The sequence below is a fragment of the Prunus avium genome, chromosome 8 (assembly GCF_965620075.1).
Source record: "Prunus avium chromosome 8, drPruAviu1.hap1.1, whole genome shotgun sequence".
In the NCBI taxonomy this organism is placed as follows: Eukaryota; Viridiplantae; Streptophyta; class Magnoliopsida; order Rosales; family Rosaceae; genus Prunus; species Prunus avium.
The window spans coordinates 7,590,901-7,658,595 of NC_142291.1; the positions used below are offsets into that span (position 1 = coordinate 7,590,901).

Here is a 67,695-nt window from a genome sequence, read left to right on the forward strand (position 1 = left end):
TTACCTAAAACTGATCAAATGACAGCCAAGAAGATAAGTTTTGAAAAAAAATTAAGCCCATCCCTACAACTTAAAAGAACCAAACTTTCTAAATTCCGAGGGTGGAATGGATCATGCAGATATATTCATTGCAAATACTAGAGCACAGTTATTGCAAAATGATTTACATCTACAAAAAAGAAACATGCATCCCACATTAACAATCACATCAAAACCAATACCTGATCATTAAATCCAACAAACAATCCCAGAAATTACTCAATACCCATTAACAAAAATCCTATATCAAATCCCAACCACAAACCAAAATAATTTTTAAACACCAACATACCAGTGAGCACAAACACATGGTCTCTTCCACCTGATCTTTTCCAAGCCTCGGTGTTCTTCACAAAGTCCACTACTTGCCTCTGCCTCTCATAGTCCTCATTCCCAGCCTTCTTCCTGAACGCTCCTTTAGCCTTAGCCAGCTGCAATTCGGCGCTCAAAGTCGCGAAAAAAGGCACGAAAACGACGTCGGCTTCGGCAGCACTGAAAACCCTCTGGGCAAACGACCCAGTTCTCTGCGCCTGAGGGGTCATCAGATCCCCCAAAATCCAGTACTCGGCACTGTACTGTTTGATCAATGGATTCTCAGGATATGGCGGAAATTCAAGGCTTTTGGGCAGCTGGGTCTTCGGGATTTCGCGGTCCGCATCGCTACCGAGCCGGGAATCGGGCCCAGAAGCCCAGTACTTGTCTAGGAGGCCATAGTTGAGAGATCTGGGGAGGTCTACGACGAAGACTTGGATGGAATTTTGGGGAGAGTGAAGGGCGTTTTGGTAAATCGAGGATGAGAAAGGAGAAGAAAGAGGATTGAAGAGGAAGAAGAGAGAAAGAGAGAGAGTGCAGAGGAGAGTGAAGGCGAAGAAGAGAGTAGGAACAGAGCACAGTGAAGAGGACGAAGATGAAGCTGTGGCTGTAGCGGTGCTCTTCAGTGCCATGCCTTTGTTTCCTCTGCTGCGAAAATGGCCGACTGGTTTGGTTACTTTTGCAGTTGGGAACTAACTGTACATGGAACAAAGGGTAGTTTGGTAAAACCGATTTTATTTTGTTCATTGTATTAGTTTTAATTTTTTATGTACGCATCCTCCACCGAAGCACAGCTTCATAACCACTAATTACATGATTGTAGGGACCGACGAATATTTTATTCTTATTATCACGCTGTTTCGAAGCTTCCTCTCTGTCTGAAGCTACCAAGTCGGTGGTCACGAACGAAACCTGTGTATTTATTTATTGATATTATAATTATATATTTTTAGAGTATCGTGGGAGAAATTTGTAGTTCAAGTTATGAGGAACAATTATTGTTTCGAATGCATACTTAAGAGTCCCCAATACTAGTAGGTCTTATATTAGTGGCGCGGCCATGTAGGGATTATAGGGGTTGCAGCGGTCCTAGGCCTCTACTCAACTCACTCTCTCTTATTTCAGGGACATCTTTGTAGGGCCCCACTCATCATTGTATTCCACTAATTCAAACAATCTGTTTTTTAGATAATCATTCAAAGATCATCTATACAAAAAATCACTTGAATCCGATATCATTTGACCACTCAATTGAGTTCTTGAAATTTTAGTACTTTCTTGAAGCATCGTATTCATTGATTTTGTAGGACACAATTGGATGTCGAAAATGATATATAAATATAGACTTAAAAAATTAATGGTTTGGACCGTTGAAAAAAATTCGTAGGGTACTCTAAAGGGTGTCCCTTAAATATTTTATTTGAGGCATTCCTCAATAGAAGGGGACTGTATATATATAGTTTTGCTCACATCAGGATGACTGGATTTTAATTAAAATGTGGACACTAAAGGTGAAACGTCAAATCAATCCAATGGTATTGTAGCTTTGATATGTATTAATTGACAAAACTTAAAACCATGCGCATTAGTTCTTTGGTGTCTTTTTTTCACGTGCAAGTGGCAACCTCAACTTTAATGATTATTGAACTAATTTAACATTATATTCTCCTTATCATACCTTTCTCTCTTATTTAAGGAATGCTATTCATAATTGCTCTAAAGCGATTCGCACAATACTTGCTAGACACGTGTACACACGTTCCCAACATATGCTCCTTTTTATTTTTTTTATTCTTCTCTCCTTTCTCTTGATTACCTCGCACTCTCTCTTCTCTCTTCTTCTTCTCTCTGTATCTCTCCCTCTCTTTCTTTCTTCTTCTACTTCTCTCTCTATCTCTCTCTCTCTCTCTCTCTTCTCTGCTTCTTCTCCTTCTTAACAAAGGGGGCTTAAGCCCGGAGAACAACTAAACACAAATCTTCCTCTTTATTTCCTAATCTCTTATCTCTCTGTTTTTTTTTTCTTCCGAGTTTCCCCCTTCTTTCTTCTCTTTATATTTTTTTCCGTCTTCTACCCCTGGCTTGGTGCGATTTCTCTATCCATTTTTGGCTATATTCGCACTACCAACAAAGAATTTGGGGGTTGTGAACCTTTCTGGTGTAATACCTCGAAAAAAAATTAAAGGTGGACTTTCATATTGCAGTGAAAAATGATTATGGGTATTTTATCAAGTGTTTTTGGATTGAGACTATTGGATTAAGTGTGTAATTTCAAGTTGGATAAAAATGCCCTTATGTAACATTTTGTGAATTTTTCAAAGGGCATCTAAGAAATTGAGGTGAGACTATTACGATTCTTAGGTAGTACAATAGTAGTCGACTCAACGAACACGTAGGAAATCATTTCTTAATTTTGGGTCAAAATGACCAAGATACCCTTATATGTGAAAATTACCAATATACCCTTGTAAGAAAAAAAGAAGAAAAAAAGAAGAAAAAGAAAAAAGAATAAGAGGAATTTGCAAAGTGTAGACAAACCCATCCTTTCCCTTCATTCTTCCCCATTTCCCCTATATTTTTCTCTACCAAAATTGGATTGTGATCTTCAATTAGAGGTGAGTTGTTCACCTATTAAAGATGAATCACCTAGTCTAGGCTAAGTGTAATGATTGTTTAAACTCAGATAATATTGTGGGTAGAAGGAGATGGAAGTACGGTGAGGAGGAGAAGGAAGAATAGGGGGAAGAAATGAGAAATCTCCAAGGGTGAGTCAAATTTCAGATTTCTGGTTTTTAACTTTGTGTTTGTGTGATTCTAGTCTCTTGAAGAGTATTTTGAGTCACTTGAGTGATAGGGAAATTGAATTGGAAGAGTTTGAATTTTCAATTTCGAGTTGGGTGGATAGAGTAATTTTTCAAGTGTTGGTGTTTATGATTTTGGTTCCATTTTGAGTTTTTGATGAGTTCCAATGATAGTATGAACTTCGGAAGAGTTTAAGAAGCTTTAGGAACAATATGGGAGTGATAGAATGGTTGAAAACGACTTAAAACCAAATCTGGAAAAGTTCATTTTCTGAAATTTTGCAGTCCATGAGTCTCACTTTGGCTATTTTTTTTTTTATCCCAATCCTTTGAGTATCTGAGGACTCCATTTGTTGAGTTTTAAACTAGACTTGGCAAGAAACAAAAACAAATTAATTTCGTTGAATTTGGTTGAGTTTTGATATGTCAAACACACGTGCAGGGTTTGGAAAAAATCTGTTTTCTGCAGAAAACCAGCCATGAGTCCAACTTTGGAGCTAGTTTTCTCCTTCGTTTTAGGTCCGTTTTGAGTGTGGTTTGTTGGGTTAGAAACTAGAGGGAATAAGCTTTAAAACAATTACAAGTTTGCCCAATTTTGTTAACTTTTGGTTGGTCAAAATGTCTCACAAAATCTGGGTTTTAGTATGGAAAAACAGGGGAAGTTTGCAATTTTTTTATAGAAAGATGATGAACAGTAACCGGAAAACAAGCCCACTCGTTGCTCCGGCTAGTGGCGGCTGTTCCTGAAGCCTTCGATGCCATATTTTTAGTATATTCGACTAAATTTTTCGATCCGAGTCCGATGGTATAGGTTTCGAGTCGTTTTGAGGGTTGTAGCTTAGAGAGGGTACCACACTCTTTATGTTAAGAGAAAAAGTGTTTTTTTAATAAAAAAATTAGAATTTCTAACCTCATTTATGTTATATTTTTCAAATATAGGAACTGGAGTGAACCCGGCAACCTTCGAAGGGTAATTTCGTTATTTTAGCTTTTTGGGACACGAGGTAGGGTTTCTTGATTCCCCAATGATTAGACTATATCACTTTTAATCTTAGTGTTTATATATAATATTATAAATATGAATAGTATTGTTGTTTTGCTTGATGAATATTATTTAATGTTAGGTGAATACGATTGTTATTGTTTAATGAATATTATATGATGTTGGGTGAATAGTATTATTGGTATTGCTCCGTGGATATTATTTGACGTTGGATGAATATTATTATTCATGGGATTAAACTTGAAATATTTTTGTTAATTATCTGTATTACTATTTAGCATAGATTAATAATGTTTGAGTTGCATTACATATGCATCATAATTATGGTCGTGTGTTGGGTCGGTGTGTGTGTGTCGTTTGAAGTATATCTAAGGGGTGGGAGAAGGCCTTAGATATATCTGAGTAAAAAAAATATGGAATGTATTGAGGTGACGGGCTTGAATATATTGAGGTGATGGAGCAGGGCCTCTAATGAAAAGTGAAAGTTGAGAAATTCGTAAACAAAAGAAAAATGGGTTAAGGGACGGATAGACGCTAGTTCATTTTTTGGGTATTCGGAGCCGCAGTGGTAAAACGCATGGTATGGGACAAGCAAGCTTGTTGCCTTAAGGTATGAATTAGTGGGATTAGAATGGAGTGAGTTCATGGCATCACGGCATATGCAAATTTATTTATTTGGTCTGATTGCATAATTTATATAATTCTTGTGTTGTTTGATGCATGACATTTTGATTAATTGTGATAGCTGACCTTGAGGGATTTGACAGTACTCTACTGGGCATTAGAATTCTCATACCCTAAGAGATTGTACAGGATTCAAGACGAAATTTGAGGAAGCAGGTTTCAATTAAGTTGCCAGGCTTTTGTTGTTGATTTGTGTAATTAATGTTTGTAAGTAGTCAACCGTTTGATAAAGATCTTAGTGTGTATTTAACTATAAGCTACTACGACTCTGTTTTCTGTGTTGTTAAGTAAATTTGTATTATTTGTGGCTCTATTTCTCATCATATCATGGTTGTAGGATTTTATTCTTATGACTATGGTATGAATCACACCATGATTCGGGAATATTAATTGGGTCGTGACATCTGGGTTGTGAAATTTTGGGGGTTTCTATAATCCATCCCTCCCAAATCTCTTCCTCCATCTGGCATTTAACCAAATTTACAGAGAGAGAGATATGGAGACTGAGAAAAAGAAGAAGAAGAAGAAAAGAGAAAGAAGTAGAAGAAGAAAGAGAAAGAAAAAAAAAAAAAAGAGACGGAGAGAGACGAAGAGAAGAAGAAGAGAGAGCGTGAGGCAACCAAGAGAACAAAAGAGAGAAGAATAAAAAAATAAAAGGGTGGGATTGGGAATGCATGTACACGTGTCTAGCAAGTATCGTGAGAATCACTTTAGAGTGATTGTGAATAGCATTCCTCCTCTCCTTTGTGCCTTTCCATTCGTTCTTTTTGTTTTTTTGTCCGTTCTTTCTCACTTTTTTTGATGAATATGGACACAATTGTTTCATTCTTTCTCTCTTCTGTTTCATTTTTTCTCTCTTCTGTTTCATTTTTTCATTCTCACTCTCATACTTTTCTCTCACAATTGTTTCATCCTCTTTTCTTTTTTTCTTTTTTCCTTCTCTCGCTTTTTCTCAATTTTTCGTTTTGTTTTTTTTCTTTCCCATCATTTTTCTCTCTTTGAAACCAATTGTCACTGTTTGTTTGATACCTATGTTTTCTTTATAATTGAATTGCTCCAGTAAGAAAAAATACTTTAAGCAAATAATACCTTATTATTAAGAAAAAGCTAAAAGAACTCATGAAATATAAAAGTTCTATAAATTACTTGTCCTTTCAGCATCTCTTTGGTTCAAATTCATCTTTGTAAGAAAAATTATATATAAAAAAAAACCTAAAAGATTCACATGTCCTCATGTTTATTCGCATAGTCTAGACTCAAGTGCAAGATGTCCCATATTCATGATTGTAGTATGCATCCCATATTTGTACTTCCAAGTAATTTTTAGCCTGCTAGAGGAAAAATAAATATCAGAATGTGTTACTTTAATTTTCCTGTCAATAAATTAACACACATATATACATCAATATTACCTATGGAGAAAGAACTCTCATCCGTATAAGATAAATTTGAATTTGCATCATCGCATCAACATATCTCTTGAAGAATGCATGGCAACTTTCTACTCGTTGGCTACTTGTCATTCTGGCTGAAAAAACATGATTCACATATGCAGTAACCCAACTTGAACGAATTTCATACAATGACAGTAACTAGTCATTATCTTGTGACTCACTTTTTTCCACAATCTTCATTCACTTTGAGTCAAACTCTTCAGTGCTTTCTGATTCCGATATGCATTTTCTAAATTCTTCAAAATAATCTCTATATTTGACCCCACCTAACCTTTCTGAGAATTTATCTAATATGTGCCAACTGCAATACCTGTGAGTTATATTTGGAAAGGCTTGTACAATGGCTTTTGTCATTGTTGCATCTTGATCAATAATAATCATTTTAGGGGAACCTCCAGTCATGGGTTTCTGAAATTGCTCAAATAGCCAAAGAAAAGAATTAGTTGTCTCATCACTTAGGAATGAACAAGCAAACACTGTTGTTTGACCATGATTATTGACCCCTACAAATGGTGCAAATATCATACCATACCGATTAGTGTTATAAGTACTATCAAACAAAAACACATCGCCAAAAACGTGTATGCCTTCCTAGATTTTGTGTCATCTCAAAAATAATGAGTAATTATATCTTCTTCATCAGCCTCAATCTTAAAAGTGAAGGACAAATTCTTTTCGTGCTCTAGCTGGAAATGCTCATACAACATATCTGCATCATGTCCCTTCAACCGATTACACAAATTCCTTTCATTATTGTAAATATCCTTCTCTAGGCATTCAATATTTTCTATCCCCCCAACTTGCATTTAAAGAAGGCTAAATTGTTGATGTGTAGGTATATTTGTTGCTGAAAATAGTTGGGGTTATACACTTATGAGAATTTGAAACTGTACAATGAGACCTTAATAAGTGTACTCTTTAAGGACTTGTTAATGGGTAGTTGTGATCCTCCACAAATAGGCTGACTACATAGGTTCCCAATTTTGACTTTACCACAGCAAGCTTTGCCTTACAACCCTCTCGAGTAATACCTCTACGCCTTTTTTTCTCACCAATTCCTTTAGCGGGCACTCCTTCTTTAGAACACACATACTCCTTTCGTAGGATTTCATTAGTTTCTTTATTCTTCCTACTAGAATTGATTTTGACACTGAAACCAGCTTCCTTGGCATAATTATTGTACAACTCATAAGCATCATCTAATGACTCAATTCCTTGGCCTGATTTTGGCTTGTGGTCATCTCTTAGTTGCGGTTTGTAGATTTTGTCACATGAATCTGAATATGAATTTAATCTATATTGCCCAGCCCCTTCAGAATGACCATCTAATTCTATGGCCATGTAATCCATCTTCATGAAACGATTACAATGAAAACAATAAAATAAATTTAAAAAATCATAAAAATCAGAGAATAATATTTCTAAAAGAAGAAGCAAAGAAAAAAAAACTCCTAGAAAAAAAAACTAAGAAAATAAATGAACAATTGCCTGTCTGTGTAATGAAAAACTTTGGTCAAGAAATCATGATAGGCAAATTGGAATAGCAAGCACAATTAAGATATTTTTTTGGTCTGAAACGAAAATAAGATATTAAATATTATAATATGAGTAAAAAAAAATAACTAAAACAAATTAAAATAGTATTTACTTGAACTTGGAAGGAAGTTGAGTTGTACGGTTATGGTCTGATGTGATGGGGATGTCAATGTCAGAAAGATGTAGAGAAGATGGAGGCGTTGAACAATTAATTAAAGTAAACCTCTTGGGCTGCCCTAAGCTGCCCGCCTTTTTAGTTTAATAAAATATTAAATTAATTCAATAATCAATAAAGTTGAGGCTGCCAACTTGCGCGTGAAAAAAAAACACCAAAGAGTTGCTGCGTGTGGCTTTAAGTTTTATCAATTAATACATATCAAAGCTGCAATACCATTGGATTGATATGACGTTTCACCTTTAGTGTTCATATTTTAAAATCAAGTCATCCTGATGTGAGCAAAATTGTATATATATAGTTATTCTCTTATCCGGATGTCTGCACGTTATTATCGTGTGGATGCTATTGTAAATAGGCATGAAAGCAGGAAGAGGTAGTATAAAATACATGGCGTCCGCAAGATAATAACATCCAGATGTCCGCATAGGAGAATTTCTATATATATATATGAAAGCTGTAATTTAAAGTTTATTTCTTTATTTTTACTTTAGGCTATCATCATGCAAAAATTTAAGAAAATAGTTTTTCTTTCCTATTTCCAAATTAGACTTAATTTGACTCAACTCACTCTATATATTGGGTTAGTTGATTAGTTCAAAGGTAAAATCAGAAGACACAAAATGAAAGAGTTTGATTTACAGTATCTACAATAGAAAAATATTATCGCACACATTAAGGTAGAGTTAATTTTAGTTTTGATTTTTAAGAATTATTGAAAGATAAGTAAATAAAAATAGAATCAACATGACAATATTCATTTTGTGTTTAAAAATTTTATATTTGAACAAAAACTACGGTCTAGTTCGATTTTTACACACACAAAAATAGTGTAATATTTCGATTTGAAATGAACCAAAATGCAATTAGTTGGTTTATAACATTTCACTTATATGTTTCATCTCATACTGTCGAATTGGAGACTGTGTTGAGAAGAGTATTTCTCTATGTATTGAAAAGGCCAGAAGGCTAAGTATTTATAGAAAGATTTACAAACCCTACAAATCCTAGGTTTATTTGGAGACTACTCCTAAATCAATTACAATCAATTACAGAAAAGGAAATAAAGAAACTTCCTAATTTCCAACACTCCCCCTCAAGTTGGAGCATGGATATCAAGCCCAACTTGCGTACAAGATTGTGAAAAGCATTACTTCCAAGGGCTTTTGTGAACAAATCTGCTAACTGTGACGTGGATGGAACAAAGGAGGCAGCAATCTGTCCAGTTTGTATCTTCTCTCGAACCACGTGACAATCAATCTCAATGTGTTTCGTGCATTCATGGTAAACGTGATTGGCAGCAATATGAAGGGCTGCTTGGTTGTCACATAACAACTTTGCAGGACCTAAATTGGTAACTTGTAGATCTTTCAAAAGATATTGCAACCAAGTCAGCTCACAACTAGCAGTTGCCATGGAACGATATTTTGCTTCAGCAGATGAACGAGATACTGTTTTTTGTTTCTTTGTCTTCCAGGATATGAATGAATTCCTAAGAAAAACAGAGTAGCCTGAAGTGGATCTTCTTGTCATGGGGCAGTTTGCCCAATTCGAATCACAATAACCTATATCAAATGCAACTTGTTGTTTGAAAAGAAAAGTAATCCTTGACATGGACTACCTTTCAAATAGCGAAGAATACGTAAAGCGACATCTAAATGTGGTTTCCTCGGTTGATGCATAAATTGGCTGAGAATGTTGACTGCATTAGTAATCTCTGGTCGAGTGATTGTAAGGTAGATTAATCTTCCCACCAATCGCCTAAACCGCAAAGGATCGTTGAGCACTTCACCATCACTGTTTGTGAGCTTCAAGTTTTGCTCCATAGGAAAGTCTACTGGTTGAGCACCTAGAGGACCTGCATCATTGAGTAAATCAAATGTGTACTTTCGTTGGGAGATCCCAATTCTTGCCTTTAATCTTGCAATCTCTAGCCCAAGAAAATACTTCAAATGTCCCAAATCTTTAATGTGAAACTGATTATGAAGAAAAGACGTCAAGTTATGTATAGCATTCTCGTCATTGCCTATGATCACCATGTCATCAACAGAGATTAAAACAACAGTAAATGATGTACCACAAGTACGAGTGAAGAGAGAATAATCTGAGAGAGATTGTGTAAATCCTGCTTTCTGAATGGCAACAGAAAACTTGTGAAACTAATTGCAAGGAGCATGTTTAAGACCATAAAGGGACTTGTGTAGTCGACAAACCAAAGTACTCTCCCCTTGTTGACAAAGCCCGGAGGAGGGGTCATGTAAACTTCTTCATGGAGATCACCATGGAGAAAGGCATTGTTAACATCCATTTGATAAAGAGGCCACTAATGAACAGAAGCAATGGCTAGTACACAATGAACAATGACCAATTTCACAACATGAGCAAAGGTTTCCGTAAAATCAAGGCCTTCTCGTTGAGCAAAGCCTTGGGCAATAAGATGAGCTTTGTAACACTCAATAGAACCGTCAGAATTGTACTTGATCTGATACACCCACCAACTGCCAATTGCACGCTTTCCAGATGAGAGCGGAACCAACGACCAAGTGTTTGGTTGGACAAGCTCCTGTAGTTCGGCATCCATAGCGATACGCTAGTGAGGGTTGAGTGAAGCATGAGCATAAGAAGTGGGCTCAACAACACTTGAAATTTGGTTAGCAAAAGCTTTGTGTGAAGGAGATAAAGAGGTGTAAGAAATGTAATTGGACAAAGGAAACTGTGTACCTGACGTCTTGGAAGATGATGGCCCATTTGTAGCTTGATTACAGTAAAAATCACGTAAGATAATGGATGGTCGAGAGACACGTTGGCTACGATGAAGTGGTGGAGAGGTTGGGACGTTTTCTGGGGAAGGAGAGTCAGGAACATTGTCGATGTCACGGGGCGATCGATTGTTTCGTCAATTGGAGAGTTCGAATGCTCTCTGTCAAAAAGCGATCGATCACCAAAGGATGGGCGATCGATCGTTTCTGGACAGTTTGTGGTTTTGGGCGTTGTTTGAGGGTGGGATTATGTTTTAGAGGGAAAAATATCTAGAAACGGGTTAGGAAAAGGTGCAGAAGCAATGGGATGTGTGCTTGATAATGAGGTGTGGTAAGGAAAGACATGTTCATGAAACACGACGTCACAGGTAGAGAAAAACTTGTGTGTGGAAAGGTCATAAACTCTATAAGCCTTTTGACCCAATGGATATCCCACAAAGACATTATGACTAGCCCTAGGTGAAAATTTGGAAGGTGAGTTGGTGTTGGTAGCATAACAAAGGCACCCAAAGACATGAAGATGAGTATATGTGGGAGGTGTTTGGTGAAGCATTTCATATGGTGATTTTTTGTTCAGGGTAGGTGTGGGAAGGCGATTGATGAGGTAGGCAGCGGTGAGAACACTTTCTCCCTAAAAAGGAAGAGGAAGATGAGCTTGAAATTGAAGAGCTCGACCAACATTAAATAAGTGCCTATGTTTGCATTCAACCACTCCATTTTGTTGTGGAGTGGAAGGGCATGAGCATTGAAAAGTGATGCCATGTTCACCAAAGAAAGAGATCATAGACACAAATTTAGTCCCATTATCGAAACGAACACTTTTGACAGAATAATAAAAGTGATTGGGGACATAAGCAAAGAAATTCTTGAGAATTTGTTGTGTTTTAGATTTGTGATGCATGAGGTGAAACTAAATGTAGCATGTGTAATCATAAACAATAGTGAGAAAGTATTGTGCACCTGAATGAGATGCAACGCAGTGAGGATCCCAGATATCATAATGAATTAAATCAAAAGGACGAGCAGTTTTGATTGAAATAGAAGAAAAAAGCAAACGAGTTTGCTTAGCTAAAAGGCATACATCACAATGATGGTGCAAATCAAATAAAATTCCAGAAATTTTAAGACAAAAATTTGGATGGTTCTTTGGAGGGATGACCTAAGCATTGATGCTAGAGAGCAGAGGATTTGTGATTGAGGTGGCATGTGGTGGTGTTGGATGTGGATGGTGGAGTGGTGACGTTCTCTTTCGTGAGCAAGTAGTATAAGCCATTAACTTGTTTCCCCAGGCCAATTATCCTCTTCGAAGTCAGGTCCTATAAGACACAAAAGGTAGGGCAGAAGTGAATAGAACAGTTGAGATGAGATGTAAGTTTGCTAACAAAAAGTAAATGAACACAAAAGGAAGGCACACAAAGAACTCCATCAACAGATAAATTTGGACCCAGAGATGAGGAGCCAAGGCCACTGATTTTTGCATGAGACCCATCAGGAAGATCAACAGTGGAGTTGATTGGGGGTAGTAACAGATAGCTCGGAAGGAGGCGAAATGTGATCAATGGCTCTACTGTCAAGTATCCAAGGATTTGTGGATGATGAGCCCATGAGGGCACAAAACGAAGGTATTTTACCTGTGAAATTTGCACGAGGTTTACCATCACGAAGCAAGGACTTGAGTTGAGCATACTCCTCAGCGGAGAATTTGAAACCTTCTATGGCGGGTGGTGGAGTAGATTGTGTCTGATTTGCTATGGAAGGTTTCTTGGAGCAATTGGGTGGCTTGACATCTTTGCCATGAACCTTGTGCCAAGTAGGAAAACCGTGCAAATAATAACATCTATTGACTAGATGAGTTGTATCCTCACAATAGGTACAAAAGAGAGGTTTGCGTGAATTGCTTCTTTGAGAGGTATGTTTGGAAGAGTTGGTCTCTTGTGCTTTGGAGTTGCTGGTAGAGGAGGAGCTAGGGGCTTGAATGACTTGTTGCTCACGTTCATGGCATGTGCAACTTCAGACAGAGTGTGTTCTCCCACTTCACGTTGTTGTTCTTCCTGCATAATCATGGAATAGGCCTTCTTAACAGAAGGAACAGTCTTCTTAAATAAAATTTGGCCTCGAATGGCTGTGTATGAGTCATTGAGACCCATCAAAAATTGTATGACTTGCTCTTCATCCTGGCGTGCTCGCAACACCTTCAAGGCTCCACAGGTGCAGTACAGTACGGATTGATAAGAGCCCAATTCATCACAAAGGGATTTCAATTTTGTGTAGTATTGACAGATAGTTTGCTGACCTTGTTTGTGTTCGGCGATGGTCCTCCGAATTTGAAAAACACGAGTAAGATTGCCAAGAGAGAATCGATCCTGCAAATCACTCCAAATTTCAGCAGGGGTGTCGGCATAGATGACACTATTGGCAAGGGCTGATGTGAGAGCATTCAACAATCAAGCCATCACCATATCGTTGCAGCGACGCCATAAAGGGTATTTGGAATCTTTCTCAGAAAGAGATTTGATGGTGCCATCAACAAACCCTAATTTGTTTTTGGCACTGAGACTAATGGTGATAGTGCGGCGCCACATGCTGTAGTTATCTCCATCAAGAGGTTGGGAGACAATAACAAGCCATGGATGATCCGAGGATTGCAAGAAGTAAGGATGAATATGATCCATGGTTTCTGTTGGAGGAATTTTGGCTTCTGTTTGGGAGGTGTTGCTAGTGTCACCCATGAAGAGTTAGACGGCTAGGGTTTGTAAACAAAGAGACACCTAGAATTGGTGCTCTGATACAATGTCAAATTGGAGACTATGTTGAGAAGAATATTTCTCTATGTATTGATAAAGCCAAAAGGCTAAGTATTTATAGAAAGATTTACAAACCCTACAAGGAATCCTAGGTTTACTTGGAGACTACTCCTAAATCAATTACAATCCATTACAGAAAAGAAAATAAAGAAACTTCCTAATTTCCAACACATACATTGATGTCAACCATTTAGTAGCAAAAATTAAAATCTCCATCTCATTCAAATTTGTTGTCATATCTCTCAAAATTTCACAATTTTCAAAAGGAAAATATTTTCTCAACTATAACCAGAAAATAACTGAACCAGACCAGTCACTAAATGGATTGGGTTTATTCAACGATATAATTAGGTTAACATCTAGAGCGAATTAAATTGAATCACGTCCACTCTAGTATAAAATTGTGATATAGTTTTTCAATAACATGATACCTTTTTTTTTAATAATGAGGAGACATTCGAACCTGAAACCTCATCTAACATTGGAATACTATTAATAATTAACTTATGCTTGTTAATTGTTAAGAACTAAAGTATATGTCAAACCTAAACATATATCCAATATTTGAATTAAAAAAACATATATGAAATATTTACTATTTTCTGCACATTTCTAAGGATGGTAAATTAACTTCTCAAAATAAATATAAAACTAAGGAATCTTAGTGATGTAAGTATGTTTTTATCTCTCGAATTTGCTGTGGTTCATAACATCCCCTGGGTTTTAACAGCAAGAACAAAAGATTATCAATAAAATTTAAAATGATCATATAACAGGAAAACCTAAAACTACAAAACCTAGGAGCTCTCTTGTCACACCCCAAAATTAGGACACGTGACAGTTGCACGTACCTTGAGGATCTTGAAAATATAACATCCATATCCCTGGAGTTATACTCCAAGATTTCAAAAATACGTTAAGCCCTTTATTTAATTACAATGGATTGGATTAGAGTCTTTTAATAGCATCTGTAAATGAAAATATTTTAAAAACTTTATTAAAGAGAAACCAACCCAGAGGTTGTGAACAGTGCCAGAAACCTCAAAAGTTATTTTACAAACTAGAAATTAAATGCACGCTAACTGATCAGTTCATAATTGTATATCATTTTCTACCCTTTTAGCTTATGATTTGGTTATGTTATTGAGTTAAACATGTGCTTTTAATCACTTTTCTGTTTATCATTCAGTTCATTGGGCCTTAGGTAGCAATGGTGGCTTTGGATAGGAAAACATGCAAAATGGTGCAAAAACGAGCAGACTGAGTTAGCAATTTGTTTCGGCCTTAACTTCTTCCTCCCAACTTGTATTGGCCCAAATAATATGTGGTTGGAAAGAGGAGATTCTGAACTGCTAAAACGTATCAATTGATGAAGCCAAGCCCAATCCGTGGGCCCATCAAAATGCACACCATGCTCAGGATTGCAGCTGCCAGCTGTTGAGCCTTGTCACTTCCTTTAAGCCATGTGCCTCACCCCAACTGTAATTGACTTTGGACCCAACAAATTGAGTAAAGTAGGGAGACATTCCAGCTATGAAAGTCTAAAGGAGCAAAAACAAGGCATTGTGGGAAACTGTTCGGTTCATTTTTACACATGATTTTTCATGTTATTCACCCACTATTTTGAGTTAGTTCTTGACATTTTATAGCTTTTTACTTCCTTTTTGTGTTTTCTTATATTTTACCTTGGTTGGGATGAAAATGAGCTAAAAGTGCATTATTAGTTATAAATTCTGTTTTTGTTCATTTTCGTAGGTCAACTTCTTGGCCTGGGATCAACATGATCTGGTGCTCGGATGAGGTCATGATCTTCATGAGACTTGTTCCAATGGATGTTAACTACAACATATCCAAATTTGAGCTCCATTGGACAAGTATTGCCTATCCATCCAATCCAACATGTTACCACAGCTCTGGAAATCCGGAATTGTCCAACTTTTACCTCCATTGTGTCACTTGATTCTTCTTGTTACCATAACACTTGGTAACAAGAATTCACCTTAGTAAAAGAGATATTTTCTGAGGGATAGAGCATATTTTCTAGGACAAAGCTTCATAATGGCAAGGGGACAATGGGCAAAAGCTTTAGAGAAAGAATAAGTTTTATATTAAAAGTGAGCTGGAAAGAAGGGGCAGAAGTCAAAAGGGATTGCAATCAGATTTGGGGGTATCATTCAGTTTTGGAAGAAAGAGAGAGGGGCTGGTACGTGGAGTCTTTGAGCAGATTTTGGGGAGAGCTTGAAGGAAGGAGAATGAGGTGCAGCCAAGGAAGAAAGGAGAAGACTTCCACCATTGAAGACTTCAAGCTTTCATCATTTCCAAATCTGTAAACTCTTTCTAGTTATATTTCGAATTTGTGTTTGAAATGATTATGAGGAACTAAACTCCATAGCTAGGGCTTAGGTTGAAGCCCTAAACATGATTACCTTATTGTTTTGATGCTTGAGTGTATGAATTTCTAGATATTGTTGATGAATTCCAATTCACCAAATTAATCTATCCTTGATGTATGTTCTTCTTTGATTGATCACCTTTGAAAGCATGCTTCTTGAGATTGTTGGGATTATGTGTATCTTCATGTTATCCTAAGCAATAAATGGATGAAGTAAGAATCATCCATGTGAATTGGTTTCTTGAATACCTAATGTAAACACCATGCTATTAGGATTCTTGTGATGTTCATATTCTCTTTGAACTTAATGGGTTCTCCTTGTAATTGAATCGAAGTACGAACCATACCTAGGTTCGGTTATGGGGAGGGCACAAGTATTGTAGCACGAACCATGCACTTTACGTATATTAGAGAGAATCAATGCGTCTTGAGCCACGACCCATGGTCTTGATTGCGAACATCTTCATCAACACGTTTAGAGTTCATCACTTGAGTATCCATGAACATTGGTAGAATTGTTTAGGGTGGATTCCGAAACCCTAGTGTTTGTTACATTTTAATTCCACTCTTTGATACTTCATCCCTGCTATTCTCATTTAAATTCAAAGTTCATTTACTTTCATGCAATAGAAATAGGTCACTTGAACCAAATCAAACCCCCCCCCCCCCCCCCCCAATGTGTGTGTGAGTTGTGTGTTCGACACGTGGTGTGTCTTTGTTACTGAATTTTATTTGTTTCTGTAATTGTTTTGGACTTTTGGTCCGCGTTGTGTTCTTGCATTTTCTGTGCTGAATCCAACCGTATAAAGAACGTGAATTTTGGACAAACGGTTGGAAAGTTATAGGCAAAACACTGGACAGAGGTCGAAACTGGAAAAACAGAGAAACGAATCTGTCCAAAAACGACCGGTCGTCCCTGTTCACGACCGGTCGCACTGTTCATTTTTCACTGTTCACGGCACTGTTTATAGGTGATAAATAGGTGATAAAAGGGTGATAGAAAGTGCTGTTTCTGTTTTTCCTTGGTTTCTTGTGTTGTTTTATTTCTTTTACACTTCTTTACTTATTTTTAGTTTCCATTTTGCATTTGTGCATTTGTGGTGTGTTAAATAAGTGTTCTTTACATACTCAAATTAGAACTTATAGGAAGCCGACAAGTTCTTCGTGGGATCGACCCCGTACTTACATAATCTATACTTCGATAGATTCGTGCACTTGCGGGTATTTTTAATTGGTTGTTTGCACATTAATTTGTGTCCTTTTAGGAATGCAACAGAAACATGTTTGGATAAATCAAGAAGCACTTTCCAGGCTGCTGGTGGGATTAGTTGGTACATGTTGGAGCTATTAAAGAGAAAGAATGTGCATGCATATGAAGCAAAAAGAAAGGAAAGAAAAGAAATGAAGTTAATTCCAGTCTATTTTCGGCAGTCAACTTGCAAGGCCCAAAACGTACACTTGTACTACTTAGATGGGAATACATTCTTGATAAAGGTTGTTCCAATGGGTGTTTATTATGACATATACAAATTTGAGCCCCATTGGATACATATTGAAACCTCAGGCCTTCCTACACCAAGCCTGGTTCAGAAGAATCATTTTTTTTTCAACAACCAAAAGAAAACCACATGGGTTGGCAGCAAAAGGCACCCACAATTGAACATCTTTGAAAACCCATATGAAGAAAGCTTGAGGTGCAGTAGCAAAAGAAGTATGGGATGGAATTGATTCCAACCACACTAACATAGACAAGTTGAAGTGAGAGTTATGGATTGTATTAAAAGAGGAATGATGGTGTTGGAATTCATCATGATGTTCCTCCCTCTTAGCCCTATAAATAGAGAAGTCTTCAAGCTTCAAAACAACCCCATCAACCCCATACACTCTAGGTACACAGCCTGGGATTCACAACCCCCACACAATTCACCCCAACCATCCTCCACACTTCCATCATTCCATCAACACATCTAGAAATCATCCTCAAACATTCCCACAACCCCAAACACTCCAGCAATCAACCCAATACTCTAAACTGCCCCAAATCACCAAAACAGCTCCAGAAAGCCTCCATTCCATTTCCCTACGAATTTCCTCTTTCTCAGCCATCCAAATCACCTACTAGCTGTTTTGAAAATGCATACATAGATTTCTGAATCACATGTTTCGTTTCGCATTCTGAGCCACCTGATGCATCTACTAATTGCCTCTATTTGCTCTTGCTTGTAGAACCTGCAATAGCTCTACATGGTCTTCATTTCTCTTTTGTAGCATTTCTACATGCTGGTTGGCACAGTAGAGCCGCTTCTGCAAGTCTGCCACCTGAGCTTTCAAGGCAGCCACCTCCTCACTTAGAGCTGCACACTCCCGCGTTCTCGCTAGTAATCGCATGCCCAAATTTGTAGCCCAGACCGCATGGAGCATAGTTCAAATGTGGGACTCCTCTACTGCAACTTTGTCAACCTTTGTGCCACGTGCAAATGATTTGCCGGTGTGAGTTTACTGGCAGTCATGCCTCCCAGCAGTACTGCTCTATTCGGCATTGCCTCAACAAAGTTCGGTATTGCCTCAGCAAAGTTTGAGGCCAAGCCATGATGATAAGACGAGTTTGGGAAGACAGGGTTTGGAGAAGCCCTTATCTGGGCATTCAGTGGCACGAGGGATAACTCAAGATTGAGATCATCGATTTGAATGGATGAGGTTGCCATTGCTTTTATTGATTATCTAATGATCTTATCTGAGATTTCAGGAAGAAATGCAGGGTACTCCTCAATTCAACCATGAAGTGGTTTAAATTGACATCTGCTGATGAGGGATTTGCGGTCCAGCCGTTTGCCCTTTTCGCTCGATCCCTTCGCTTCTCGAGCAATTTGCTGTTCGCGTCCATTTAAAGGGGAGCATTTCTACTTTCACTTTACTTTCTTTTCCTCCCTATTTTCTGGTGCATTGTGTTTTGCATGTCCCTTTCGGTTGTCATCTTTGTTTTATTTAAGTTTGGGAAGTGTGTTTTCTTTTTCTTTTTCTTTTTTTTCTTTTGCAACTTTATTCTTTTATTTTAGAAACAAAATAACAAAAAAATAAATAATAATAATAATAATAACACACCAATAATGCAGTAGAATTCACTTTTCCTCGGTGCTCAGTGCCTCGACCATAGGAGCCTTTAGTTTGGCCCTCTAGATGTCCTCTCTAGGGTCTTCACGCACAACCTCTTGGGGCTCATCACTTGAGCTCCCAAAGATCGCAATCTTCACTTCAGCACAACTTCTCTCGCGATCTAGTTGCTTGCGTTTCCCCGGTCGATCTAGGGCCTCCAGCTGTTTTCGCATGTCTCGAGAGTACACCTCTACCATCTTTGATAGGTTTTTATTCTCATCCCGCAATACTTCCAACTGATGTCGATTCACCTCCACTATCCTTGCCCTCTCCCTTTTCAAGCTTTTTATAACACTCTGACACTCTTCAACCATACTTCGCTCCGCCGCCAACTGACCTTTCAGCACCTCTACCTCATGGGACTTCGCAAGTAGGCGAAGACCCAAACTTGCGACACATGTTGTACTCTGCACGCTTAGTGCCAGGGCATAACTTGTGACCCGCTTGTCATCCCTTGTCCCCAGCAAACGTATATCTTTGGGAGTCACTAAATTTCTGCCAACTCCAATGGCAACATCGTTGTCCAGGAGTATTGAGTTATTTACTGTCACGGGCTCCCGTGGGGAGGCAAAGTAGGGCACCCATACTGGTGCCACTGCTTGGCCCCGTGTCTGAGTCGGTGGAGCTAGGTTGATATCCAACGAAAATGGGTAGGAAGAGGACATTTGATTTCTCACTTTCTTTTCTTCTTTCTTTTCTCTTTTGTGTGTTTTTGAGTTTGTGTTTTTCACTCTTTCTCTTTGCCTTTTATAGACTTAGTTTCTGCTAAACCCTAGCCGCTGCGCTTCAGAGTTTCGCGCGCCCCCTACGACTTATCTCCATCTGTCGCCGCACCCGTTCCCTAACTCCTATAATTGAAATCCCACCTTTCAACGCAGTCACAAAAGTCTTCACGCCTTTCCCTGGCTTGGGGGATGTGACAGCGGCCTCTGCGCGCCCACACATCCCTCACCTCTTTTGCCAGTGACTTCCCAGGAACTGAGGCATCAGGGACCACGCTCTCCCTTTCAGAATTCCCACTCTCTGCGCTTTTGATCACGCTTCATTGAATTAAAATAATAATAATAATAATAATAACAAACGTTTGGGCTTTCAATTGGTTTGGGCGTTCCAATGGGCTGAACTTCCTCGAAGTTTGGGTTTCAGTTGCGTAGGACTGTTTGTTAGGGTTTACTGTTTTGTTTTTGATTTTGCAACTGTGTTGTAGTTTTAATTCTTGTTTGTTCTTTTATTTAATTGCTTTAATCCCTTTCATTTCTTGTTTTAACATTGCTGATGCCTAAATTTTCAACATTGAGGACAATGTTTATTTCTAAGTTTGGGAAGGGGTAGCAAGTCATTTTCATTTCACTTAATTTCTTGCTTTCTTTTATCTTGTTTTCTTTTCAGTTTTGAGTCATTTTGTTTTCAAGTCACTTTCCGAACACATATGATGAGATTGTGATGAATGTTTACATGACTTGATTGAAAATGTTTATAAATTTAAAAAAAAAAAAATTATTTTGTTCACTAAATGGCATCGTTGTAGCATGATATGTTTGAAACCCTCTATGCACTTGCCATTTGTTTCATAATTCTCCAGTTGAGGGACTTGCATGATCCAAAGATTGTATTAAGCATGAATTAGACTTGTATAACCATATAATGTGAGCTTTGAGCCTTGTGCTTCAATTCATGAGTGTTATACACATATTCTTATTTTCTTGTCATCCGAGTTGTTGTTTGATCTCATTATTCATTGACTTAGTTGAGCACTTAAAAGACATTCATTCTTGTGCAATTTGATTACATGACATTTGAGAAATGATATTAAGGCCCCCTTTGAGCCGTTTGCGCCTTTCAAGCTAACCGTATGCATGCTTAAGCATGATTTTCCATTGTAACCACTTTGAGCCTACATGTAAGCCTTTCCTTTCACTTAACCAATTACAATTCCTAGCTTTAGCCCGAAAAACAAGAATTTAGCTTTCTAAGGAACTCATGAGCTCTAAATTGGATGTGTTTTTCATGCTAAGTTTGGGAAGGGATATTACATATCGGAAAAAAAAAAAGAAAAAAAAAAGAGACTTCACTCAAAAAGGGTGAAAGAAAAGAGAAAAGTTGTGGTTAAGTAACATTGGATTCAAATTTCAACTCCAAGTTTCTTTATTGGCCTCAAAAATAAATTGATGATTGTTCAAATGGAAGAAAGGAGTGTGAATCAAAATAAGTGGAGGTATAAGGCTTTGTGGTCTATTTGATCACATTTAAAAAAAAAAGAAAATAAGCTTAAGCGTGATGTTTCAAAGCCTTGTAATCAACTGTTATATGCTCTTACATTGTGAGTTCCTTGGACTTTGTTGTATCCATATCCTTCATTTCTTACTCACCTTACACCCTTAGCCCCATTACAACCTATAGTAAAGACCTAAATTGATCCTAAATGTCATGTGGTTGAATTGCACACATCTTTCAACTTTTAAGTGTTTGGCACCCTTCTTGAGATCATAGTCATGCATGTTTTTCATCCTTCTATTGTGAGTTAAGTCCCTTATGGTTTAACTCTATTCTCATATTTATTATTGAGTGATGCATTGTAAACCTGTTCCGAGTGATTCATTTGTGAGAAGACAACTTTGGTGAGATTTGAAGTTACATTTGTGCTTGGTATGATTTTCAAAGTTGTGTGAAAATTGAAATTGGAGAATGAGTTGAACTTGGCCATCACACTACTACACTTTGAGCATGTTGTGTTTTGAACTTTGCCACCTTGTGAATGATGTCTAAACATAGCTTTTCTTGTGAAAACTTTTGAGTCGTTTGTATGAGTCGCTCTCTCTTTGGAAAGTGTTCGGAAAGATTCGTTTTGAGTCTTGTTTTAGTTTCTGTTTTGCTCGAGGACTAGCAAAAGATAAGTTTGGGAAGTTTGTTCGGTTCATTTTTACACATAATTTATCATGTTATTCACCTAATATTTTGAGTTAGTTCTTGACATTTTATAGCTTTTTACTTCCTTTTTGTGTTTTCATAGGTTTTACCTTTGTTAGAATGGAAATGAGCTAAAAATGCATTATTGGTTATAAATTATGTTTTTGTTCATTGTCGTACATCAACTTCTTAGCCTTCGATCAACATGCTCCGGTGCTCGGATGAGGTGAAGATCTTCATGAAACTTGTTCCAATGGATGTTGACTACAACATATCCGAATTGGAGCTTCATTGAGCAAGTATTGCCCAGCCAGCCTATCTATATGATCCAGCATGTTACCACAGCTTTGGAAATATGTTTTGGACCAGTTTTACCTTCACTTGGTGTCATCTTACTTCTACTTGTTACCATGTCATTTGGTAACAATAAATTACTTTACTTAAGTGGAATTTTCTAAGTCAAAGGCAGCCTTGGAATATATTAAAAACAAAACAAAACTTCATCATGAGGAGGAGACAAGGAGACAAAGGCTTTAGCCATTAGTTGGAAAGAAGGAGAGAGAAAGAGCAAAAGGGCAAGGCATCAGCCAAGCACATGGCATTCGACATTGGACAGAGCTATTGAGCAGGTTTGGGAGCTGGAGATCAATATTATTCATTCCATTTTTGCAGAGAGCTAGAGAGAGCTAGAAGGAGGAGAGCAAGGAGCAACCAAGAAGGGGGGAGAATGGCATAACAATTGGAGAGAACCTTAGGGAGCCTTGAGGCAAGGATCCAAGGGGTTGAAGATGCAATTCTCTTTCCCCTCTTTGTTCTTAGTTTCTTTCATTTTATTTGTTTATTGTAATTTCTTAGTTTCAATGTAACTTCTTATTTTTCTAGGGCTTTAGTTGAAGCCCTAAACATGATTACACTTTTGTTTTGATGCTTTGAGTTTATGAATTTTTAGATGTTGTTGATGGATCCCATTCACTAATTGAATCTTATGATATGTGTTTGCTTCCTTTGATTGATCACCTTAGGTTGTATGTATGTAGCTAAAGTTGAGAAGTTGTGTAAGATACCCAAGAACATAATTTCTAATTAGCAACAAATGATTGAACTTGTTTAAGTGAGCATCATGTGAATTGGTTTCTTGACAACAATTGATGAATTCCTCTTCACTAAAATAATCTATCCTTGATGTATGTTTTTCTTTGATTGATCACCTTTGAAAGCATGCTTCTTGAGGTTGTTGGGATTATGTGTATCCTCATGTTTTCCTAAGCAACAAATGGATGAAGTAAGAATCATCCATGTGAATTGGTTTCTTAAATGCCTAATGTAAACATCATACTATTAGGGTTCTTGTGATGTTCATATTTTCTTTGAACTTAATGGGTTTTTCTTGTAATTGAATCGAAGTACTAAGCACACCTAAATTTGGTTATAGGGAAGGCACAAGTATTGTATCACTAACCCTGCACTTTACGTATATTAGAGAGAATCAATGCGTCTTGAGCCACTAATCCCGGTCTTGATTGCGAACATCTTCATCAATATGTTTAGAGTTCATTACTTGAGTATCCATGAACATTGGTAGAATTGTTTAGGGTGGATTCCGAAACCCTAGTGTTTGTTACATTTTACTTTCACTTTTGATTTTCATTCTTGTCATTCTTGTTAAACTTAGAGTTCATTTACATTCAAGCATTAGAAATAGGTCACTCAAAAGAACTCCAAAACCCCACCAATGTGTGTGTGTTTGTGTTGTTGGAAACGTTGTGTGTTTTCTTCATTGAATTCTGTTTATTTTCGTAACTTTTTTTGACTTTTGGTCCGCAATGTGTTATTCCATTTTCTGTGCTGAATTCAACCGTATAAAGAACGTGAAATTTGGACAAATGGTTGGAAAGTTATAGGTCAAAAACTGGACAAAGGTCGAAGCTGAAAAACAGATAAACGAATCTGTCCAAATGGTGATAAAAGGGTGATAGAAAGTGCTGTTTGTGTTTTTCTTTGGTTTCTTGTTTTGTTTCTTTTCTTTTACCTTTCTTTACTCATTCTTAGCTTCCAATTTGTATTGTGCATTTGTGTTGTGTTAAATAAGTTTTCTTTACGTACTCAAATTAGAACTTGTAGGAAGCAGACAGTTCTTCGTGGGATCGACCCCGTACTTACATAATCTATACTTCAATAGATTCGTGCACTTCCGGGTATTTTTAATTGGTTGTTTGCACATTAATTTGTGTCAATTGTTAATACAACAATTTTTTACGCCGTTGCCGGATACAAGAGGTAAACGTATTGTCAGTGGTTCTAATGATGCTTCTAGTGTGCAGATTTCAAAATTAGAACAAAAGCTAGATGCTCTTCTTGCATTGAACTCAAGAAACCCTCCGAAGGAAGTGTGTAGCATCTGTGAAACTCAGGACCATGCTACCATAGCTTGTCCACTTGGGGCTACATATCCAGAATTTGTGCAAGAGCAAGCTAGGGTGGTAAATTCCTGCAACCAAGGACCAAGAAATGGTCCATACTCTCAAAGTTATAATTCAGGTTGGAGGAATCATCCAAACTTTTCATGGAGGAATACTCATAATCAAGCCAATCCCCCTTCATTCCAAAGACCACAATCATCATCATCATCATTGGAGGATATAGTAAAGCAAATAGCAATCAATCAATCCAATTTTCAGCAAACTACACAAGCTGCCATCTCCAAATTGGAAGTCCAATTAGGCCAAATAGCTGCTGAAATAACTCAAAGAGAGCCTGGGAAATGGCCAAGCCAAACTGTGATCAATCCAAAGAACCACGAAGCCAAGGCCATTCATGTGCTCAGATCAGGGGGTTGTTGCTCTTCTGTAGTTGTGATCTCCTCCTCTTCATCTTCATTTTCTACAACCACGACATCATTTGAAAGATTGGAATCAACTTTGTTATCAACAATCTTACCTGATCTGAGCACATGAATGGCCTTGGCTTCGTGGTTCTTTGGATTGATCACAGTTTGGCTTGGCCATTTCCCAGGCTCTCTTTGAGTTATTTCAGTAGCTATTTGGCCTAATTGGACTTCCAATTTGGAGATGGCAGCTTGTGTAGTTTGCTGAAAATTGGATTGATTGATTGCCATTTGCTTTACTATATCCTCCAATGATGATGATGATTGGGGTCTTTAGAATGAAGGGGGATTGGCTTGATTCTGAGTATTCCTCCATGAAAAGTTTGGATGATTCCTCCAACCTGGATTATAACTTTGAGAGTATGGATCATTTCTTGGTCCTTGGTTGTAGGAATTTACCACCTTAGCTTGCTCTTGCACAAATTCTGGATATGTAGCCCCAAGTGGACAAGCTATGGTAGCATGGTCCTGAGTTTCACAGATGCTACACACTTCCTTTGGAGGGTTTCTTGAGTTCAATGCAAGAAGAGTCCAAAAGTCAAAAACAGTTACGAAAATAAACAGAATTCAATGAAGAAAACACACAACGTTTCCAACAACACAAACACACACACATTGGTGGGGTTTTGGAGTTGATTTGAGTGACCTATTTCTAATGCTTGAATGTAAATGAACTCTAAGTTTAACAAGAATGACAAGAATGAAAATCAAAAGTGAAAGAAAAATGTAACAAACACTAGAGTTTCGGAATCCACCCTAAACAATTCTACCAATGTTCATGGATACTCAAGTAATGAACTCTAAACATATTGATGAAGATGTTCGCAATCAAGACCGGGATTAGTGGCTCAAGACGCATTGATTCTCTCTAATATACGTAAAGTGCAGGGTTAGTGCTACAATACTTGTGCCTTCCCTATAACCAAATCTAGGTGTGCTTAGTACTTCGATTCAATTACAAGAAAAACTCATTAAGTTCAAAGAGAATATGAACATCACAAGAACCCTAATAGTATGATGTTTACATTAGGCATTCAAGAAACCAATTCACATGGATGATTCTTACTTCATCCATTTGTTGCTTAGGAAAACATGAGGATACACATAATCCCAACAACCTCAAGAAGCATGCTTTCAAAGGTGATCAATCAAAGAAAAACATACATCAAGGATAGATTATTTTAGTGAAGAGGAATTCATCAATTGTTGTCAAGAAACCAATTCACATGATGCTCACTTAAACAAGTTCAATCATTTGTTGCTAATTAGAAATTATGTTCTTGGGTATCTTACACAACTTCTCAACTTTAGCTACATGCATACAACCTAAGGTGATCAATCAAAGGAAGCAAACACATATCATAAGATTCAATTAGTGAATGGGATCCATCAACAACATCTAAAAATTCATAAACTCAAAGCATCAAAACAAAAGTGTAATCATGTTTAGGGCTTAAGCCAAAGCCCTAGAAAAATAAGAAGTTACATTGAAACTAAGAAATTACAATAAACAAATAAAATGAAAGAAACTAAGAACAAAGAGGGGAAAGAGAATTGCATCTTCAACCCCTTGGATCCTTGCCTCAAGGCTCCCCAAGGTTCTCTCCAATTGTTATGTCATTCTCCCCCTTCCTTGGTTGCTCCTTGCTCTCCTCCTTCTAGCTCTCTCTAGCTCTCTGCAAAAATGGAATGAATAATACTGATCTCCAGCTCCCAAACTTTCTCAATAGCTCTGTCCAATGTCGAATGCCATGTGCTTGGCTGATGCCTTACCCTTTTGCTCTTTCTCTCTCCTCCTTTCCAACTAATGGCTAAAGCCTTTGTCTCCTCGTCTCCTCCTCATGATGATGTTTTGTTTTGTTTTTAATATATTCCAAGGCTGCCTTTGACTCAGAAAATTCCACTTAAGTAAAGTAATTTATTGTTACCAAATGGCATGGTAACAAGTAGAAGTAAGATGACACCAAGTGAAGGTAAAACTGGTCCAAAACAGATTTCCAAAGTTGTGGTAACATGCTGGATCAGCTGGATAGGCTGGCTAGGCAATACTTGCTCAATGAAGCTCAAAGTCGGATATGTTGTAGTTAACATCCATTGGAACAAGTTTCATGAAGATCTTCACCTCATCCGAGCACCGGAGCTTGTTGATCCAAGGCCAAGAAGTTGACCTACGCAAATGAACAAAAACAGAATTTATAACCAATAATGCGTTTTTAGCTCATTTTCATTCTAACCGAGGTAAAACCTATGAAAACAAAAAGAGGAAGTAAAAAGCTATAAAATGTCAAGAACTAACTCAAAATATTAGGTGAATAACATGATAAATCATGTGTAAAAATGAACCGAACACCAACCCATCCTTTATTTATAGACAGAGGAGGGACATGAACCACAAACACAGTCTGCTCCAAGGAGAGGAAATCACGACTTGTCGAATATGGACAAGGAACATGAACAAACTATTGACAGGTTTGGAAACAGCAACAAGGCGACGCTCAAGGATTTTGATCTACAAGGACAAGTAGGAGAGAGCATCATATACGTTCATCAGCCCATATGGGGCTCCGACCATGTTTGAAAATAGATAGTGAAAATAATATAATACTGTTTAAGAAAAACAATTAAAAGAATATGCACAACACAAACCATTTCCATATAAATATAGGATCCAAAAACAGTTGGCATGCTCACACAACTTTCGCAAACGTTTATCGGGTACCCATAATCTACTTGTCTGACGACCGATTCCTGTAGGCCAACTACCCCTACCAGAAATAAAAATATAACCAACTTACCTCGTATGGTAGCGAGAGTGTCCTTCAAGTTCCATCCTTGGTCCAAAAACAGCCAGTTCACGATACGGTAAGGTTAAAGTCCAAATAATCTAATATTGTTCATACATCTGGACTAGAGGAAATAGGTATAATTGGTTCTGGTAATAATAGTCGAAAGAAAATGTGAAATATAGGCCCATCAGAATATTTTGATGAGAATTCAAAAAGGCAGAGTAACAGTATAAGGGTTCAATTTTAGGAATAACTTGGAAAATTACCCAATTTTAAAAAATAGAATTAATTGAATTTACCAATTTTAAATTGGGCAGAGTAACACTTTAGAAAAAGGAATATGGAATTAAAAAGAATGAAATACGAGATAAGGAATAGGAATTACCTTGGTAAAACAGTGAGATGAATAGTAAGTTGAGTGAATAGTATCCCAGATGAAGATGACACGAAACGATGAATAGTAGACACGATGAGCGGTTTCGAGTATAAATAGTGGTCTTGGATGAATAGTAACTGGGATAAATAGTGACTTTAATGGTGGAGGAGGAGAGGAAGAGAGGGAGGAATGTTTTGGAGAGTTTGGGTGTGAGGAGAAATGGAGGGGATGAATTGTATTTATAGAAAGTCATTTATGGTATAATCATTATTTAGGGTTGAGTTTGGCCGGAGTTGGATTTCAATGCCTTGGCCTAAGCCCGCCCATGGACATCAGGCTTTCATGGGCTTGACCTGGCTAGGCTAGGCTTACCCATTGAAATTGTATTTTTTTAAAATTAATATTAAACTATGTATTGCATATTATAGACTAAATATATTGTAACTTAGATTAAGTACGTTAGTTCTAGATTATAATCGTACACTAGAGGATAGTAGAACTTGTATTTCATTAGTACCTTCATCTTTCAATCTCCTAACATACCTCTAAACATTGCATCTAGATGAATGTCATTGGTCATTAAAGAACATCTCTGCACTCAGAGAATTAACGAAACTTGAGATTCTTAGCATGAAAAATCTTCTTTTGAGGAATTACCAAAAGCAATAGGAAACTTGGCCAATCTGAGATTGTTGGATTTGACTTCGAATACCAGTGTTAAGATAATTCCATCCAAAGTAATGTCTAGGTGGTCTAGGTTAGATGAACTACGCATGGAAAGTAGTTGTAGAGACTAGGGGAGTAAAGTTGAAAGATCATGAGAAAGAATTAATGTTGGTGTTGATGAGTTAACTTACTAGTCGTACTTAAACGTTTTGATAGTTCAAATTTTTTATGCACAATGCATTCCTAAATATGTTTGATTCCATCCGAATTGGGAAAAATTCTGCATATTTATCAAGGGTAAACCAAGACCCTTATACTCAATGGAGGAGGCTAAAAAAACCAACCGAACCATTTAGGATTGGTTCCCGTCCTAATTCTTGCCTTGGAAAAATCGATTCAAATTGAATTAGACCAGTTTTGTTAAGCGTACATATTCATTAATATCCAAGTTTATTAGTAAGCCAAATTAATATTCAAATCACATTGGTAACCCAAAGTAATATGTCGATACTTTAGCCCAATTAATACTCAACTAAATAACAACTCTAGGTTTTCTTTCAGTGAATCTTACTCATTTATTGTTGTGTCTCTTTTTCACTTCTTCGTTTTCCTCTCTCTTGCCCATTATCTCTTCACCTCTTTCCCTATTGTATATTTTCTCTTTTCCTATTTCACTCTTCTTTCTATTTAACTATTCTTCTCATTTCTCTCTTCACATCATCCTCTTTTTCTCTTCTTCCAAACCACAAACGTTTTATTAAAACTGAACCAAACTAGATCTTGTGTAAGTTTGGGTTTTGGTTCCAATTCGAGGGATAAACCGGAACTTGACCACCTCGAGTCAAAACAAAACAACTTAAAAAACAATTACACACAATTAAAATATTGAAAAACTCCCTACAGTTATAGAAGTGCCATTAATCATGTCGTATTTTGTAGGCTGGGATGAGGGCTTATAAGAACCCTAACTCTCTGTTTTGATGAAGTAATTGAAAATTGCAAAGAATTTTTAAATTACAGAATTTAGATCTCCATTGTTTAGATTTCTTGCAATTAATAATTTCAATATTTGGATTTATGCATGTTAAATTTTGTAAATGACAAAAATCACAATGAGAAAGAATTCATGCTCAAAAGAAATTGTGAAATGACGATTCTTTTGGTGAAAATTAAACTTGGGAACCCCGATTCCCAATTTCCATGGCTACTTAATTTCAGCAGTAATTTAGGGAAAGTTGTTCCCTAGTCTTTGGGCTACTTGGCTTGCTGTCACAATGCAATTGAGAGTGGTTATATTACCAGAATTCGAAGGCACATGGATAGACTATCTATCTCTAAAATAATATCAACTTCTCAACTTGCTTTCATTTCGGGGTTTCCAATTGACAACTCATGTTGAAACTCTTTATTTTGCAATGCTTTCTTCCTCAGATGGTATGATTTCCAATTGATATCTAAATCATGTGATGATTTAAATACTAGTGCATTCCTGATTAAGTTTGTCCAAATTGGAGATATTTTAAAAAAAAAAATCAATCACAACAAGTTCTCTACTTAGAGCGCAATGGCTTGAAAATGAGTTAAGATTTCATAATGCGCAAGACTAGTATTCCAGTTTTATCTGAATTACCTCTTTCGATTGGGCTTAACAATACTAATAGTAGCACACTTGTGCAAACACATCATGCAAAACATACACCAGCCCACTAAAGGGCTTTGAATATTTAAGTTCATATAGTTTAGATTAGATTAAAGTAGAATATCGTTTGTATCAAAAACAATAAATAAATACAAAGCCACCCTTTTTGGGGTGAACAAATACAATACTAAATCAACTCTAACCAGAGCTGCTGCCTGTTGGGCATTCTAATCCTATATATAATGCTCACACTACCTCAAGATCTCATAAGATGCAGATAGCATACTTCAAAAATTAAAACCTGTCTTCTTCATTAACCCAAGTTCTCAGTGAAAATCATACTAGTATACAATTTGGATAAGACTCTACAAGGCACAAAGTCTGTATTAACAAACACAAATTTTATTTACCACAGATTTCCTAAACAAGGCTCAAACACCTGACAAGATGAAACCATCGAACACAAATTGGTAGCATAGATTTCATAAAACAGTTAACCACTCCGTAAATTGTTGCATGAAATGTCATTCATCTTTAAAAGAGGGGAGGGGGGAGAGAGAAATCTAAGGCACAGAAGACAACAAAGAACACAGAGAATCAAATGACAGTGACGATGGGGGCACACAGTCCATAGTTTTCATCATATTATGAGAAATACTTCAATTTCCCTGAAGAGCCGTCAGAAAACAGAAACATATCAAGATTATAGCACCAACTAATAACATATATAGTGAACTTTTTTCAAAAGAAAATGACATCTATCAATTTTCAAAACATGTGAAACAATACAATACTTAATAAAATTGAATCTTATATTCCCCAGACTATTGAAGAGAACTGACAATTTATGATCCACTACTAATGTAACAATTAGCTAGTAGAGAACTAAATGCAACAACTCAATTACTAATCTGTTTCTATTTGGATTGTATATACGTACTCACACAATTACCTCAAGATCTCATATAGTCACATAATCCTATGAAAATTATATTAGTATGGGGTAAGGTAAGTGCAGAAAACAGATAACAGAACATTCTCCAATTCACACTGTCTGATTTGGACTTACAAGGTTTGACATTGGCCAACCGTATGCAACAAGATTTTGACCTAAACCAAAAAGAAAAACAAGATTAAATTGAATGTCCATTATGGGACACTTGATTCTCAATTAGACAATGGAATAGGTAAATCTATTATCTTTGTTTCTTTCCTTATGAGGTCCATTTATCCCCATATTTTCAGCCAATATGTCAATTCTTTTATTTTAATACGAACAATATTGATATTGAAATCATGCAAAAACAAAAAATTTAAAAAGAAAACCTTGGAGCTCAAACATCTTTGCACCTGAAAATAAGGTTCACCATCATACAAGATAAAACAAGCAATGAAGAATTGGGACCAAAGATTTCTTCAAGAGTATATTTCAGGAAAACGCAAACATTTGGATGGTAACCTTAATGTATTGTTATCTTAAAATATATATTGTTCAAACATATCAGTACCCGAAAATCTCCAACATCTCAATACGCGAAAATAAAGCTCAAACATCAAACAAGATAAACAAGCAATGAAGAATTGGAACCAAAGATATGTTTAAACAAATTTTTAAATGATCTTATACATAATACTAGTGAAAACAAACCTAGGTCGCAAACTAACCCAACAACAAGGAAAGAGAGCAAGATATGTTTAGGCACAAAAGATATAGTAAAAACAAAAGTAAACACGATACCCATCAGAAAATCATAACACAAAGACAATATCATGCTCAATCAGAAGACTTACAATGACAATCAGAAAATCAGAACCCAAAGAGTTGACAGCAGTAGTTAAGAAAAGAAAATCCTATTAAAAGTTAAAGAAAAAGAAGCTCTTAAAATGCCTGACTTGCTTCTATCACCTGAAAAAGGGCCCGGGACATATACTGACCATAATTGAATCAAAATCAATTAACACAATGCTAAAATCAGAACAATCTACACACAACCCAAAAGTCCATACATTTTAAAAAATAAGCTTAATGTACAAGTTTTTAAACTGTAGAAGGGTAAACCAAGTCAAATTTATGGTGTGCCCAGCCAACCTTACTAGTTATTCTACTCTGATACACATAACAGTTAGAAACTATAGAGCAGGGATGGTATAATTTGAGATCAAACAGTAACAGAAACTGCGTCTGCTCCCCATTAGAAACTCTGCCCCACTGCAGGCTTAGAGCACTTCCAGCAGTTTGCCCTTTGCCATGGCTAGGGGCGGGGCTAGGGCAGCTACTATTCACATGAATAGTGGCTGCCATTGCAAAAAGCAATATGTGTTTCCACCCATTGCCATGGCAAAGGGCAAATACTATTCATTTTTTTGTTTTTTTCACAAATTTTTTTACCTAAACAATTAATTTGGATAATATTTTCGGATAAGATTTTTGGGTAGAAAGTGAAAAAAAAAACTTGGAAGTGAAAAAAATATTGAGTAGAAAGTGAATAATAGTTGGAGTAGAAAATGTATGAGTATTTGGTGTTAAAAGTGAAGAGTATTGGTTGGTATTTATAGGAAAAAATTTATTAATTTATTGGTATTTAAAAAAAAAAATTCATTATTTTATTGCCAAAAAAAAAAATCAAATTCAAGGGCTGACGTCATCCCAAAACTCAGGCTGGACCTCAGGCTCGCCTTGCCCTCAGGCCAGCCTAGGCTCATGGACCCCACCTCCTGCCCGGGCCAGCCTTGGGGGCTGGAAACCCTTTTTTTGCCCAAATCCCACCCCCTCCCCCCCAAGCCCGAGCCCAGCCTCCACGGCTGGAAATGCTCTTAGGCACATCAGAAAGTACATGGTTTTTGGTAAATGATGAGAACCAAGGATCCTGTTTAACATGTCCAAATAAAAATGGTTTCCTATTTTTATTGTTTGGAGTGCCCTCATCAGCTCTGGCAATTGTTTAAAACGTGGAACTTCTAAGGTTTCTGTTTATTTGATTTTCAGTCATTGATGATAATAAAAGAAAGATTGAGTGGACTTAAATTTGTGCTCATGTACATTGACAGAAAACGTTTGAAAAGGTGAAATATTACAATACCAAATGAACTCTAACCAGAGCTGTATACAATTTTATTTACCAGATACGGCAACTTATATAAAAAATTCACTGCTGCTTGCTGGGCATTCTAATCTATATATAATGCTCATACTACCTCAAGATATCATAAGATGCAGATAGTATACTTTAAAACTCACTTACAACCTTTCTTCTTCGTCAACCCGAGTTCTCAGTGAAAATCATACTAGTATGAGACAAACCTAAATTTTATTTACCACTGATTTCCTAAACAAGCTCAAAACATCTGATAAGACGAAACCAAAGAACACAAATAGGTAGCATAGATTTCCTAAACAGTAGCAGCTCTGTAAATTGTTGCATTAAATGTCATTAATCTTTAAAACATAACCATAGTGACAGCAACATAAATGAGACCCCAAAAAAAGAAACAAAAAAGGAGGGAGAAATCTAAGCCACAAAAGAAAAAAACAAAGAAAACACTGATTGGGTTATTTCATAAATATAAAGGAGAAATGAAGATGGTGTACCTGATTATCAGTCACTGAAGCAAATGCCACTGCAGGGTTTAAAAGAAGGGGGCACACTCCATAGTTTTCCTTCATATTATGGCATTATTGACGCGAAGAGACAGTACAAGAGGGAAAAAAATATTGGGGGGACCTGACCAGCCAACAACCTTTGCAACTGAACATCTTTGACAAGAAATCCTTATTAAATCAAAACCAACATAAAGATGCAGAAACACTCTTTTACAAGGAATAATTTGTTGCTCAAGATGCTAAATATTCTGGCTTGCATCATTATCATTCTTTATTAAACCAAAAAGAAGAAAGAAAAACTAGCACAATGATAAACTCAGAAAGCAATGTACTCAGAACAAAAAAAAATAAACTTAATGACCAAGCACAATGCTAATGTTTCCAAGATATCTGGATGTCTAGGATTGCATCAGGCAGAGACAACTATATCCACATTGGAAATCTCATCTATAACACATTAGAAAGTAAAACTTAAAAGAGATTCCCTAATAATAGCAAGATTCTAAATTATCTATAACAAAATAGAAAATCCTGTTGAGGTGGCTCTCAAAGAAAGCATCAATTTGTGGGATGTGAATTCCTCAAACACTTTGAGATGTCTCAATTAAAAGAATGCAACTGAGTCCCTTGCACACCAACCTTCTCAACCGTTCCTATTGATCGTAAAATGTGAATCTAAGCCAATAGCTCCTTTATATCTCCACATGATGATCTTCACCGCCTTATAAAAGTACTAACTTATCAACCCATGGTCTATAGCCAAGAAATTTAACTTATTGTCACCTCCCATGTACATGCTCAAAGATCTCATCGTCTTTGAGTGGCATATATAGATCCTTCTAAGCCAAGTAGGAACTATTTGAAACCAAAAAAAAAAAAAGGATTATAGCTTCCAAGACATCACTATAGAAGCTATTACAAAAAGATCACTGCACAGACCTTTTTATAGCACTTTTAGAAATGATTGTGATACATTATATTAATGAAAGTAGCAGTTTCTTAAGAACAATGTTAGCTAAGCATAAAGCAAAGATAACGAATCATTTACTGTATGGAAGGTCACAAGAAAACCTATTAGAACAATCAATAATGGAATTTTCACTCCATTTTCCTTTTCAAGTTAACAAAAACAAATATTATCTATAATATAAAATCTTTAGCAATTTTACCTGAAATAGCCATGATATAACCCTTATTGAAGAGATGATGAAGGCCACACAACTCCAATAGCAATGCAAACTGTACCAGCCACCAAGCCAAAAGAAATTGAAAGAAAAAACTATTATAAAGAGCAATCCCAAGCTTCTATACTAGCTCAAACGAAATTTGGATAAGTGCAGGGAATAGCAAACTGAAAACTCTACAGGGCACAAAGTGTGTATTAACAAACCCAATTTTTATTTACCTAGCTTTCCTAAACAAGGCATAAACACCAGACAAGATGAAACCAACAAACACAAATTGGTAGCATAGATTTCCTAAACAGTAGCAGCTCTGTAAATTGTTGCATGAAATGTCATTCATCTTTAAAGCATAAATTTTGAGGTGAAACGGAGATGGGGTACCTGATTATCAGGGTTACTGAAGCAAATGCCAATGCTGGGATTAGACGTGTGGGGCACACACTCCATAGCAACAACCCTTGCAACTGAACAGCTTATACAAGAAATCATTTTATTTGTACAGTTGCAAAACACTTATTCATCATTTCATTCCTTTAATAAATCAAAACAGACTTAAAGATGCAGAAACCTGATTAGCTGGAGTTTGGAATTTCTCTATGGTTTGCGTTCATAGGGAAAGAAAAGCTGCTGCTGATGCACCTGCGAAGATGGGGAATTGTCTCCAAGTTCTTGATAAGCTTCCGTGTGATTTGATTTCAGTTTTATTGCCAACTTACATCCTTTTGTCCCTCATGCCCAAACCATTCGCTCTCAGTTGCATTAGCCATCAAATAGCAATCACACAAAAACTGGCATAAAAAAAAAAAAACAAAATAAACAATACAAAGAGTAGAGAGAGAGCAAAATGGTCCACTTCATCTGACACGTACAATGTATGATATGATATGTATAATGTATATGGCCAATGAACATGGGTAGTATACACAAACACACACAACAGAACATACACACTTTGTCTTCAGTTGTATCCTGGAAAAAGTTCCAAGAAGTAAAACATTTTAGAAACGATATCCACATTGGAAACCTCATCTATAACAAATTATATCCTGGAACATACAAACATGTTATCTTATATGCATCATAACAGTGCATACTTTGCTAATGTTTCCAAGATATCTAGATGTGTAGGATTGCATCGGGCAGATACAACTATATCCACATTGGAAACCTCATCTATAACAAATTAGAAAGTAAAACTTAAAGAGATTCCCTAATAGCAAGATTCTAAGTCATCTATCTTGTCGAGCAGTGGGTTATATTCCAAATCTGGCATCTCAACAATAAAAAATCAGAATTACTATAGTATATAATCAACTACGATATACAACAAATAACAGGGGCAAGGTGGCTTGTAACCTGTACTTCATGAGCGGATCTCACCTTCCTCCCAATCGCCTTCCTGCCAGCAGATCTCGCCTTCCTCCCAATCTCCATTCAGAAAAGCCTCCTCGTCCTGACCCTGCAACTCGTCATCTTCCTTGAGGTACAAACCCAAATGCTTAAGGGGCAATCCAAGGTAGACCTTTTCACTGCCACAGCCACACAGAATCTCAAGTTCTTTGAGATCCTTTAAAGGGTCCTCAAATTGGACTGACTTCTCCATGTTCATAATGGCACGGCGAGCCGATTCTCTTTGCTCCGTCCGATGCATCAATTTTCTCCTTGGTGGAGAATCAGGTAGACCTTTAAGTATCTTGTTTGCTTTCCGTATTGTACCCGAAAATCGCATCTTGAGCGACTGAATTCGCCTAGCCTTACATGGAGAAAGATTGTCTGTGGCCTGATACATGGCATGATGAACAAGGGTGCCCAAGTCATCATCTTTGGTTGACTTAACTGAGTGAGAATCAGAAACCCCAACAACCCCTTGACTTTGCATAAGAACCCTACAAGCAGAAGAGCTCTTGCCATTTGGTCTCCGTTTGGGCAGAGGAGGAGTAGGAGGAGGACAAGCAGTATTTGACATTTTCTCCTCGGCTTTTTTCCATTGGGTCTCAAAAACCCCACTCAGATGCTTGGCTGCTGCACGATTTCTACTTCCAATATTGAAATATCTGAAAGCATTTGAGAAGATAAGCCTGACATCAGCAGCAAAGCCATCAGCGCTGGAGTAGACACCCCTCTCCAATTTCGATTTCACAGTACCCAAATCCATCGGCCTCCAGATTTCTTCGAAATAACCCGGCAAATTCTCAGCCACAGGATCAACAACAGGCTTGTTGAAGTAGCTCGCATGGCTGAGGTTCATCAGAGAATCCAAGACCTTAGAACAATCCAACGTCCCTTTTGAAGCAGATGAAGCCAAACCTTTGGCTTTGCGCAGAGGAAGACCAACAGTCGAATTTTCCTTCCGTTGGGTCTCAGAAACCCTAGAAGACCTCTTCCTCTTCTGGGTTTGACAGATTTCATCAAAACCCTCTTCTGATTCCGGGTTGGCATTTTTTGTAGCAGACGAAGCCAAACCCTTGCACAGAGGAAGACCAACAGTCAACTTTTCCTCAACGGCTACATTCCGTTGGGTCTCAGAAACCCTAGAAGACCTCTTCCTCTTCTGGGTTTGACAGATTTCATCAAAACCCTCTTCTGATTCCTGGTTGGCATTTTTTGTAGCAGACGAAGCCAAACCCATGCACAGAGGAAGACCAACAGTCGACTTTTCCTCAACGGCTACATTCCGTTGGGTCTCAGAAACCCTAGAAGACCTCTTCCTCTTCTGGGTCTGAAACTGAAACTCAAAGGAACCAAAACCATCCTCCAATTGTCTGCGCTTTATAGCAGACCACGCCATTCTTGCTTTCAGAACCCAAAATTTCACACAGTCGTTACAGAGAGAGAACCGAGAAAATCACTCGCTCAATCGTTGAACTCAATACTCTCGCTCGATCGCTTTCGCTTACTTGTTGCAGAGGAACACACAGAGAGAGAGAGAGAGAGAGAGAGAGAGAGAGAGAGACAGTTAGACAGACGAAAAGAAGAGGGAATGTATTGTTATGGCGCCATTTTGGTTTTCAAAATGTAAAATGAAAGGTCGGTGTGATAACTCGGTGACTCAGTTGCTGAGTTGTTGCGCGTAAAAAAGTAAAAAGTAAAAAAACACGGAAACACCAGCTGTTTTAATTAAATGCATATCATTAAACTCATTTAAACCAACTGCACACAAAATTTAAAAGAAGATAGTTTGATTTAACTTGTATATAAATGAATAAATATATTTTACCCATCATGCAAAATTTTGAGAACGTATTTTGCCTTTTCTATTGCCAAATTGGACTTAATTTGATTCAACTCACTCGGTATATTGGATTAGTTGATTAGTTAAAAGGTAAAATCAGAAGACATAGAATGAAAGAGATTGATTTATAGTATCTACAATAGAAAATATTTTCAATTTATAGCATCTACAATAGAAAATATTTTCACATGCATAAAGGTAGGATTAATTTTATTTTTTATTTTAAAGAATTATTGAAAGATAAGTAAATAAAAATATAATCAACATGACAATATTCATTAATTGACATGGCATGACCACATTAACTGAAAATAAGGTCATCAACTAATGTGGTCAATCTTATGTGTCTAAATAGCATTTCTACTTATTTATTTATTTATAATTCTAACCTTTCACGTTGTGTTATCAGTGAACCCATATTATAACACATGTATATTTTGATTCATATTAGAAGAAGTTTGCTTGGGATGAACATAATTTTTTATATTCTTTTTGCCAATGTAACATGCATATAAGGAAAATATTGAGCTTGATGTACAAGATATTATATGTCAGTATAAATTAGGCCAATATGGGTGGGTGTGTGTGCGCGTGTGAAACCCCATGTGAGCATGTGACTAGTTAATCCTCTCTTTACACTTGGGTTTATTAGTCCCCTCCTAATGAGGAAGTCCTTCAAAAAGAAGGGGGACAATGCTGCTGAGACCCGCCCTGCAACTGCAATACAGTCCCAACAATTAGAACTTTTACTCTTTCGGGTATCTTTTTAAGGATTGTGAGTTGGCCAAAACAGAAATCGCTTCAACATTTGATTTTAATGGCCAACATTTCACTGTTTAACTTGAAGGCACTATTTGTTTATTTATTTGAAGTTCAATAATTAAGTGGTTTTCAAGTTGACTGATTTTTCAAATTGCCTTCCCTATTTGTTTTGAAGCAAAGTAACCGCAAAAAGATCGAGACAAAACACCCCTAGAACGAAAACAGAAAACCAAGTTAGAGAAATAAGATTGATCTGCAAAAGACTACCAAAAGGGTAAAATTATAAACAACGCGACGATTTCTCAGATGGTCACAAATGCACAAACTCTTCCAGAGGAAAAGTGAGTTCAATTGCAGCCATAACTAACAAAAATAGATGGCAAGATTATTGTCTCCTAGCACTATACCATGGAAAGAGCCTTCTACTCTGGAGTCATATTTGAAAAATCTAACGCCCCATCACAACCTCGTCAAAGTTCCAGTCTCGCACGATGTCCCTTCTCACAGCCCGGCTTCGAACTAGCCGTGGAGCACCTGACATGGAACCGCTGTTTGGAAGAGTTGGTTGTGGGGTTACTTTGGATGATGCAATGTTGGAATGCGTTGGTAGTGGAAAAGATGGCCTCCTCGCTAAGCAGTTGGCAATGGCAGAACATCTTCCCACATTTTCTGCACTTGAAACAGAGTAACTCCTAAAAGAGTGCGACGGATGGCACACCAGGAAAATGCAATGGGGGCCTTTTATATTCTCAACTATAAAATTCAAGTTTCACATTGCAAGTACTCAAACGCCTCACATTTTGCTTTATTCTTTGAAAACATTGGTTTAGAAGATAAGACTCCAAAGCTTTACAGAGACTCAAATATTATCTTCCATAAGCAATTCTCGCACCAAACCAAATATTATTCCGTCTGTAAAAAACAATGAATTTGATGCGGAACTCTTGTGTTCCATTGGACCCGGCTAGCACAATACTTCATCTTAATTGAAAGACCTGGACATAGTAAAAGTATAAAATGCTAGCTGACTAAATGAAACAAGCTAATAAGAGAAAATAATATGAACTGGCCGTCACAATAAACCAGTACTACTAAGTGATAAAACAGAGATTAAAGAACTAGTGCTTATCATTTGTCGTAGTGCTGACTGCTGAGCAAGGGATTATAAGTTGTGTTTAGAAGGTTGGAGAGCAAGACATATACACCCAAACACTTGGACAATGACAGTACTCCGATCAAATTCCAACATATAACCTCATAGGTGGAAGTTTTACATGTCCCAGGAAGGAACTCGATTTATGGTGTGGACAACTGTGAGATTGGTGATGCATGACAACACAAGGTGGGTGTTTCCTATGATTACTGCAAGTTCGGATGATAAAAATTTGAAGTCATAAAGTAGTTCAAGTAGTTCCTTTTTGGTGGAGCAACACACATAGACAATACACACAACACACAACCCTATTCACCTACAAACATAATATGGACCTGTTCTGAATGGAAAGAACGCTTCATTTACTTAATAAGCTTACTCTTAAGGGATGCATCTAACTTCACATAGCCGGTTCTACTTTCTACCCCAGAAAATTGAATGCAAGTTTACTTCCAAAAAAACAAAAGAAAGAAAAAGAACAACTTATAACACTTAATCATGTTCCTATAGTTAAACAATGTGCACGAAAACCCAACCCCACAATCATCCTAGCAGCAAAAAAATTCTTTATCCCCAGATCTTTTAAAGAAAAGGAACCCATTAAAGAAAAAGCAAAGAAAACCGGTATTTGATCCTCCCACAGGCAATTGAATAAAAATGAATTTCTAAGAAAGTTGGGAGCCAAGGCAATTACATTAAAGAACACCCAGAAACCAGTAAACCAAAACTTAACCGTCGGTTGTTTACGTTGTGTGATCTTAACCGTCGGTTGTAGCAAGTGTCATGGATCATCTCACGATGCCAACACAATAGTCGCAACACATGTCGGACCCCAAACTTTTACTCGCATCTTGACCTGTTTGCCTAACTCACGTGTTGCCATCCTACTCATTTATTCGATTCACACGTAATACAATTTTAATTGTTCAATTTCACACTTCAACTTGTAAATAGGTAAACCTCCTTCATTTCTACACCATTTTACAAATGGGAAAATTTTAAAAATTGTCACAAGTGGAAGAAATAAATGAAGAAATGCAAGCGCTCCATAATAATGCTACATGAGAACTTGTCCTTGTTCGAAATAGGAAAACGAACTGTAGGGCATAGATGGGTCTCCACTAGAACTGGGCATCTGGACCGAAAACCCGATCAAACCAGCCAAACCAAATTAGCAGTCTGAGTTGTTTGGTTTTTTCAAACAGTAAGCGCGTAGATGGGTCTCCATTGTAAAGCTTAAACTAAATGGTACATCTAAAAGATACAAGGTAGGTTGGTTAAAAAAGGGGTATGCTTAGGTGCAATATTTAGGTGCATTAAACTTGTTCACCCCATTGTGATTAACAAATTTTCTTCATACACATGAGAATCATAATTATTTATTTCCTACATCTGCAAAATAAACAAAAAATCAATCAAATTAAGTGTTACGATCATGACATGTGTATCGCACAAATTCATTAATCACAATGGGTGGACAAGATTGCATGTAAGTATTGTCCTAAGAAATACTCTATTTTTCCCAGTGATCATTTAACAGATGAGCTTACTTATGATGACTTTGTTTATAGTTTATAGTCAATACACCAAAAGGGTCCTTGACTTGTAGACCAAAGATCTCAAGTTCGAATATCATGGCATCTTGGTTATGTGTGTGTGAGAAACTCCACTCTCATCTAATTTAAACTATTGCTTGTACTAAAAAACGTATTTATATAAATTTAGGGTTTTTATGTAAAACAAATTCCACATATTTATGATTGGTGATGGGGCCCCATTTATCACCAAAAATGACTACACATTAAAACCGCTATCTTTAGGTTAAATCAAATCCATTATTTATTGAAGTAGGTGAATATGAATCCCCTCTCATTCTTACTTCCTATATATAAATGCCTCAACCAACAAGCCCATACTACCAAAACTGAAATGGCTGCAACCTCATCTTCCAGACTTTTCTTCTTAGCCCTCTCCCTCCTTGCTTGCTTTCCCTTCTGCAATTGCCATTGTAGTGTAAGTAATAAAAATGCAGAGGGTGGGATGATGAAAGGGATGTTTGTGTTTGGAAGCTCCTTGGTTGACAATGGAAACAATAACTTCTTGCCAAACTCTCTGGCCAGAGCTGATTACTTGCCCTATGGAATTGATTTTCCTCTTGGGCCTTCTGGAAGGTTCACAAATGGCAGAAATGTTATTGACCTTCTTGGTGGCCATCTTAAGCTACCTTCCTTGATCCCAGCTTTTTCTGACCCCAAAACTAGAGGAAGCAAGATTGTTCATGGTGTCAACTATGCTTCTGGTGCTTCTGGTATACTGGATGATACTGGCTCCTTAGCGGTATGCCAATTTACTTCATCTTTATCATTATCATCATCTTCTTCCTTTTATTATTATTATTTTTTTTAGTTTCTACTTCTTCCTCTTGGACTACACATGTCACCATGAGTCCATGATGACCGTTATATATTATATTTTAACAGTTGGAACCGTCTAGATTAAAACATGTAGTCGTTATCCATAAAATAGACAAACATAGTGCTTTAAAAAAATACTAAAACGAGAACTGCTTAGTTAAATGATTTCGAATTTGAGTGAAATACAACATAGACCGGGTTCCACAGAGATTATTTGAGGAGAAAAAAACGCTCTTTAGCAGTAAACGGCCAAATTTTAATGTTATTAACCCAGAAACATTCTATATTAGCAAAAGGAAAAAACAAAAACACAGAGATCTTCCTTAGAAATAAAAAGTGATGATGTGACTGAACCAATGACAATAATGATGATCTGTATTCCAGCTGTGAAGTTTAATTTGTTGGTGACTTGTTGCTTCGGAAGTGATGCGTGAAAGTTACATTTTTTTGGTCGTAGTTGTTGGATATGCAAGTGTTGTATCACAAAAGCTAGGGATCCACTCTATGAGCCAATCTTTTACATGCATAATACTATTTTAAATTTTATATATGGGTTAATAATGTTCAAAGTTCTAGATTTATGACGTGAAATATAAATTTAGATCGGTAAATTTACAGTCTGACAATATATATATGTATTTTTAAAGTGCGGTTATATTTTGATTATTTTTTATTTTTTTTAAAAAGCAGTATAACTAGAAAATGATGGCTAGCATCTATCTGACCATCAATTTGTTGAAATGAATTTTGCAATTTTCAGGGCCATGTGATCAATCTGAACCAGCAAATTAGAAACTTTGAGGAGATAACGTTGCCAGAGTTAGAAACCCAACTAGGGTGCAGAAGCCCTCAGTCACTTCCCAACTACTTGTTTGTGGTTGGAACTGGTGGAAACGATTACTCATTCAACTACTTTCTGAGGAGCTCCAACCAAAATGTCAGTCTGGAAATTTTTACTGCCAATCTAACTGCCTCTTTGTCCAGGCAACTAAAGGTGTGCATTTTCATAAAGTTGCTGTATTTTTTTTTAAAAAAATTTCACACAAATTCAATTATGCAAGAAGATTGAGTACATATAATTAAAATTAACAACATGACAATATAACATACTAAATACGAAAAAAAATACGCATGTAGAATATAAGTAATTATAATGTAGCACTGTGTGGTATAATTCGTGAAACATGCCGTCTACTTATATTATAACTCGAGTATATCATTTCATGTATAAAATTTCGGGTCAGTAGGTAGTGAATGATTTGATAAGAAGTAGATGGGGGTATTTATTATCATATGACTGTTCCAATGCCGGGAACAACGACAGGGTCAACAAGAGGCAAACAACACACACCACACAAATTAATATTTCAACGATTTGCTAGGGTTTTGTTTTGTATGAATATATAATACAACCTGAAACCTGTAGGGACTTGTAAATAAATGTTAATGTTTTTATGACTTTTCCTTTGATGGGAAAAGGACTTGTACATTGATGATGTGGGTGCCACGCCACTCTTTTAGGCCATTACATTTGGACACGTATGAGGTACGGTTCATGTCATGGCCTGCCAAATGTACGGCTCAGATAGAGCTACAGTGTAAAACAATGAATAATTGTTGGTAGATATGTAGACATAAAATTCAGTAATACACATAGAACATGTTTACTTACTAAAGTTATGAATATGATGACATGTGTCCCGTAAACACTAGAGAAGCAGAAGCAGGAATTGAATAAAAGATTTCACCTACCCAACGTTCATGATCAGAAATCTAACATAACATATGCAAGATCTTTTGGAAATAAAAGATTTTAAATGCATGACATGTCATTTTATCTTTTAATGCATAATATGTCATTTAATTAACTATTAGCTTCTCTGTATGTACTTCTGTGCCAAGAGACTTTTTTTTTTAAATTTGTAAATTTATTTTAGAATTAAAAAAGATAATGGGTAATTGTGTTCTATAAAAATAGAATCCATTATCTTATTTTTCTTTTAATTTTAATTTTTTTAATATGAAAAAGTGTGAATTTATCATATTATCCTCATTTAATTAATAATTTCAATTCTTAATGTTTGCATTAACCAAGGGCATTTTCTAGTATTTTGAATGTTTTACAATTCTCTACCTTTTACTATATATATATATATATATATATATATATATATATATATATATATTTAAAGAATAAAAGATGCCAACGATGTATAACCCAGTGGAAAAAGACCTTGATTTGCAGATTAGTGATCCCAGATTCAAATCCCCATGGCACCGTGTTAGTGTGTGCGTGAGAAACCCAGCTCATTCTGAAGTTTAGACTATCACTTCTATTAAAAAAGAATAACAAAATTTTAACCCTCCCTTTTTCTTTGTTTGTGGCTCAAGTCACTTACGTGCCAATCTTAATTTACATATTTAAAATTTATGACGATACAGAAGTTGCACAGTTTGGGAGCTCGGAAATTTGTTGTGATGTCAATAAATCCACTTGGGTGCAGTCCAGTGGTGAGGATGAACAGACCAACTCACAATGGCTGTGTACAAAATATGAACCGAGCAGCTCACCTTTTCAATTCTCACTTGAAGTCTTTGGTGGATGTGATTAGGGCAGAGATGCCTGGCTCTTCTCTTGTATTTGTCAACTCCTACAAGATCATCAGGGACATTATAAAAAACCCTATCTCCAAAGGTATATATAGATCTCTCTTGGCCCCTTCACATTAAACAATGGAGAAGAAGAGGATTCTTAATTATCTGTTTTAACAATATATCCCTGAATAGTAGGGTGGTCCAAAATATAGTTTTGCATGCATATATAAAGTACATTTCACCAAACTAGCTGTAGATTATCTTTATGCTTGCCGTGGCATGCAAATTTCAAATTATACGATAAAAGTCGGCCGACAAGGGTGGAGCTAGGATTTTATGCAATTAAAACTAAAAGTTTAATTATATAATCTTATTAAGTAACCTATTACCTACAAGATCAAGAGTGTACATGGAAGATTTTTTTTTCTCCTCAGTAATATCTTACGATTTCACTTCTATATATTAATGTTAATTGGCAAACATTTATTGGTGATAGGGGTGCCATAAGCTGAATTAATTTTTCTTTAGATCTTGTATCATAGGTTATAACATATCAAAACAGAGGAAAAAAAATTTGGGGGCCGGGAGTGGGGGGGTTAAGAACCGCTTATGGCCTAGGTATGGCTCCGCCACTGGGGACTAAGGCGGTTGCTTCTTTGGGCCTCATGATTGCAAATCTTCATTAATTAGCATGCATGATAAATTTATAGTGATGTTCTCTTACCGAACTGTCTAGATAATTATGAATCGAAAGCATGTAAATTATAATTGAAAATTCCATGGGTTACAGGATTCAAGGATTCTAGCACCACCTGTTGTGAAGTGGCATCAATATCTGAAGGTGGAAATGGAATTTTATGCAAGAGGGGAGGGGAAGTGTGTGCAAACAGAAGCAGTCATGTATTCTTCGATGGCTTGCATCCAACGGAAGCTGTAAACGTTCAAATAGCAACAAAGGCCTATGTCTCTTCTCTTAAAACCGAAGTTTATCCCACTAATATTGCACGAATGACCAAATCCAAAATCTAGGGTTCTAGGTATAACCTTTGTTTGCTACACTTAGGTTTGAACTCTAAAATATAGTCTATCAAGTTGGCTTCGGAACTTAGTAGGAACTGATAAGTCCAATGGCTTTGTAATGCGTACTTGTGTAGGTTGTTTTCTGGTATGTGCGCAATAAAAATGTATCAATCATGCGTTTGTAATACCAAGTTGGCTATATTTTAGATTATAGTGCGCGCGGGCCAAGAACTGACTAATAATCAAACAACCGGAATTGGGTGGGGAACTGGCCCAATACGAGTTCTTTTCTATGCCTCAGCCTCAAGTAGAATAAGGACTTCAATATTTCTCTAGTACCAAAAGTAGAAACCAAAACAACCCTGAACAAACAAGAAGCAAAAAATAAACAGTAGATAAAGTGATGAAGATTTCTTGATTCAGGCAACTTGAACTCAGATCAAACAACAAGAATCACAGTTGAGATTGCTGGTCAACAGGAGATCATACCAGAAAAATGTGTGGCAGAGCAAGAAAAATAAAGAACTTTGTCATGAGTTATCAACTGGAAATCCCAAAGGAAAGCAATGTGTTTATCAAATCAGAATTGAAATATGTACTGATATTTTTGTTTTTCGGTTGAGAGTCCACTCTGTTTGATGATTGGATGCCGCTGCACAAGAACCTGCCTATTAAATTTTTAGTGAGGAACAAATGGTGTGGAGCACGCCACACCTCTGCATCCCATACCACTTTCTCATGGACAAGTCAGTCTCAGTCAACCTCACCATGCTGACACTTGCTTTCTCTACTTTGGTACGCTCCCTAAAACCAATAAAAGTGGTCAATAACGCACCATTCATATTTTCTCCGGACATGCTTCAGTGTGTGATAGTTAGATAAGAGTAGTTCCAGCAGCTCAGGTTGGGGGGGTGGGGGTGGTGAGGGCCCAAAATTCGTTTCCAGCAGCAAGGGTTGGCTCGGGCAGGAGGTTGGGGCCACGAGAATGGGCTGGTCCGAAGTCCAGCCCGAGTTTTGGGATGACGTCAGCCCTCGATTCTTTTTTCTTTTTTTTTTTTTGCAATAAAATAATGAAATTTTTTTATTTTTGATTTATAAAAATACCCAAAAATTAATGGATTTTTTTTTCTATAAATACCAACCAATACTCTTCACTTTTAACACCAAATCCTCATACATTTTCTTCTCATTCAACTATTATTCACTTTCTACTCAATATTTTTGTTCACTTTCTACCCGAAAATATTATCCAAAAATATTATCCAAATTAATTGTTTAGGTAAAAAAATTTGTGAAAAAAATTTAATAAAATGAATAGTATTTGCCCTTTTCCATGTCAACGAGTGGAAACACACATTGCTTTTTGCAAGGGCAGCCACTATTCACGTGAATAATAGCTGCCCTAGCCCCCCCTTGCCATGGCAAAGGGCAAACTGGTGGAAGTTCTCTAAGGCTATACGTGTTTGAATGCTTCAAAATTTAGCTATGTTATACTAAACATCATTGTAATAACTTTCATGAACAATTCAACTTCATCTAAACATTGCATCTAGATAAAAGAACATCTACGCACTCGGAGAACTAACGAAACTTGAGATTCTTAGCATGAAAAATCTTCTTTTGAGGAAATACCATAAGCAATAGGAAACTTGGCCAATCTGAGGCTGTTAGATTTGACTTTGAATAGAAGTGTTAGGATAATTCCATCCAAAGTAATGTCTAGGTGGTCTAGGTTAGACGAACTACGCATGTAAAGTAGTTGTAGAGACTAGGGGAGTAAAGTTGAAGGATCATGAGAAAGAATTAATGTTGGTTTTGATGAGTTAACTTGCTTGTAAGCTGATGGGCTCCCATGTCCCCCTACGATGTGAGTCCCGATTGTTAGAGGCGGACACGCTTCCTACTGGGAGGTGTCATAAGTTTGGCCTCTAACAAAATTTACTTTTGTTTTGCTGTAGCTTGTTTTTCATCTTTTTATCTACTGTCGCTGCTTTAGTTTTGCTGTAGCTTGTTTTTCTCCTTTCTTTTCTCTGGCTGTTTCCATCCTCTTTGGTCTTTGTGTTGCAAGCTGCTAGGCTCCCATGTCCCCCTACGATGAGAGTCCCGGCTGTTAGAGGCGGACACGCTCCCTACTGGGAGGTGTCACAGGTTTGGCCTCTAACAAAATTTGCTTTTGTTTTGCTATAGCTTGTTTTTCATATTTTTTATGTTGTGGCTGCTTTAGTTTCGCCGTAGCTTGTTTTTCTCCTTTCTTTTCTCTGGCTGTTGGTAGCTTTGTTGTTCTCTGGTTGTGGTTGTGGGTAGCCTAGCTCTATGTTTGTACTTCTCTTTAAGTTGGAATGAAAGTACTCTTGACCCCAAAAAAAAAAAAAAAACTTGCTTGTCGTACTTAAACATTTTGATAGTTCAAATTTTTTATACCCAAAGCATTCCTAAAGATGTTTGGTTCCATCCGAATTGGGAAAAGTTCTGCATATTAATCAAGGGTAAACCAAGACCCTTATAACCGATGGAGGAGGCTAAAAAACCCAACCGAACCGTTTAGGATTGGTTCCCGTCCCAATTCTTGCCTTGGAAAAACTGATACAATTTGAATTAGACCGGTTATGTTAAGCGTACATATTCATTTATATCCAAGTTTATTAGTAACCCCAAGTAATATGTTGATACTTTAGCCCAATTAATACCGAACTAAATAACAACTCTAGCACTATGTTTTCCTATCTCGATCCCCAATTTCCATGGCTACCTATTTTCAATAGTAATTTAGGGAAAGTTGTTCCCTAATATTTGGGCTACTTGGCTTGCCGTCACTATGCAATTGAGAGGGGCTATATTACCAAAATTCGAAGGCACATGGACAAACTATCTATCTCTGAAAAAATATCAACTTCTTCTCAATTTGCTTTCATTTCGGGATTTCCAGTTAACAACTCATGTTGAAACTCTATTTATTTTGCTATGCTTTCTTCCTTAGATAAAATGATTTCAAATCGATGTCTAAATCAAACTGTGATGATTTAAGTACTAGTGCATTCCTAATTAGGTTTGTCGAATTTGGAGATTGTTTGGACCTAAATTACACACGCCAATCCAATTAAAATTAGCCCATATCAAAAAAGGAATGTTGGGCTTTGATAATAAACTCTTGGCTAGCTTTCAATTCATTTAATAATCAATTATGTAAGTTATGTATCAATGAAAGCATCTTTTGTCTTCCTTATATATGTAGGCTATGGATGTGCTGCTTCTATAGACCATGCTGGACGGCTTCCTCATGGTCCCTCCTTATGTTGTTACGTTTTTATGCGGACTGTAATAGTAATAAATTAGACCGCTAATTAACAACTTTATTATGTATTTTATGCCCCCATGCTCATGGTGTGGACTCTGGACTGTAATACCTAATGACTTTGGTGATGTATTTGGGATTGGAATGAGTCATTATTATTATTTGTTACTATTGTTGTTATTATCAGTTGGAAATCTCTTTTTCTTTTCTACTGCAACACAGTAGGTTTCTTCGATGGTGGGAGGTTTCTTTTCTACTAGTACAACATTTGTCAAAGCATTTCAATGTCACAGCAGGTTTCTCCCATGGGGGAAGATCGAAGGAAAAAGAACTGGAGCAAAGCAATCAATATAGGAACCTCCAGTCTGCTCATCAATCTGCTAGTTAATGTCTTTCTGTGGCTTATTTTCTCTTTGCATGTGTTTATTCCAGAAAATTGGTATAAAATTATGGTATGATTTTGTGTTTTTTGTGGATTGTCAGCATTTGCAAGAATGTTGTAGTATTTGCTCCACCATATTTAGCAGAATACAATTGAATTAAACGCAAGTACTTTACTCCATATTTAGAATGAATGTATTTTTTCACATATATCTTTTTAAACACAACATTTAGAGAATCTAGTTCTTGAAAAATAAATGCCTTGGGATTTCTCAATACATTCAAACGTAAAGGTTTTGGAAAAAATGAAGTTCCAACACCACATGTAGATTGGACCTAGTCAAGTTCTAATGAACCATAATAAATTTTGTTTCAAAGAGCTAAACTAAACATTATTTTCTTGTCAAACTAAAACTCGTCCGAAACTCGGTAATAGGTGGCACAAGTTCAGAGCATCGCACGCCAAAAATAAATAATAAAATGAAGGGAATCCTAATGGAAAGCTTCAATTTGGTCCTTGAAGTGTTGTGGTAAGCCCTCCGTACTCATTACTGTCACATCACCCTTATCTCTAACCCATACGCTAACCTGAAACCATAAGAGGATGGATCAGAGATTAACTTCTCACTAGAACACTTCATGGCAGAGTTTAACTTACAACAAAGGACCACGAACAGCATAAACAAAAAATGACAAAATTACAAAGAAAAAAAATAGGACCTGTCCATTTTGAACGTCCACCGCACCCACAACTAAAATGTAGTTGTATTGTGCCATTTGAGCTTGTCGTACCTGCAAAAACAAGAGCATTATCAGTAAACAAAAACAAGGCATCAAATCCTACATTTACCCAAGTTATGAATGCTCACCTTTTTCTGAATTGTTTTATCACTGGTGTCAACATTGACATAATAACCAGCTTGATGGATCTGATCCCGTACCTACAAAAATGCAAACGCATGCAGTTTTTAATTTATATAGGACTTAAGCTTAAAGATATTGTACTCCATTAGTAACAACAAGCATTTTGTACAACTCATAACATCAATAATTAAAAACATATTTTCAGATCATCAGTTTCCTAAATTATCAACGGAAGACGAACCAAACAAACCCAAAAGAACAGAAAAAACAAAACCCTAATCTAACGAAAGAGGGGTACTTCAATTTTGCATAGATTTAGGGATTTTTAAGTCAGTTTTTCCTCTCTTTTAAAAAAAAAAAATCAAATATACGTTCGTACTCTTTGGAATGATTCCCAATTTGACTACTTGATCATTTACTGTTTTAAATTTTAAATTAATATTGGTCAGATAATTTTTATATCAAAATTTCAGGTTTTAATAATTTGTATGGTTTGAAATTAATTTTTTCAAAGGGAAAGAATGTGTTCTTGCTCCCTATAGCTCTTGAACCCTTGGTTTTTTTTTTTGTCTGAACCATGAGGTGGTCCTGGATGGGCCCCAACTATGGGTGGCACCTTTAAGCCTTAACCACAACCCAGACTAATCCCCACTCACACCGGGTCGGCCCGTAAGGGGTAAAGTGTTGGCCAAAGTGGTGACTCCGTACGAGAGCAGGGATCGAACCCTTGACCTCTCTTAAGGAATGAGAGTGCCGAACCATTCACACCAACCACCTTGGTTGAACCCTCCGTTTTAGGTTCTCTAAATTACCTACGTTTTCTAGGTACATTAAAACCCAACAAACTAAGGTAATTAATTCTTTGTAAAAATAGAGAATTATGGGTAGTTAATTTATCTATACAATCTGGGTAAATTCTTATACCTACAAAATATAAGTAAATTAGTACCCTTTTTTTTAAAATATAAATAACGTGCCTATTTTTTCATAAATAATGTACCTATTTTTCATACAATAATGTGCTTTTGTTTTTCTTCATAAATAATGTATCTACATTTTTCATAAAATAATGTGCCTATTTTTCATAAAATAATATGACTATTTTTAGGTTATTAAAAATAGCACACCTAGTCTATAAGTGAAGAGCACCACCCCCAATATATATTTGGTGTGATTATTTAGAGTACGTATTATATATACATAACTAGAGGATATTAGGTAAAATTTTCGTTGACATGAGCTAGAGGAAGTTTGAATTAATTTGGATTGTAGCTCATTTTTCCATAGCTTAAAATTAGGGATTTAAAAAACTGTCAGCAATTAAAGAGTAATTTAATGGCATAATTGGTAAATAAATCAAATTACATGGACACATTTTATCCTATTATTGCATCTAATTTTAAAATTGGGTTTTACTTAAAGGTTTTATTATTGGTGGGCTATGGTCTAGAGTTTTTGAATTGCAAGGGCCTAATTATTAATGCGACCCAATATAAATATACATTTTCAAATCTGTGTATTGACCTTAGTTTTATGTTTATCCATCAATCTGTCTTCCCAGTACTTGATCCCTCACAGTTAGATTACTTTTAAGCATACAGTTGCTTCAACATAAACAAACGCAATGGTATCAAGTCGTATCAAAACTAACCTCAACCAAAAACATATTGTCTTTGTATTTTTCAGCATGGCCAGATGTTTCCCAGAGTTTCATATTGTACAAGTTTGGTGATATAACCTACCAAAGCAAAGAAAACTATGAGCATATTATTTAAATATTAAACGGGTGATGCAACAACTGAACATTGATTACCAACCTCTTCGTATCCCCTCTCTCTATACTGATTCTTTATGAACTCCATTAATTTATTATAAATCCGAGCCCCTTTAGGGAGGAAAAAGCAACTTCCTGGGCTGCAATTGACAAGTGGAAATAATCAAATGGAAATCATTGACTCTTGGTCACTTAAAAAAGTTAAGAAATATGAACTCAATACATACCTAACTGGGTCGAAAAAGAAAAGCTCTTGATTTTTACCCAACACTCTGTGGTCATATTTTTTTGCTTCTTCTAGCTTCTGGATATGTGCCTGCAGAAAAAAGGCACATGTTTGTAAGAAAATCAAGTAATTCGATAAGTATGATAATCTGACCATTACAAATTAACTTTTCAAAGACTGGGGGCCTGTAATATTGCACTGCAATCTACATGTTAACTTATGTTGAAGCGGGTACGAAAAGTTCATGTCCTCTACATCATTGCTTTAATAAAATTACACCAACTTGTATTGCTTGAAATCATTGCACTTCGTGAGAGAACTGCACCACTTCTAACTGTGACATATATACTACCAGAGCTGTTAGGTTCATGTGTTTTTTTTTTTTTTTTGAAAAAGGGTTCATGCTTAACAGATGACATCAAATATTTTCGGTACCAACACCAAGGGATTTGGTTATTTTTATGAGTTAGCATTGATTTTTTTTTTTTAATACCCAGAAATCCACCAATCCATAAAGCGGAACAGCTATGCGCATTTTTCCTTTTGATGTCAATTAAAGGAATTAGTGCACCAATTTGTACAAGGAACTTTATTTTTATCAAACACTCAGAAACGCAGCCAAAGTAGCTGATACAAGAAAGCAGATAAGAAAAACCCAAACCAAAGTTATGGAATGTCAAAAACATAATGTCACCTGCACATGTTTTTTATCAGGATAAGATATTCCATAAACTCTCTGTAAGCTTTCACGATCTTTGTTACCCCTCCAGTAGGCTGCAGAAGCCTGTGATTGCAAATTCATGAGTTAAATACAGACACGCAATACATTAATAACAAGATGATAGAAAATCTTACAAACTGCGGCTCTAACCCACATAGAACACATACCTTCAAACATTGAAATGCTTTGACAAATGATGCATTTGGTATATGGGGTCCACGACACAAGTCAACCAAAGGGCCACATCTATATACAGTGATAGTTTTGTCCGCTGGAAGACCATTGATGATTTCAACCTGATTAAAATATCCCAAAGCAAAAAGAAATCTTAAATCGATTTTGAACGCATGTATGAAAAGTAGTTTAAAAAAAAAATCATTCTATTTATTAGAAACAAAACTAAGTACCTTTCCTTACCTTGAATTTATTATCACAAAACATCTCAAGGGCTTGTTCCCTTAATACTTCAATGCGTTCAAAAGGTTGTTTCCCCTGGGGAAATATATTACAACTAACCAGTCAAGGATTCACAACCAGAAATAGCAAAATGTTGAAAGTTGTTACCATTTTGCAAACAATCAAGGAGCAACAGTTTCCTCCATACAACAAGTTTATATGAATTCTATTACAAGAAAACAAACAATACCTTAATAGCCCACTCTGCCCATGATTTGATTTTCTTAAAGTGTTCATCATTCAAGCCAAAATCTCCATAAAATGCATCATAGTAAAAACCCTGCGATTGAATTCAATCATTCCATAAGGGAACCAAATGAGAAACCACAAAAACACATAGCAAAACCATGAAATATATTTTAGAAGACCATAAAAAGATAACATTTCTCAAAACTGGGATCACAAAACTTGAACTGTCCTAGTAGTTGAATTGCAAGCGAAGGAAACCACATACGCAAACAAAATTCAATGCAACATATTGGTCAACCAAAGAAGGAGACAAAATATACAGAAAACGTATAAAATGTTAAATTTAAACTAACAACTAGTACGATTATTTTAAAACCTCTATGCTAGTGGTACACATGTCTTGTTCCAATTCTGGCACACGGACCGATGCAGAGCCTGCATCCATACTCCATCTCAAGTGCCTGCACGACATGGAAACTTGTAATGCATCCAATCCAAATCAAATCAATACAGTAAACCAAAACCAAAAATCTCGGTAATAACTCTTGGTACCTACCTGTCCAAGAATGTGGGAGCTAGAAGCCAGAAAGTGTGGCGGACATCCTCATTGTTGTCGAATGAGCCCAATGTGAAGAGCCTCAGCTCAGCATCGCCCTCCAAAGGCCTGTTCATGTCCCATAGAACCCCATTGACCTCAGAAATCAAAGCGTTGGAAGCCAAACTCTTTGAAATCTCACTTGCAATTTCAAATGGGGAAGTTATCCACTTTTTGCCCTCCTTCACCTTCCCATCCGGCAATGTAATCCTGAAAAACCCCAACAGCAGTTAGTGACTTAGGAGAAGGAATTTACCATCGCATGTACTTACAAGTTCCACATAACTAAACTATCTCATTTGGCAAATGTAACGATAGGACTTTTTCTTAGTGGGGCTTGGAGACCCAAAAGTTCCTCAACAAAGCAACGCCTATACAGACGTTACTTACGAATTCCATCAAAACCAGATGACTGGGGCCTTAGCATGTGGTGAATGGCTATAATCTTCAAAACCATTAGATCCACATCATAAGAAGCTTTTGTCTTCATATCAGTTTATTTTGAGATAAACAATCTTGATCTTTATCACAATGAATTCAAAATGGACAGCGTAGCTAATGAATGGTGCAGGTAATGAATTCAAAATCATATTACTTTAGGAGTTGCTTGGTACTCATATGTCAGGTAGTACAAAAAGGAGTTTAGGGTTTACCTGATAGGATCGAAAGAGGGGAGAGACTGTCGAGCAGCACGTTGTTCTGCCTGAATTGACTCAAAGAGTACAAATCATATATAAACTAAACAGTTGATATGTTCTTTGTTTACACAACTTATAGCATAATTTGAAAGAGGTAGCCAGATAAACTCAGCAATAAACAAAGTAATGAAACTTTGATAAAAGAATAGAACATGTAGTAGAAAGGCTAACAAAACTTGTCATAATCAACTGATAATTATAGCTCCTTGAAATTAAATCCAAAGTGACAAATATAACTTGTTTCATCATCAAGGACAACTATTGCTCAATCCACCATCTAAATACCTTACAAACACTTACTTAACAAAGCCTACCAATAACCAAAGAGAATTCAACCTATGCCAGAACATTAATACATCAAAAATTCATCTTAAACATCAATTTGATAAGAACAAACAACTTCTTATCAGTCAATGAGTCAAATTAAACACAGTAACATACTCTTTCTCTTTCTTGGTGTCTGCATTCTAGCGCTGAATGTTAAGCATCTGCTTAGCCTCAGTCTGCTCCTCCAACAATCCATCACTAGTATACTTGCTCAGCAGCTCCTTCTTCTTCTTCTCCAGCACCATCTTCTCAATCTCCTTATCGTCCGGCAACGGCACGTGCACCACAAACTCTTTCTCCCTCTCACTCCTCTCTTGTAATTCCCTTTCTCTCTGCCTCTCCTCCTCAACCACCTCTTCTTCCTCTTCAAACAAAACCTCCTTCGCCTTCGCCACTGACACCACCTCCCCACTCTTCACCGCCCTCCTTGCCTCTTTCCTTATCTCCTCCATCCGTTTCCACTCCGCCACAGCCTCCGCTCTCATTTTCTCCTCCCCCGGAGCCTCAACCTTCTCCAGAACCCCATCCTCATCGTCCCTATACCCATAATAGCTCGCATCAATCCTTTTGTATATATCGTACCTCGTCCTCCGCTTTCTCAGCTCCGGCGGCTTCTCGAAAAGCTCTCTGACTCCTGGCAACTTCTTCGCCGCGCCGAAATACCGATACCCAGGGCCTCGGCCGCTAGGGTTTGGGACGTCGATGATGTTGCCATCGAGGTCCGTCATCTTAGGGGCGTGTTTCGCGTAGTTAGGGCCTCCGAGCTCAACAATTCGTCGTTCCCAGTGAACCTTCTCCCGTATGAGCTTGTTGATCTCGTCGTTGAGGTCGCGGAGACGGTGCTCACCGAGCCCTTCGTTTTGGATCTCGGCGCTTTTCGGCCAATCTCTCCCATGATTTGTTGCCGCCATTTGGAGGCCTCGGCAAGGTCCCGGCATTCGGAGGCCAGGTATGGACGTCGCTCTTTTGGCTTCTTCTTCTCTTCGGCTTTGAGTGTGATGAATCGATTGAGCATCGACTGCGCTTTCTCTTCGTTACGAGCCATTGCGATTTGCTGCGAATTATTCAAACAAGCGTTGGGGAAATTCCGTTAAACCCTAATTGAATGCAAATTTAATTCTAAACAAATAAAGAAAGTAAAAGAAAAAAATTAAAACGCTTAATCATATTCCTAGTTAAACAGTGTGGAAGAAAACCCAACCCCACAATCCTCCTATTTGATCCTCCCACAGGGAATTGAATGAAAATGAATTCTGAGAAAGTTGGGGAGTTAAGGCACTTCAATTAAAGAACACCCAGAAACCAGTAAACCAAAACTTAAACAGACAAATACAGAAAAAGATAAACGCATGCAAATGAGAAAAGCTTCTTTAAGATCCAATCAAGGAATAATTGAACAGAAACAAAGGATCTAATACTGGAATTAAGAAGAGCAAGTGACGACAGAGGAGCTGAGATCTGAGAGAGGTACCTCTGTGTTCTCTGCTCGGGTTTTTGCGTGGGTGGTATTGCAATGTCAAGGTGGTGTTGACGGTGGCGTTGATTCTGGAGAGGCTGAAAAGAAGGATATGCTAACTGAGAGAGAGGAGCGAGAGAGAGTGAGAGAGTAGACTTTGTCGTCTCGTTTATTTTTTGGTGTGATGGCTCAGCGTCTGGTGTCGTTTATTTTTTCTTTTTGTTGTTTGGCCCTCTGGTCTGGTGTCTTATTTATGTAGCGGAAGAACGGACAATCCAGGTTTAGTTGGGAGAGATAATGTGCGTGTACGGAGTACTTTCCCTTTCCCACCTAAAAAACTAAAAACAAAGGCTTTTTATCACAAATGATCCTTAAAGTTTACGATTTTATCACGAATGGTCCTTGAGGTTTTTTTGTGACACTAATAGTCTTTAATGTTAGTGCTTTTTATCACAAATGGTCCCTCCGTTAAAAATTTTGTTAAGTGTAATAAGTGGAGCCCACATGTCCAATCACATCATGACATGTGGATTAAATAAATAAATAAATAATATATATATTTTTTTTTGAAAATCCACTCTCTCTCTGTCTCTCTCCCCCTCCCCTCTGCCCTCTCTCCTCCCTGTGCTCTCCCTCTCCCTCTGTTGTTTTTTCCTTGCCTCTACAGCCCGACCACCCCATGCCCACCCACCCGCAACCCACCCCTCGCCCACCCACCCACCCGCAACCCACCCCTCTCCCTCTGTATATTTTGCATAATCACTTGCACAAGGTAGTTTCACATTTCCTTTTACGCAAATATTTTTTCAAACAACTTAAAATAATTAAAAACAGAGGGGTAGAGTAGAGGAGGAGAGAAAATACAGTGGGAGAGGGTAGGGGAGTTGGGCGTGGGTTGCGGCTTGCGGGTGGCTGTGTTAAAAAAGCAGAGACTAATAAAAGAATCCCAAAGACAATTTTTTCTTGCAGGTGGCAGGCAATGGGCAAGAAAAAAACAAAGGGGGATTGTGGGTTATGATTTATATACCACTATACAAAGATGGAGAAAGATATATGGTTTATATTATTATTTTTACAGAGGGAGAAGGAGAGGACAGGGGGGAGAGAGGGAGAGCAGAGGGGGAGAGAGGGGGCAGAGGATGGAGAGCGAGGGCAGAGGGGAAGAGAGATGGAGTAGAGGAAGGGGGATGAAAAGTTGTAGAAAAAAAAAAGGAATTTTCATAAAAAAAAATTATTTAATTATTTTTCCATCCACATGTCACAATGTGATTGGAATATGGGCTCCACTTGTCTTCCACATCAGACACTTAACAGAATTTTTAACGGAGGGACCATTTGTGATAAAAAGCCCTAACGTTAAGGACTATTAGTATCACAAAAAAACCTCAAGGACCATTCGTGATAAAATCTTAAACGTTAAGGACCATTTGTGATAAAAAGCCAAAAACAAAATAAATTACTTCCCCTTAATTAAAAAATGCTTTTTATCACAAATGTTCCTTCACGTTTACGAAATTATCACGAATGGTCCTTGAGGTTTTTTTGTGACACTAATAGTCCTTAACGTTTGGGATTTTTATCACAAATGGTCCTTGCCGTTATAAATTCTGTTAAGTGTGATGTGGAAGATAAGTGGAGCCCACATATCCAATTACATGGTGACATGTGGATAAAAAATAATTAAATAATTTTGTATTTATTTCAAGTTTTCATTTTTGTGGGGAATTGGTAAAAAAGTACCAGGTTGTTAGTTGATGCAAATGGATTTGAAAGAAAAGATTTTGATAGTGATATAAATGATGAATCAGAAGCAATCTTAATGTGAGATTTTGCTATGTGTAGGGTTTTTGGTATCTGATAGAATGGCCTCCGATCTGAAAGCAGAGTTATCCAAGGAAACTTTCTTTAATCTGAAGGTCTGGGAAGTAATTGGAATAGTTGTTGCATTATTTATCATAATTATCCTCTCTGTGTTATCAATGTGCCTTACTTCACGTAAGAAATTAAGGAAAGTTAGGGACAAGATTCCCCTTAGTCAAATCCCAACCGTCTCAAAAGAAATTAAGGAAGTTCAAGTGGAGCAAGTATCTGCAAGTGAATTTGCTCCGAATTCTTCTCACCATTCACGACAAATCCAGTGACAAAGAATCAGACAAGATCATGCTCCATTTGGGTACGGGAAAATCGGAAAATGGAGAGAATAGCAGTCAGTCAGGTTCATTTAATAAATTAGAAAATGATGGTGGCCTGTACCAATCTGGAGAAGTAGGGAGTTCCAGCATTGTTACAGTGTATAAGGCTTCTTCATCGCATCCAATAACTGCCCCGTCTCCTATAAGTGGCCTGCCTGAATTCTCTCACTTGGGTTGGGGCCACTGGTTTACATTGAGGGACCTTGAGGTGGCAGTGGGAAAGAAAAAAACAGAGGGAGAAGTAGAGGACAGGTAGAAGAGATGGAGAGCAAGGGGTGGAGAGCGAGGGCAGAGGGGGAGAGAGATGAGTAAGGAAGGGGATGAAAAGTTGCAGAAAAAAAAAGGAATTTTCATTAAAAAATTATTTAATTATTTCTTATCCATATGTCACAATGTGATTGGACATGTGGGCTCCACTTATCTTCCACGTCACACTTAACAGAATTTATAACGGCATGGACCATTTGTGATAAAAAGCCCAAACGTTAAGGACTATTAGTGTCACAAAAAAACCTCAAGGACCATTCGTGATAATTTTGTAAACGTGAAGGATAATTTGTGATAAAAAGCCATTAAAAAATTAGTACTATAGTCTCGTGGATAAGGTTCACAGCAGGCTAGCTGGTTGGAAAAGCAAGTGCTTATCTATGGCTGGTCGGGCCACCCTTATCCAAGCTGTGACCGCTTCAATCCCCATTTATGCAATGCAAACTGCTAAATTGCCTATTAGCACTTGTGATGAGCTTGATCGTGTAAACCGCAACTTCTTCTGGGGAGGTAGCGCTAGAAAGAGTAAGATTCACCTATGCCAATGGGACTTGGTATGTAGACCTAAATGTAAAGGTGGTTTAGGCCTGAAGAAAACAACCTTAATGAACCAAGCTTTGTTGGGTAAAATTGGGTGGAGATTACATGCTCATGATAAGGGTTTATGGGCTAAAATCTATGATGATAAATATCTGAAAGGCCACTCTATCCTGGATAACTCTTTGGATGCCAGGCATGACTGTTCTTCCACTTGGAAAGGTATTCTTCATGGCTCCAAGCTGCTTAAGCAGGGGATGACTTGGAGAATTTGTATGGGGGATAAAGTGAAATTCTGGTTAGACAAATGGCTTTCTGATGTGCCTCTGGCCCAATATGAGGAGATTGGGGATGTGCTGGACCTTGATTGCCATGTGTCAAGCTTCTTTAGGCATGGCTGGTGGGATATTGAGAGGCTGAGAAATGTTGTTCCTGAATGGGTAGTGCAGAAGATTACTAGTTTTCCTGCTGGTTTTAATAGCAACTTGCAAGACTCGCAGATTTGGAAACATACTGCTAATGGAGTGTACACTGTTAAATCTGCCTATCAACTACTCTTTGGAGATTCTTCTTGGAATGATCCGTTTTGGAAGGTTCTGTGGCAGGAGAATCTCCCCCCCAAGTTGATTATTTTCCTCTGGCTTGTCTTCTACGATAAAATCTTAACCAATGATCAGAGAGTCAGAAGGAATTTATCTAGTGATCCTTCCTGCTCTATTTGTGATTGGTCCCATGAAAATACTCTCCACATTCTTAGAGACTGTCCTAAAGCCAGGGAGGTCTGGAGTTATTTTTTACCCCCCCGCCAGCAAGCTAATTTCTTCTATACTGACTTCCAACCTTGGTTAAAGAATAATATTCTCTCCAAGGCTAGTTGGTCTAGCAGTACCTCTTGGTGCTCTATTTTTGTTTTCATCTGTTGGTATCTATGGAAATGGAGAAACCAATCTATTTTTACTGATGAGGAGGTGACGCCCCTCAACCCAAGGCATGTTATCTTATTAGCTCTCTCTGACTGGAATAAGGCATCCTGCGGTGATACTTGTTGCGTAGATACAGCTGCACCAAAATGGATTCAGTTGCATCCTCAACTTGTGATACTCGCAAGTGCACGAGCCGTTTGGTAGTATAGCATATGTAAGTGCGAGGTCGATCCCACGAGGATTGGTGATTGAATGATCCAATTCATTTTTCCTACACAAAAGAGAAATGAAAAAGAAAGGAAATAAATAAAACAAGGAAGAAAGAAATAACTAACTCAAGTAGATAAGTTCCCAAGTTCAATTAGATTAACGGATTGATTCTAGCTAATGTATGATTAAGCCATGGTGTTTGGTCATAACCTTGTGTTCCTAATTCCCTAATTTGATCATTTGTTGTCTAACCTAAAATTAAGCATTAGGAACCCATTAAGCATAGAAGAACAATTTAAACAACCAAGCATGTATCTAATCCCTGTTGTTGAATGTCCATACATACTCTTCCTATTCATAGTTCAATTCGAATTAAAGCATGGTGTCTACTCTTAATTCAAACCAAGATAGCTAACATGCAAGCCTAAATGGTGATCAATCATTCAAACTAGCATATTAACTTATAAGCATAATGAATAAGAACAAAAACCATAATTGAAACTTGGAAACTAATCAAACTTGAAACTAAAGAAAAGAATTTACATAATGAAAAGTAAAGTGGAACTAAGAAAAACTTAAGGAGAATTTCAGCACAAATATTTCATTACTACAATTGAAAACTAGAAAATGAAACTAAGAGAATTTGAGGGAGAGAAGGGAAGGGAGCTCTAGAGAAGTGTTTGAGAGCTCCCCCCCTTGGGGTGTGTTTACAAGCTTAGAGAACCTCCCTATTTATAGGCCTAAGGAAGTGAAAAATCTGAATTCAATATGGCTAATGCATACAACACTTGTTTTATAAAATCTGAAATGGTTGATGCACTTGTATTAGAAAATTTGAATTGGTTGATGCACTTCACCAATAAATCCCACCAGCAGCCCTAGCTCATCTTCATGTCACCATGACCAAGCTTCCAACCAGCTCAATAGCTCATGCCTAGCTCACCATGACCAAGCTTCCAACCAGAAACAATAGCTCATCCTGCGGTCAGCATGACCAGCAACTTCAAGGGCTTACGAATTGGGCTTCCCTTAAGCAAATTAAGACTTTAAGCACTCAAAATTGAAGTTCAGAATGTCTTCTTTCCAGCCATATATCATTTGGGCCAATCCAAGGTCGGAGGAGGAAGTTAAGGCCAAAACAAATTTCTAACTCATTTTGCGCGCTGATAAAATCCATCCTGAGCATGGCTCTGTGTTTGCTAGGTAACAGACTCCATATTTATCCAATGGGGCTGAATGTTGGATATGTTATAGTACACACCCATTGGAACAACTTTCATGAAGAATGCGGCCTCATCCGAGCTGTGTAGGTTGCTGAAACAAATATTACAATGTGACGTACGAAACTGGACAGGGAGGGGGCTGTAGCCAAAATGAGTTTGTCTTTAAGCACTTCTTCCCTTTATCCAAATCAGGCTTTAACATGCATGGATTACATCATTTCATATCCAAAGCCATCATTGTTACCTAAAGCTGAAAGATAAACACAAAAAGGATTAAAAGCACAAGTTTAACTCAAAAACATAACCAAATCATAAGCTAGAAGGGTACAAAATGATATACAATTATGAACCGATCAATACTACAGCCAGAGAAAAAGTGCAGATTTTTTTGACGTGGGAACCTCCTAATACTGGTATCTTCAAATTGAACGTGGATGGTTCTTGTAAACCTGCATATGGTAATATTGGAGCTGGAGGTGTCCTCCGCGACTCATCTGGAAATTGGATTATGGGGTTTGCTGTGAATTTGGGCATTGGTCAAGTTCTTGAAGCTGAATTATGGGGTCTATTTTTTGGTCTCAAAATGGCTTTGGATAAAGGTGTCAACATGCTCATCATTGAAATGGACTCTGCACTTTGTGTCCAACTCATCCAGCAAACTGTGGCATATCACTTTCATCCTCTGGCTGGTCTGCTGCATAGCTGCGGTACTCTCCTAAGGCAGCTTGAGAACTATCAGATCCAACATGTCTACAGAGAAGAATTATCTTGCTGACTGTCTTGCAAGATGGAGCTACAATCTTGACTTGGGCATTTGCTTTTTTGAAAATACCCCCGTGTGGGCTAATGATGTACTCGTTGATGACTTGATGGGGGCCCCTCGGGCCCGTCAGATTCCCATTGATAAAGTTTAGTTGTTCTTTGGGGTTTTCCCCCCCATTTCATCAAAAAAAAAAAATTAGTTCTGTTTTTGTTCTAATTTTATTTTTTTGTTGATTTTTTTTGGTTGTCGATTATTTAACGGAAGCCACCCTTACTAAAACGAATCTGATTTATTCACGATAAATTGAAAGCCCTAGGAAGTTGAACCCATTAGCTGGCTCTAGTACAGACCAGGCCCGACCCACAGCTTGTGCAGGCTGGGCGATGGCACAGGGCCCCCAACTATTTGGGGCCTCCAAATGTTTTTTTTTTCAGCCCACTTCAACAAAAAAATTCAGAGTTTATTTTGAAAGTGGCTTTTGGACAAAAGAAAATAGGCCTCTTTGTTTTCAATTTTCTAACCCAATCTTATACTTAAATATTTTTTTTCCCTATTTGTTTTTATTTCTGATTTTATTTTTTCGGTTAGCTCTTTGTTTTTAACGTGTTTTCCTCTCTCTCTCTCTCTCTCTCTCTCTCTCTCTCTCTCATGTTGTATCTAAGGCATGATTGCAAGACCTAGAAAAATAAGGTGAATCCTTAATTTTTAACTTTTTTACCTAATGTCAATGAGTTTTGTACTTTAAATCCTGATTTTTAGATTTAACCCTTAAGCTTTTCCCTTAAAAATCCACCTTGAATGAGAAAATAATGTTGCTTTGTTCATAAATTTGTCAACAATGTTTTTGTTCTCTGAGAAAATCAGGGCCTCAACATCACTCTCGAGATAGGGCCTCCAAAATCAATGCACTTGCCCTAATACAAACGACCTTTGCTTCCATGGTCGGCAATTTCTTGGCATGAATTTTTCAATATTTTTTAATTACATTTATACCTCAAATCCTGCGAGAATGGTATTTGCATATGGTTATTTTTTGAAATTGTTAATCATGAACTTATGAAACTTATTTGCCACATATTTGCAGATTGTAGCTTTCTTTAATTGTATCATTAAATCAGATATGCCTTTTTTCAGGGTTAAATGTTAAAATGGTCCATCTGTTTTACTGTGTTGGCCAATTTGGTCCATGTGTTTTCAATCTGGCAAATTTAGTTCGTGTGTTTAGACATGTTAGTCAATGTGGTCAATTCCGTTAAATTTGCAAATATAAAAATTTAAAAGCTATTATATGTTAATTAAAAATTTAAAAGCTATTAAATATTAATTAAAAATATATAACTATTCAAATTCAATTTAAAAATAAATAAATAGATATACCACATGATATGGCATGTCCATATCATATGCCACATCAATTAAATGAATAAAGTGTATTTTAATAAATAAAATTAGAAAAACAAAAACTAGTATTTTACATGATGTAGTATGTACACATCAACTACCACATCATATGGTATAAAAATGTGATAAGACTAGTATTATTCAAATAAATAAGAACTAAAAAAACAAAAACAAAACACGGCACCACAATTCTCTCTTCTCTTTGTTCACCCGTTTTGATTTGTTTCCTGTGATGGTTGGGTAAAGTTCCCCATTAATCCAACGACCATGGTTGGTCAATAAATTAACTTTCTTTAGTGTGCGAGCGTGCCACCGTTAGCAACTTTTCAATTCTAACGGACTTGAGAGTAAAAATAACTTGCGCCCCAAGCTATTGACTTTGAACAAACGATTGTGAATTTGGGTGAGGAATATCTCCCAAGTAAGTTCTTTTCTATGCCTTAGACTGGTAAGGACTTCATAATTTATCTAAATAAAACTGGGAAGTAAAGCAAAAATACAAGTGTTTGAAAATAAAAACAAGTTCAAGGAGAACTGTTTGAAATACAGTAAATGAAAGGAACTGCTAAGTCCGGAAATACATCAAAATATTGGACTTCGAATTCTGCCTGGAATGCCATTTCTGAGACTATTTTAGTCAAGCTGGACTGGACTGGACTGGACTGGACTGGACTGGACTGTCAGGCTGGACTGGACTGGATGCACCTTCAACTAATAAATATTAGCTGGAAATCGATACCAATGTTGAAATTGGCAGAGCTATAATCAAGTTGAGTTGTGAGTGGCTGGGAATTCTGAGCAGAATCTCAAGGATAGCTTTGAAGGTCCTTGGTACCTTTGTTGGCTTTGCTTCTATTGAAGGCTAGAATGATCAGTGAACTGATTGTTTCTTTTGTATTTGTTTTGTTGATTGTTGGGTGTCCTTTTTTCAGCTCTCATCCCTTGTATTTATAGGAATTTTGGTTCCTAAAAATATCTGAAAAATATCTCCTGGAAAATATCAGTTGTGATGAATATCTTTTCCTTGTAACTTGTGAAGAAAATATCCCTCTTTTGAAGGCACATGGATGTTTTGCAGAGATACTCAGCATGCTTTCTCTAAGAATTCCTTTTGAATACCTTCTGGCCATTCTTGTAACTTGTGCTTCAAAATATCTTAACTGATGAGACCACACGGGTCTGTAGTTCCTGAGACTTAAATGGCTATAGGAGATAACTTTTGCTTTTACCTTTCTATTGATATGGTCTTGAGTTAATGAAGGCCAGACCTCAAGTTTCAAAATATGTAATCTGAGAACTTGGGAAAGCTATTTTGGCTTATTTTATCTCTTGGAATGATATGGGCTTCTTTTCCAATTTTTGGCAAGTGGAGCCCGAATGGCCAGTTGGGCTGATGAATAAAAAATAAGTCCAAATGTATTTTGGCTAGAATGGAGAGTTTGGCCAAAAAGTGCAAATTTTTGTACAAACACTCTCTCCACACCCCACACCCCACCCCCCAACGCACCATCTCTCCCTATTCAGCCGTCATCACCCTCCCCCTTCTCGTAGTTGTCATCCAATTCCCATTTGCCCACTCGCTGAGCAACCCTCCCCTCCCAACGAGTTTTTATCAATAATAGCCAAAATTTAATTCCTATACTCATAAATGTCAATTTTTAAAAAAACTTTCAAATATAGCCAAAAATCCACATAAATAGATGAAAATGCCCTCAAAATTTAAATAACCTAAAAACATAGTTCATCTCCATGAGGACCAAATGTTCACACCATATTAGTTTTTATTCGATGTGTCTACTTCACTCGCTGAGCAACCCTCCCCTCCCAACAAGCCATTTTTGTTTTGTTTTTCTAATGTTTTTTTTTAAAATACGAAACAACATCTGCCACCAATATTATTTCAATTATCCAATTTTTCCTACTAAATTATATAAGCAACTTGTAATCAGTAGTACCACAGCTAAATTCTTTTGAAAAGAGTCCAAAACTAAGTGAACAGAATTTCAAAAACAACTATGGATTAGTGTAGCCCCATTCATCCATTTGACCATTATCTTCATGTGTATTTTGCTGTTATAAATTCAGCATCTTCCTTCCCCTCACAATGCAATCGCTCCTCTTCCTCACTGCTTCTTTCATTAATGTTATATTTTAATGAAGTTTCAATATTTTTAAGTTAATTTAATTTTTTTATATATTAATTTTAGAAAGGCTTGTAGGTTTTTTTAAGCAAAAGAATTGTTTAAAATGCTTATTTAACAGTAAATTTAATGGAATGGATTACATTGGCTAAAGATTCTAAACACAAGGAGTAAATTGGCCAAATTGAAAACACAGGGATTAAATTGGCAAACACTGTAGAACACAAAGACCATTTTGACATTTAAACCTTTTTTTTTAATATCATCTTTGATCTGTCAAAGATCCTTTTTTTTTTTTTTGCCTTCGTCTCTCTAGGGTTTCATTTATTTTCTTTTGTATTTTTATTTCATATGCTACAGCCTACAGATTATATAAAAATGAAAACATTTGAAAAATAATAACAAAAAGGAAAGAAATGACATGTGGCAACAGCTAAATGGTCCGCCGTCAGTATTTTTTACGGGTGTCAGCCTCCGGCAACGCCATGTGTCTTTTTATGTATTTTAGTTTTTATTAGGGGTGAGTATGGTCCGGTCCGATTTTGTAACATCCCGACCCAAAATAAAGGAATAGTGAATTAATTAATTTCAAGAATTATGAATTTTCGATTTTGCCCTCGGAGTAGGGGTAATTTGGTCATTTTTATTCAAAAGGATTTCGGGGGCAGTGGCTGGTACCTTTACGTAGGTCGTACTGAGACAAGTCCGTAGACATGCGGTAAGCTTGAATC

General features: G+C 37.0%; 5 protein-coding genes and 1 pseudogene across 9 annotated transcripts in view; 1 reads left to right on the forward strand and 5 right to left on the reverse strand.

Moving 5' to 3' along the window:
• The window catches only part of LOC110752868 (Exostosin family protein), a 2,662-nt gene extending 1,579 nt beyond the window's left edge, over positions 1-1,083 (reverse strand). The window contains exon 1 of the mRNA XM_021953621.2: positions 332-1,083. Coding sequence (XP_021809313.2) covers positions 332-983 — 652 coding nt within the window. The 5' untranslated portion in view covers positions 984-1,083. The remainder of the gene's footprint in view (positions 1-331) is intronic.
• Positions 1,084-30,513: 29,430 nt separating this feature from the next.
• LOC110752863 (uncharacterized) lies at positions 30,514-38,111 on the reverse strand. 3 transcript variants are annotated; one of them, XM_021953611.2, is made up of 6 exons: positions 36,509-38,111; positions 35,721-35,940; positions 35,534-35,616; positions 35,138-35,207; positions 33,957-34,089; positions 30,514-31,477 (listed from the first exon to the last, which is right to left on the reverse strand). In XM_021953611.2, exon 1 carries the CDS (start codon positions 37,938-37,940, stop codon positions 36,516-36,518), a length of 1,425 nt encoding a protein of 474 aa, XP_021809303.2. In that variant the 5' UTR covers positions 37,941-38,111; the 3' UTR covers positions 30,514-31,477; positions 33,957-34,089; positions 35,138-35,207; positions 35,534-35,616; positions 35,721-35,940; positions 36,509-36,515. The 3 variants fall into 3 exon arrangements, with proteins under 3 accessions (XP_021809303.2, XP_088102373.1, XP_021809305.2); XM_088246247.1 differs by lacking the exon at positions 30,514-31,477 and having other exon boundaries at positions 33,149-34,089; XM_021953613.2 differs by lacking the exon at positions 30,514-31,477 and having other exon boundaries at positions 33,150-34,089; positions 36,533-38,111.
• Positions 38,112-39,594: 1,483 nt separating this feature from the next.
• On the reverse strand, positions 39,595-41,182 carry LOC148291259 (uncharacterized). Its single transcript, XM_088245736.1, has 2 exons — positions 41,173-41,182; positions 39,595-39,899 (listed from the first exon to the last, which is right to left on the reverse strand). Exons 1-2 carry the CDS (start codon positions 41,180-41,182, stop codon positions 39,595-39,597), a joined length of 315 nt encoding a protein of 104 aa, XP_088101862.1.
• A 1,023-nt stretch (positions 41,183-42,205) lies between these two features.
• Positions 42,206-46,621, forward strand: LOC110752862 (GDSL esterase/lipase At1g29670). Its single transcript, XM_088245111.1, has 4 exons — positions 42,206-42,636; positions 43,474-43,707; positions 45,156-45,408; positions 46,099-46,621. Exons 1-4 carry the CDS (start codon positions 42,229-42,231, stop codon positions 46,335-46,337), a joined length of 1,134 nt encoding a protein of 377 aa, XP_088101237.1. The 5' UTR covers positions 42,206-42,228; the 3' UTR covers positions 46,338-46,621.
• Positions 46,622-50,184: 3,563 nt separating this feature from the next.
• LOC110752869 (threonine--tRNA ligase, mitochondrial 1-like) lies at positions 50,185-55,619 on the reverse strand. 2 transcript variants are annotated; one of them, XM_088245661.1, is made up of 13 exons: positions 55,480-55,619; positions 54,788-55,036; positions 54,608-54,692; positions 54,233-54,322; positions 54,004-54,078; positions 53,754-53,882; positions 53,560-53,649; positions 52,867-52,955; positions 52,683-52,779; positions 52,517-52,603; positions 50,871-50,942; positions 50,722-50,793; positions 50,185-50,589 (listed from the first exon to the last, which is right to left on the reverse strand). In XM_088245661.1, the coding sequence occupies exons 2-13, from the start codon at positions 54,901-54,903 to the stop codon at positions 50,494-50,496; spliced, it is 1,098 nt and encodes a 365-aa protein (XP_088101787.1). In that variant the 5' UTR covers positions 54,904-55,036; positions 55,480-55,619; the 3' UTR covers positions 50,185-50,493. The 2 variants fall into 2 exon arrangements, with proteins under 2 accessions (XP_088101787.1, XP_021809314.1); XM_021953622.2 differs by having other exon boundaries at positions 54,788-55,555.
• Positions 55,620-55,706: 87 nt separating this feature from the next.
• On the reverse strand, positions 55,707-57,540 carry LOC110767563 (uncharacterized; annotated as a pseudogene). The gene is made up of 2 exons (XR_015826336.1): positions 57,323-57,540; positions 55,707-56,905 (listed from the first exon to the last, which is right to left on the reverse strand). The product of XR_015826336.1 is annotated as an uncharacterized LOC110767563 (transcript).
• Between the last annotated feature and the right edge of the window lie 10,155 nt (positions 57,541-67,695).

Bases quoted from the DNA above. Each gene is read 5' to 3' on its own strand.
- LOC110752863 (XM_021953611.2), bottom strand. From the start codon at position 37,940: ATGGCGTGGTCTGCTATAAAGCGCAGACAATTGGAGGATGGTTTTGGT.
- LOC110752862 (XM_088245111.1), top strand. From the start codon at position 42,229: ATGGCTGCAACCTCATCTTCCAGACTTTTCTTCTTAGCCCTCTCCCTC. The intron at 42,637-43,473 runs GTATGCCAATTT...TGCAATTTTCAG, and splicing joins ATGATACTGGCTCCTTAGCG to GGCCATGTGATCAATCTGAA. The intron at 43,708-45,155 runs GTGTGCATTTTC...ATGACGATACAG, and splicing joins CTTTGTCCAGGCAACTAAAG to AAGTTGCACAGTTTGGGAGC.
- LOC110752869 (XM_088245661.1), bottom strand. From the start codon at position 54,903: ATGAACAGGCCTTTGGAGGGCGATGCTGAGCTGAGGCTCTTCACATTG. The intron at 53,650-53,753 runs GTATGTGTTCTA...TTGCAATCACAG, and splicing joins AAGCATTTCAATGTTTGAAG to GCTTCTGCAGCCTACTGGAG. The intron at 52,604-52,682 runs GTTGGTAATCAA...TTGCTTTGGTAG, and splicing joins GAGAGAGGGGATACGAAGAG to GTTATATCACCAAACTTGTA.